Source organism: Olea europaea, chromosome 8 (genome assembly GCF_002742605.1).
Source record: "Olea europaea var. sylvestris chromosome 8, O_europaea_v1, whole genome shotgun sequence".
Lineage (NCBI taxonomy): Eukaryota > Viridiplantae > Streptophyta > Magnoliopsida > Lamiales > Oleaceae > Olea > Olea europaea.
In genome coordinates, this window is record NC_036244.1 from 9,102,694 (window position 1) to 9,174,782 (window position 72,089).

The 72,089-nt window shown below is 33.2% G+C and overlaps 1 protein-coding gene and 1 long non-coding RNA gene across 2 annotated transcripts; both read right to left on the bottom strand.

The window, feature by feature from the left end:
- Positions 1-25,044: 25,044 nt before the first annotated feature.
- Positions 25,045-25,736, bottom strand: LOC111399233. Its single transcript, XM_023026496.1, has 2 exons — positions 25,499-25,736; positions 25,045-25,401 (listed from the first exon to the last, which is right to left on the bottom strand). The coding sequence occupies exons 1-2, from the start codon at positions 25,730-25,732 to the stop codon at positions 25,243-25,245; spliced, it is 393 nt and encodes a 130-aa protein (XP_022882264.1). The 5' UTR covers positions 25,733-25,736; the 3' UTR covers positions 25,045-25,242.
- A 109-nt stretch (positions 25,737-25,845) lies between these two features.
- On the bottom strand, positions 25,846-26,115 carry LOC111399234. Its single transcript, XR_002703606.1, has 2 exons — positions 26,038-26,115; positions 25,846-25,953 (listed from the first exon to the last, which is right to left on the bottom strand). It is a non-coding gene; the product is annotated as an uncharacterized LOC111399234 (long non-coding RNA).
- Positions 26,116-72,089: the final 45,974 nt, after the last annotated feature.

Here is a 72,089-nt window from a genome sequence, read left to right on the forward strand (position 1 = left end):
TATAACAGTATGCTTATTCTTGTTGAATTCATTGATCTTGTAAGCGACAACCTTCCCCAGTTTCTCCTGATCCCAGACCTCCATTCTTCCTTGTCCTTTTTATGAAGCAAAGCAATGAACACCCAAAATAGAAGTCAAAATTAAAGGAAAATATCCTAACTAACAAAATAAAAAGCATCGGATAACTAAAGTAGGACTTCAGAGTACTAACATTCATTGCACTTATTGTTATAGACATCAATCTTCTAGCCTTTCCTCTAGACGCTTAAATCATATGAAAAATTGCACTCAAAACACTTAGCACATTATTTCGCTTCATAAAATTCACAAACTATTGACTTTGGATCAACACATTAACACATCAAACAGATATATTTCAATTAATTTAGTAACCCATGCATCCAAGTTGCACATTGAACAAGCACAAGAACATTACAAATATATATTTCTACAAAATATTTTTCCATCTTAACCACAAAAAATTTAACAAAAATGAACCCAAAAAATAAAAAATAAAAATGCAAAAGGAACAATAAACAAGCATTCACTTCTCTGCTGATTAGTGTATCCACACATGACACGCCATGTCGACTTCGTACACACACATGTGAGCTTATACTAAACAACCAAATATATTTCTAAAGTATTTTATAAATGGCATAAACGGTAAAATCTAGATTGAAAATTAAATTTTAAGAAAAATCATAAAATAATATATATTAAAAATACATGTAATAAATAACTTTATTATTGTTAGTAATCCACAAGGATTTGATGGTGAATTACTTTGAAAACAACAAGAAATTTTAATTTCTATGACATATTGAACTACAAATATATCTTTTTCCTGTTGAGTCGCATTAAAGCTATGAATATGTAGAGTATTTTAAAAATTTATTTAGATTTGAATTTTGACTGTCCATTTGATTTTGCTGCAAAGGAAAGAATAAGAATACGGAAAATGGAATTTTGATGTGAGATATCTAGTGTCCAAAGATTTGGTGCATCTTGGTGCAATGCAAAAGGAGAAGCTTAGAAGAATTAAATTCACTATTGATTCTCAAGGTAGTACCGAAAATTAGAATCGATGTGTGAACCCAAAATCAACCCATTTAATAGAGAAATTGGAGCCTAACCGATCGGTTTTATCTCGTTACGGTTAAGTGGAAAATATGCCTACCCCTACAGTTGACTTATCGATTTAGCTGAGTTTGTTTTAATTATTATAACATTAAATTTTTTCTGATCCCCTTTATTTTATTGTCATTATTTTAATATTAACAAAAAACACATTTGCTGGAATATCTAAATGTAGAGGTTAAACATTTGGAGACAAATTTTAGAATTGACTATCTATTTACTAGACATCAATAACACATCAAATGAAAATCTATCTATTTAAATACCACATAGATTACAATCCATGGAAATGGATTGGAGAAGCTCTAATGACCACCAATATTGAACCCTACATTTCTTGGTTCAATAACTTAAATTGTTTTAAAGTTAAGTGGAACCGGTTCCTCGGTCCCCCTATCCTCCCATATATATGGTAATGGTCTCACATGTCCACGGACTGAGTATTAAGCTTAACAAAGATAGCAAGTTAATGTAAAGTTGTGGTAGATCTAATAAATTGTTAAACTAATCAAGTATAATTATTTCCTTCATCGTCGTCGTCGTCGTGATTATTATTGCATTTTCCCATTCCGCAATTTCCTTAACACAAAATCAATTTTGTTATTGTCTTATTAATTATTTAAATGATTTTGATATTTTTTTTTGTAATACTTATGGATATTTAATATAATTTTATTAAATTTCGTAAATTTATTATGAATTCGAACGAATTATTATGTACTCAGATAAATCAACGCCATTATTGACTAAAACTGCGAATGTGAAACAGTAAAAAAGTTTACACTGTAATTTACACTTTATAGTTTTTTTTGGAAGTATAAATAATTGGATGGACCAAAGCCAATATCAATCAATTTTAGTTCGATAAGCTTCACCTTGACATGCCCTAATGTATCCCTTGACATACAACTTTTGAAGTAGAACAGTTAGAGGTAGATATTGCAACACCATATGCAGAGTTTTCTACACCTTCATCAACATACTTAACATGGAATACAACACTTAGGACACTAAGTCATGTTCTCAGTTTCTCTACTACGTGCAAACATTGACACAAGACCGGATCTTCACAAAAATGATTGAAAGATGCAAGGTTGAGATTTATTCAATTTTGGGCTATAAGGAAGCAATATTTTTCTTAAGCTAGATTTCGGTACTCTGGGATTAAAATTTTTTGGGGGGAAATCAATTTTATTGGGGATTTTACGTTTCGGCCGAATATTTTTGGATCTAGTCATGCCAAATATTATCAAAGGATCAATTATGGAAATATCCGTCAATAATTATAAGATTTTTTTTTTTTAATCTACCTACGGAAATACCATAAAATAAATATTATTTATTTTTTCATATTTTTGTTTCTTAGATTACCGACAGATTACGGACAGAAACATACTGATGCCTGGTAGTCATCACTAGTTCCATCGGAATGCATTGTCTTTTTAGATTTAAATAACTAGTAAAACATTTCATTAGAAATGCGTCATAATCCAACGCTGATAGCGACGAATTTCATCCATCATTAAAATTCCATTACTTAAGCTCTAGTAGTGAAAATATATGGTGCGAATATAGTCACTCTTATATTATTTACAAAAAATCTTGGGATTATTTTTGGTAAGGTTGCGCGATTTAAAGGATGCAACTTTCAAAATAATAATGTTATTCATCATAGCTGTGATAATGAAAGAAGGGGTCCACCATCACTTAAACCATTGATCTCTCATTAAAATTACTTCATTGGGAATATAATGTGAATTGTTAAAATGGAATAATGCAATTTTCGTTGTAATAGTGCAGAGTAGGGAGGAAAAAAAATCATCAACATTCCAAACAAACAAACTGGATTTTCAAATCGGTCTTTGGTTGGTTCGATGTGAACTGATCAATTTTTTGGTTTCAAACTGACCCAAACTATTTTAAATTGTTTGGTTTATATTACGATATCGCAAGATGTCAGTATGAATTTTGTGTTAGGATTTCCACGCATCCCGAAGAAGCATGACTCTATTTTGTGGCAGTCGATCATGTCTCGAAAATGACTCATTTTATCCCTTGTAGCAAAACCTCATATGCGTCCAAGATTTCCACGTTGTACTTTAACAAAATTGTCAAATTGTATGGCCTTCCTAAGATCATTGTGTCATATAGGAATGTTCATTTCACTGGCCATTTTTAGAGAACATTGTGGCAAAAGGATGGTACAAACTTGAAATTTTGTATAGCCTGCCACCCCCAGACTAACGATCAAATGACAATGGTTAACTGTAGTCTTGATTATTTTTTAAGATACTTGGTCTAGGCATATCTTAGAACTTAGGATTAGTTTTCTCCTACAGCTCAAATTGCATATAACAGTTTTATGAATAGATCTTTAGGTATGAGCCCATTTGAAGTTTTTCATGGGTTTAAGCCTAAGAAGAAATTTAGATCCCATTCCCATGTCCCACAAGCTGGAGTGCCTACGTTAGCTGAGACATTTGCACAATATCTTCATGACTTGCATATTGAGATCAACAAAAAACTTGAAGTCAATGATGCATCTTATAAACTTCTAGCTTATTTACATATGACATGTTGAGTTTAATATTGGGGATTACGTTATGGTCCGAATTAGACAAGAGTGGTGTCTTCTTAGACCCGCCTCCAAATTACAAACCCATAGTGCTAGTCCATTTAAAATTTTAAGGCAAATTGGCCCAAATACATATGATGTTGACCTCTCGTCACACCTTGAATACCACTCTACTTTCAATGTTGTGGCATAGTTGCTTATAAAGGTCGTTTTAGACCCTCAAATGATCCCTTTTACCTCCATCTTTGGACCTTGACCCAGATTCTCTTGCCAATACTGACCCATTACCCCGTCTCACAGTACATAAGATAAATTTGATGCTCTTTTAGATGAACAAACTGTGTTGACTAATGATGGAGAGGTTCAATGTTTTCTTGTTCATTGCGTTGATCAATTTGATTCTAATTACTCCTAGAGAAGCTCTAGCAACTTGATGCAGACTTATTGGAGCTCTATCGAAGTCAGGAGGGTCTTCCTTTGCCTATATCTCCTTTCTCTCTCTCAGGGAGAGTTGATGGAGACACTAGATTCAGACCTCCACCGACATTTTTTACAAACGTTGGAAGAAGCTTGCTCAACCACCCAACTTATGGTTGGGAGATTGACTATAGTCTTTAGAGTTTTTACGAACAGATATTTAGTTGGTAAAGATAGTATTTACTAATAAAAATTCGATTGGTAATAGCAATATTTTTGCCAATGGATATTCAGTTCGTAATACTAATATTTTTACCATCGAAAATTCGGTTGGTAAAGATAAGATTATCAAGAATGGAAATTCCCTTGGTAAAGATCAATTTTTATCTATGGAAATGTCGTTGGTAAAAGGTTTACAAACGGAAGATCCGTTGGTAAACTATCAGTGACCTTGAAAATAGCAAGTGGTTGATAATTTTTCATTGTTGAAGACCAATATGAACTAATATGTGGCTTTAGGAACAAAAAATCCGTGCTTGAAGCCACTTTTTTGTAGTGATCTTAGGCCCCAATTGATGATATTTTATAATGCGATCGATTGATTGTCAATTTGATTAAAATGTTTTAGCATTAGAGCAAGAATTTAGTAGTTGAAAATAATACACGATGTATCATATTGTGTTATCTATATTATGGATGCTTCATCTCGTATTAATGCCTTAAAAGAACAAACTAATTATTATATAAATGACACACCTGATGTGTTGTGGCATTCGACTCTAAAGATAAAAATTCTCAAAAGAAAAAATAAAACAAATAAGGAAGATGATCCCACTTAGGAGGCAAAAACATAAAGACATAACTAATTATACAACTTTAGAAAAGATTCAAGTACTTGTTGAAAGTGGAGATATCTCAATATATCATGAGAAAGAAATAGAATCAAAAAGAAAAAAATTGTCGACAATGCTTTTGTATATAATGTACCACTTCTTAATATCAATAGCAAGGATATCAAAATAAATTCATCGAAACATATCAATTAAAGAAATGATTGGCCAAATAAAGATATATTCCTACCAAAATCGAACTTACAAAAGAAACCTAAAGTTCTAGACTTGCAGTCCAAACACCTAAAGATGTATACATAAATGAAGGGAAGATGAGAAAAATAAAATCGTAATTTATAATGCATGGCTCTTAGCTTAATAAATTATTCAACGACTTGTATACAAAGATAAATTATCTTGTGGTGGATACAATCACAAGTTTATATTTTGTTATAGCCTATTTATCTGACATTACTACTAATATTATTACCAAAGGATTTCATATGTTTGACGCATATAATTTAAGTGATATCATAGTGAGTGAGAGCAAAAGTATGTTTTGAGCTTTTCCAAATGCCAAGATTTTGTTACAATTCATTTTTCTACGAAGTTTTTAATGAGGCAACTTTTGTAGTATTTTCAAAGAAATAATTTACTTGTTTTCCTTCATTACGATTTTTTTCATAGGGTTTTCCTATTAAAATTTTGATGAGGCATATATTCTTTGTATAATAAATCTCCATAACCTAAGGATATTTACTCTTAATATATTCTCAACGTTTTACTCATGTATGTTGTAAATTGTATATGAGACTCCCAAATAAAGCAACAATAAAATTTGTTTCTCAATGGACCATGATGCTGACTAAAGTTAGTATAGACTAATGAATATGATGTATGAGGATGATATTGCTCAGGGATGTAACAAGGTAACATGGAACATACTTCACCATAATTGTGATATTGAAGACATTGACGTACACGATATTGATGTCTTGATACAAAGATTTTCATTAATTGAAATCAGGAAAAGTAATTGTGTACTCTTTTTTCCTCTTCTCAAGTTTTGTCCCATTTGATTTTCTTGACAATGTTGTTTACCTTCCTTCATCTAAATTATTTATATGTACGAAATTAACAAACTGTGATGAATGTGAATTCCATATCTGTATTTTAATTCGAAATAAAAAAAGGTTAGATAAAGAAGCTGTTTCTTGACAATATAGGTTGTCTATTACATCTGTTACATCTTGAATAATGTCTGCAGGCCCATATATGTAGTCACTGGTTCATGAAACTTGTGCATTATATATCTCCATAAAACCATGATTTTGCTTGTTTTTTTATCATTGCGAATAATACCTACTGAGCAAATATATCCCCTAGCATATATGCATACTACAAAAAATCAACTATGTCAAACTTTGTTGCTTGCAAACACCATTCGCAACTGCCATCTAAGCAAATAATTGTATATATAGTTTTGTTTGATTGCTTCGCTTTGAACTTAAAGTTGTGTTTTAATACAATCATTTGTAAAGCTTCATGAAGATCTCTCTTAATGTCAACAAGTTGTTCAACACTAAGTCTTCATCATCGAGAACCATATGTGAAGGACGAGAAGATTGTGATCTAGGTTCACCATGCAAGTCCTCACTGACTTGTGTCTATGTGTGGATAAAACTATGAGATCCTGATTTGTAAATGAAATTCTTCTCAATGTCTTGCGACTATCTCAAGGGGTCAGTGTCTATTTGTGTCTTTTGCAACTATATCCTTAATAACTGTGTTATCATCTGGAGCTGTCTTCATCATGCCCTGCAAGACATCCATTGTAGAGATTGAAAATAAATTTTCATTTAATTCATTTTGGTACAATTTGTAAATTTTGAAATGTTGACGGACTAATATGAAAATAAGTTTTGATCGTTTGATCATCAATTTGCATTTTTTATGAAGGCATACGTAAGAATACATGATTAGATGCATGATTATTATCTTCATACAGCATATATAGCTTACTGAGTATTTCTTTGAGATTATCATTCCTATCTAACATTTTCAAAATAATCAAAGATCATGTAGTGGCTCAGCATGAATGACATATTTTATTTTAGAGAAATTGATTCTTTATGTTTTGGATTATCACTTTCTATGTTTAATAACCCTTGCGGTGTCCAAAGATTTGTAGTTTAAGTTTATATTTCGAGACAGTAAATTTTAATGTTTGGAATTATATTTTCATGAATTTTCAGCATTTTGCACTTTTTCAAAAATTTACCAATGTCTATATATTTAGAATTTCAGCATTTTTTAATTGGAAAAGACCCTTTTTCGAGATCGGCAAACCCCTTTGCTTTATCTCTGTTCTAGCAACTTTGATCTACCACACACAGTTGTACAATTGTCCAGCCTTCAATGAATTCCACACAAAGAACATATTGTAGTCACTAGGATTTTCTCCTCTTGTGCTAGCAAGAATAATGAGAATTTCTACAAATTGAAAACTTAGTCATGTATTTATATAATCTCAAACGGGCTTGCCCTAACCCGGTTTAATATTTAATTAACTCATTTAATTAAATCCAGTCCGTAAATTAATTAATCCAATTAATTAATTTTAGGTATAAATAAGCAACTAATTAATTAATTTATCCAACGCTTGTTAAAATAATTAATTGACAAAATACAATCTTCCAGTTCTCCTTTTGTGTCCGACCCATCAGGTTCCCGATCACGATACTTAACGACGTGAAATATTATTTTGATCTAATAAAAATTGATAAATTAAAACATCATTTTAATTTATTACCAATTCACATTTTCCGTCTCAGATATGTCACGTGGTAATTTGTTCATTTACCATGAAACTATAATCATTTCGTCAATATAATTCGATTAATTATGAGATATGAAAGTGTGTCAATATCGATCATTAATCATATCTTTCATTCACTATTAAGTCTATATAAGTTAAAAACTCATTTTCGACTTCTGAGTATACCTTGGTCAACGATTTCGTTATCGACTTAATTGAATGAAATGCAGATCATAATCTCTTACTATTTAAGAGTTACAAATCCTCTATTGGTCATTCACAACCTTCATATGATTCCTGACATACTCGAACGATGCCGTATTAGTGGCCATTGGCAGAGAAACATCCAACACGGTTAAAGCATGATTGTTTTCATACAATGTACTATGACGACCTCAAGTTAAATGACCAATTTCACTATCGAACGTTAGAAATTAACCACTGACACTCATGTGGAATCTCTTACTGGGTCTCTAATATTTTTTCTATAACGAAACATACATGCGTTCATTTAAGTGTTACCACACTTTAGCTTGTGAGATCAACTACTTACTTCACAAGTAAAAAATACCACACATGATGGTCTATCCTAAATAACAATATTCATATCTCGTTATTAGTTACGATCATGGATTATTTAAAATCCAATCATATGTAATTTGCATCTCACAATCACAACTCATTGTGATTAACAAAATACTATAACTTGAATCTTCGGACTTATTATTTAACATTATTCATCAAAATATTAATTTCCATAAATAATAGATCTTGTCAAAAATAAATACATTAAACATATTAAAAGTGTTTACAACCAAAATCGATTGGATCTAGAACATAACACTTAGAGTGACTTGGGTTCAACATAATTGTGAGTTTTTGTTTTTAAGATTTGATGGAATTTATAGAAGGTAATATGTTATTATTATAAATAATTGTTAGTTTGGACTCACTTTATATTTGAAACTAGTTTAAGGGCTCCATCTTGGTACTCTTGTCAATAAAAGGTAACATTATTTATTTGCATTTATTTAAATTAATTGTAAGAAAATTTGAAAAAAGTTTTCAATCCGTTATAATGAGTTCTATTTTTGCTCCTTTAGTTACTATAGAATTGTCACCAAATTTCCATTAAATCTATGAAATTCCCAGAACACTCTTGATTATCAAATTATGTGTTTTAGATTATTTATTAGTTTGATCTTACGTGCAGAATTTACAATTAAAAGCAACAAATCACTAATTAATTGTTTCTAGATGATTAAACATACAAGTCCAGTTATCCTATGTTTGAAAGCCACAATTTGTAGTAACAAAGAAGTAAATAATACAAGAAATGTTGACGGAGAAGCCCCACTAGGTAAAAACTATGGGACCAAGTAGTTACCTCCACTATAGACAATGAATGTTAAAGTTAGATGCTATCTATCCAACTATACTACACTTCTCGATCTACTTCCTGCAATCTCCAAAATACTATTTTCTCCTTCAGCTTCCCGATCTTGTACAATTGTATTTTCCAAGTGAAATTTCAAGAGTCATCAATTCCTGTGCTTTTCGTGTGCTTGTAATCCACCTCTCCCAATGCCCAATTGAAATTGTACCTTCCTTATGGTGTTAAGGAAGTCAGGTGTTTTAGATTCAAGGATTTTATGTTTTCCTAAATGTGGTGTATAATCTCAAGAACAAAAGGATTGAAATCAAGGCTTGAATGTGATCTTGGATCTCCAAAGAATGATATGGAGAGACAACACAATAGACAACCACACTTTTGGACATTCATAGGGTATATATATATATATATATATATATATATATATACATACAGGTGTTCGAAGCGAAATAGAATTCTGGTCGTCGACTTGTCACTCGAGTGATAGGTCAACGAAAAACGGACAATAGCTAAGCAGTTGTCAGTATTTTTATCATAACTTTCTCTCCTGATATCCGATTGAAATAATTCAAAATGCTTGAAAGCTAACTCAAATGACTATAATTCTTCTAGATAGACTTGTCCGAGTTTCAATATTTTTTTATATGAAAAATGCGTTGAAATTTACAATTGAGAATTTGAAACATAGCTTGTGCAGCTCTTTGATATCCTTTACACTTCTAATTGCATTCGAACATATATGATCTTCTTGGACACCTTGGAGTCCTTCAAGGACTATAATACTATCTCCAACTCTTTTGCTATAATTAGGACTCAATAATTTAACTTTGATTATAATATCTCAACAGACTCTTTGACTTTTACAACTCTTTTATATCAATCCCTTTGTCTAAAGAATTGTCAATTCAATATAAATCTAATAAGCTCTCCCCTTGGAATTTTGTGATAAAACTATAAAATAAATTCAAGGAAGTAAAATAATAATAATAATAATAATAATAATAATAATTTACCCAAACTCAAACTGAATGATTGTCTTTTGTATTTTTTGTTAAACTTGTTTCCCTGAATGAAAAACTCAAATATCCAGTGTAAAAGCACGTGATATAGGAAATATAACAATTGAAACACATAATCATAAATATGCTAACTAGTTTGAGACACACTACTGCCAATCAAAACACCAACCGAAACATTAATATCCCAAAACATCAAAACTCAAATAGCTATGAATTATGATATGGAATGTAATACAAATAATCACTCACCCCCTTATTGTAAATTTTCGTCATTTGAATGCAATATCAAAATGCCAATGTCTCTCCCTAACGTCCCCTAGGCATAAAATTCAAATTCAATTTTAAGCCTCTTTCCCGGTGTATATTCTCTCCCTTTTTGTATACACTCTCCCCCCCATTTTATTATAAATGACGAAGGGTACAATTTCAAACTCAATTTTAGCAACAATACTTAACAAGTTAAAAATGCAGTTGATAACATGTACAAATATAATCAATGATTAGTAAACTTTCCCACATACTCATTTTAAGTTAAAATAGACTAAATTCCATAAGTGACCCATGTGTGTAAAGTGTCACTAATCCTCTGTAAGCAAAACTCCAAATCTTAATTTCATGAGACAGGGCATGCAAAGCATCACTGCCAATAAATTTATTCTCTTACTTATAAAAGTCAAACCATTAAGCACATTAGTACCTTTAAATGAAGCTCATTTTGCTTGTATATTTTGATCTTTTCTTTTCTTCCGCTAATTTTGAGCATACAATTTTCACATTTTTCAATATTTTTAAAGCTCATTAACTTTTACATCTTAAGTGTAGTCCTTCTTCATTAAGCAACTAAGATGACCCTTGTAGCAAGTCTTAGGCTGGTTAACCCAAATCAGTTGACCATAGGCACCAGGTTTTGAGATACTTCGCAGGTTTAATTGCTCGAATCAAATAAGCTCCGAAGAAGAACATAAGATATTTAGCTTTTATTATGAGGGGATATACTTGAGCTTAGGTTTAAAAAATTTGGTCAATTCATGTTCAAAGTCACCTTACAAGCAAATGACTATCATCTCAAATCTCACACATGCAGTTAAGTTTCACTTACAATATCATAGTGTGTGCAGTCAGATGGTACATGAAGATACCTATACTAAGTAGTCTATAGCTACAGCTTATCAATTAAGCATATATACGATCACAACACAATTAAGCATATATACGATCACAACACAAGTTTAAGGATGGTATATATTATGCTGTAGAAAATATTCCATTTCCCAATTTTTTTTGTCTATTTTTCATTTTTCTATTTTTTTGTTTTTCATATTTAAAAACATGAATGCTCCATGCATACAAAATAAAAAAAAAATACACGCTAATGCGAACTCCGTAGCAACTTAGACTACGAAACCCATAACTAGATTGATGTGGAACCCTAGAACGTCAATTGATAATCAGTTTGGAATGAACCCAACAAGATGAAATAAAGAACCAAAAGATAATGGTGATGCAATGGACCCCTTGCTTACAAATTGAAGAACCCACGATCCGGTGTTAAAGGCCCAAGGAATTATCCTTAATAAGTTCAAAATTATTGTTCGAAGAAGAACAAATTGGAAGAAAGCAAAAGCCTCTCTTGAATTCAATAATAATTGCCAAAAGTCCCTGCACAATGTAATGGAAAGAGTATTTATACTAAAGCTAAAAAACCTAGCTAAGATCATACAAAATCATCAAAATATGGAAAGAAGTCTAACTGATATCAAATTCTAACAAAAAAGGAAATTCACAGAAAAATTAAAAGTACGTCAAATTTTATAACCATGCAGCCGCATGGTTGTTTTCCATACGGTCGCATGGTAGACCCAAAAATCCCCAGCGAATTCCCTGACCATGGCTATGCGACCGCAAGCCATTAAAGGGGTGCGGCCGCATGGTTTTGCAGTTTAGCCTCTTTTTCGGTCGCTTGTAACGCGTTGATCCATTTCACTTCGAATTTCGACCCGAACACGAAACTTGTCCCATTTTGAGTTCTGAACATCGTCCCATCAATGGTTTCTTGAAAGAGCAATCCCATTGCATGTTTCACTTGCTTTGCCCTCGATCGCGTCAACGGGTCTCGTCCCACACTCACCTTCATCTAGCTCGGCTCTTGGATCACATCATCCCCTTTCTCTTCAAAAGGATTCATCCTCGAATCTATACCTACATCGAAAAAGGAAAAGATCAGCAACATTAAATGTAGTTGATACATTATGCTCACCTGGCAAGTCCACTTTGTAGGCATTATGGTTGATCTTCTTGGTGATTTGGAAATGACCATCTCCCCACGGTTGTAATTTGGACTTTCGCTGCTTCGAAAAATGTTCCTTCCTAAAATGCATCCACACCCAATCTCCAGGTTCAAATGTCACACGCTTTCGCCCTTTGTTTGCCTTTGATGCAATGAGCTTGCTCTTCTCTTCAATTTGTATACAGACCTTCTCATCTTCACCATCTCATCTTTCCTCTTACCATCCATGCTACCTCATTTATTCACAGGCAAAGGAAATAAATCCAACGGAGTTAGTGGATTAAATCCATACACAATTTCAAACGGTGAATAAGAAGTAGTCGAATGTACAGCACGATTATAAGGAAACTCAATAAATGGCAAGCAATCTTCCCAATTTCTTAAGTTCTTATTAATCACTATTCGAAACAATTAAGTCATGGTCCTATTTACTACTTCAGTTTGACCGTCTATTTGTGAGTGACAAGTTATAGAAAATAACAAATAAATTCCTAACTTATTCCACAAAACACGCCAGAAATGACTCAAAAATTTAACATCTCGGTTCTACATAATACTCTTAGGGACTCCATGCAAACATACTATCTCCCTAAAGAATAAATCAGCAATGTTAGTGGCATCATCGATTTTGTGACATGGTATGATGTAATACTTTCACTAAATAAAAGAAAAGTCAACCAAATATTAGGTCAAAAAAATGAAAAGTCAAAACTATTAAGCCAAGCCAAAAAAAATGAAATAGAAAACGGTTAGGCGGTGATTGGATTGATATAATCAATCCAATCCACACACAAATGAAACAAACCCATTTCATTTTCACATATACAGAGTGAGAGAGAGAGAAAGAGGCAGGAAGAGAAAAGATAAAGGAAAAAGAAGAAAAAAAGGAAAAGAGGAAGGAACAAAAATAAGAAAGTTCGCCTATGTTAGAAAAAAAATGGTCTACATTATTAGGATTGAATTCCCCAATTTTGAAAGGTAAGTAAAAAGTTACTTATTATCAAGTTATGTTTGATTTTATAATTGTTAGATTATATTCAATTTTATTGAAAGAGTTAAGTATAATAAACTATGAAATTGAGTAAAATGAAAGAAAAACTAGTTTTAGTGATTAAAGAGACTTTAAAAATAACCTAAACATGAAATAATTAAGTTTGGGTATCCCTATTTAATTATTGAAATTACTTAAAATAGTTAATTGTTGATTTAGAAATTATATTATATAACAGGCGATGATACAGACATCAGGGTAGTTTACCGACGGAGTTGATTTTGGTGTATATAGTTTTTTGAGTGGAAAAATATAAATATTTTTAAAAGTATTTATAAATAAAGTATATTGTTAAAGTATGTGCAATTATATGCAATTATGTGTTCGAATTATATGGTTATTATGGAAATATCTTTTATTATGATACATGTGGGATTTCAAATATTGTATACGGTACATTGTGAATTGAAATATGAGATATGATTTTGAGATCGACCAGAAAAGTACCCATGATTATATATTTCTTCTAGTTCACTGTGGGGACTTGGCCATGTTCTATACTACACTGAGGGGTTTTGGACCGGGGATGAAGGGGCCTCAACCGTGTACATATAATTCACTTAGGGCCTTAGTCGTGTTCTAGAATTGATTATGAGAGATTTTTGAGACAAGTTTTCGTTCGCGGAGGGGGCCAAAGGCCCGTGGCGAAAGTTCTTAGCTCGAGGGGCGGATTACATATTTCAGTCAGAGGGTACATTTTTGGTGAATTTTTCAGTATGTTTGATGTGATGAGATTATGTTATCAGCTGGTATTTATATCATGATTTTGAGATGATATTTTACGATCTTATGTGAATATTTCACTTTTGGTTATAATTACATGATGTTATCTTGAGAATTATTAAATGATATGAACTCAATTTTCGATAGAAATGTAAAATTGAAAAAGTATAATTATTTTCTAACTTCTCCACTCATTGAACTATCAACTCATATATTTTCCCACGATTTTTCCTACAGGTGGCAATTGATTCTTTTTAGCTGGAAGAGCCTAATGATTTCAGAATGAGAGGCACACGACATGTTGATTATTATAACTCATATTGATGAAGCACGAAGTAAATATTTCAGGCCTATCGCATTATATTTTACATAAGCATTTGATTTTGTTGCATTTTTTGAAATAACTCATAATCAGCCTCGGTGATAGATTTGACATCTAGTCGATATCTATCATCAGCGCATGTCATGTTTCGGTCCACTAGGGTGATTCGGGATAGGTCGTATCATATGAAGTGTGCCATTTTACTATACTTATCAACCACTACAAGGATGGAATCCTGACCTTTCTTTGTCCTAGGTTACCCTAACACGAAATCCATGTATATATCCACCCAAGGTTCACTAGGCACAGATAAAAGTGTATACAAGCTATGGGGTAAAACTTTTGATTTAGCCTGTTTACTGGTTATGCACTTCTCACAAATCCGTTCTAGGTCACTATGTATTTTAGGCCAATAGAAGTGTTTTCCTAACATGTCTAAGGTCTTTGGAATCCCAAAATGACCCATTAGACCCCCACTGTGTACTTCCCTTACCAATAATTCACGCATTGAACAATTTGGAATACACAACCTATCTTCCTTAAACAAATATCCTTCATGTCTATAAAATTTATCAACAGTCATTTTAGCACATGAATTATAAATGTTTGAGAAATCAATGTTATTTTTATACATGCTCTTAATATGCTCAAAACTAAGTAATTTCGCACTTAAAGAGTTGAGAAGGACGTACATTCATGAAAACGCATCTGCAACTACGTTTTCATTACCTTCCTTATACCTTATGGCGTATGGAAACGTCTCTATGAACTCCATCCATCTCACATGTCACTTGTTCAACTTAGCTTGATCCCGTAAGTGCTTTAGGGACTCATGATCGGTATGTATCATGAATTCCTAAGGCCACAAGTAATGCTGCCAATTCTTCAATGCTCGAACAAGGGAATACAATTCCTTGTCATACGTTAGGTAGTTCAGTGCAACTCCACTCAACTTCTCACTAAAGTAAACAATAGGTCTCCTTTCCTACATTAACACTGCTCCAATACCTATCCCTGATGCATCACACTCAATCTCGAACATTTTATCAAAATTAAGTAATGCCAAAACGGGCGCTTTACATAATTTATCCTTACTGGTGTTAAATACATGTTTTTTGTGTTTCCCCCAATGAAAACCTACGCTTTTCTTAACGATTTCAGTTAATAGTGTCATGATTGTGCTAAAGTCTCTCACAAACTGCCTATAAAAACTAGCCAAACCATGGAAGCTCCTAACCTCAGTTATACTTTTAGGTGTTGGCCATTCTTTAATAGCATTAATCTTTTCCTCATCCACTTCTACTCCATTAGCACTAACAACAAATCCTAGAAAAACAACTTTATCCGTGCAAAACGTGCACTTTTTAAAATTAGCATACAATTGTTCATTTCTTAACAAAACAAGAACGCACTTTAAATGTTCTAATTGCTCACCTACTCTTTGCTATAGATTAAAATGTCATTGAAGTAAACCACAATAAATCTTCCTATGAAAGCACGTAAAACATGATTCATTAAATGCATAAATGTGCTCGGTGCATTTGTGAGATCAAAAGGTATAACCAACCACTCATATAACCCATATTTAGTTTTAAATGTCATTTTTCATTCATCACCCTCCCACATGCAAATTTGATGGTACCCGCTCTTAAGATCAATTTTACTAAAACACAAGCACCATGCAATTCATCAAGCATATCATCTAGCCTAGGTATATGGTGACGATACTTTACCATAATGCTGTTGATAGCTTTGCAGTCCTTACACATTCGCCAAGTCCCATCCTTCTTTGGCACCAATAGAATAGGCACAGCACACGGGTTCATGCTCTTCCTCACGTAACCTTTGCACAGCAACTCCTCCACTTGCCTCTGAAGCTCTTTCGTCTCCTTGGGATTGCTTCGATAAGCTAGTCGATTTGGAATGACAGCTCCGGGTATGAAGTCGATTTGGTGCTCGATCCCTCAAACTGGTGGCAATCCACTTGGGACCTCCTCTAGAAACACATCTTTGAAATCTTGTAACAAAGACTTTAACCACGCTATGGGGGGAGGTGTTAGACTCCTCAAGGTAGAGGAGAGACTCCTTGTACACTAACAACAATACTTGTTTCTTATCACTCAAACCCTTTTTAATTCATCCCCCCTCCCCGGCAAAGAAGTTCACTTTTGACATTTCTCTCCATTCAGCTGACTCTTTTTCTCTCTATTCAACTGACTCTTTTTCTCTCCTCTCATGTGGCCTTTCTCTCTTTCCCCCCTTTCTCGACTACCTCACTATTTTCTCTCTTACTCACAGGCTTACTATCTTCTCTCCTTTTATAGATTCTCCCGCTCGCCTTTTTTCCTCATTTCTCAATTTTATTTGGTCTTCATACACTTGAGCTGGTGTTAATGGCGCAAGAGTAATGGACCTTCCCTCCTTGACAAAGGTATATCGGTTCCTATACCCATCATGTGTAACCTTCCTATCAAGTTGCCAGGGTCTCCCCAATAGAATATGACCCACTTGCATAGGCACCACATCACATACAACATTGTCACTATATCTCCCAATTGAGAAATTAATTAACACCCGTTTATTTACCCTAACTTCTCCACTCTCATTCAACTACTGCAATTTATAAGGCCCAGGGTGTCTCAATGATGCTAAACCCAATTTCTCAACTAAAGTTGTGCTAGCCACATTTGTGCAACTCCCACCATCAATAATCAAGCTACATACATGATCGTGGACATGGCACCGAGTGTGGAATACGTTCTTCCGCTGCTACTTTGAATCATCTGTCTTGATTTGAGTGTTAAGTGCTCGCCACGAGACCAGCAACTTCCCAATAGCAAATTCCATCTCATCTTTACCACCAATATCCTCTAACGCCAACATGTCATCATACTCTCCTTCGCTCTCACTTACCACCTCTCCATTGTCCCACAACACCATGGTTCATTTGTTAGGAAACTGAGATGCAATGTGTCTCGACCCCAAACACCTAAAACCCTTGATGTCCCAGCTTCGTGATGGTTGTGGCTCCGATTTTGGGACTGTCCTATCACTTTCTTCTTTTCCCTTCTGCCACTCACTTCTTCCTTTGGTTACTGCTTTACTCCCCTTATTATTATCATCCACTTCGACTTCCAATTTGGGTTAGAAGATGAAGTATTCACCAGCTACCTCATAGTCCCCTTCCTCTTCAGTTGTTTCTCCACCTTCATGGAAACATACAACATTTCCTCCAGCTCCACGTAATGCTGCAATTCCACTACATTTGCAAATTTTCAATTTAGACTGTTTAAGAACCATGCCATGGTAGTTTCCCGATCCTCCACCACATTTGCCTTGATCATGAGTATTTCCATTTTCTTATGATAGTCCTCTACGCTTCTCGACCCTTGATACAGGCTCTGCAACTTCTGATGGATCTTCCTATAATAGTGGTTAGGAATGAACCGCTTCCTCATCAACGCCTTCAAATCCTCCCAAGTACCAATTGGTCTTCCCCCACACTGTCGTTGTGTAGTAACCACTTGATCCCACCAGGTTATTGTGTAATCAATGAACTTTAACACCGCTAACTTCATCTTCTTCTCCTCTGAAGAATTATAGCACTCAAAAACTAATTCTACCTTCCTTTCCCACTCCAAGTACGCCTCTGGCTCACTCTTCCCCTTAAATTGTGGAATGGACATTTTGATATTGCCCATGTTCCCATCCGCCTCATCTCCGTGATTATTCCTAACCCGTCGTTCAGGCCTATCACTTCTATTCCTCATCTGTCCCATCTACACTTTTCCATACACCTCATCATCCCATTCACTTCCCAGATCAAATTCTTCCCGTTCCATCCTATCCTCCCGCCTACTTGGCCTCCTAGCATTAGATACCTCCGCCCGCGGCTCCCTACTAAGATTAGCTACCGATGAATCCATTCTCATCATCCAAGCTTCCTACTTAGCGCTCCAAGCATCCTGTTGATCCAACCTATCTCTAACAACCCCAAAAGCAAGTTCAAACCGCTGTATCAAATCCTCTGATGTGTTGTTGTGATAACCATGTCGGCTTGAGTTGGAACCTTCTTGTTCAGACATTCTCTCAATTTCTGTCTCACCAAATTTCACTTGGAATCACACAATTGGCTTTTACCCTCTAATAAGCTCATTATTCTGCCTTTTACCACTCAATGCTTCCACCAAGTGCTTCCAAGAACAATAATGAACTCACCAGATTAAAACTTGTGGATTCAACCCGAAACGTAAGTCAAGAGAATAATTTGCAAGGGACTGAAAATAAATGGAATGAAATTTGAATGGAATCAATAAAATTTCAACGGAACAATTGACAAAATTGAAGAATTGAAAGAGAACTTTGGAATTTAGGAATTTGAATATGAACTTGTTGGTAGCAAATCAAGCAAATAATATAAAAATAATTTTTTTTACGTGAATAGTAACTTTTCTTTTAATCTGGATGTACAGTAACCTTTTTTTTAACTAACACAAGAGATTATATTACCAACGAAAAATATGGATTGAATGAATGAATTGAAGAATGACTCAAGAACAAGGATGGAAATTGGAAATCAAAGAAAACTACGACCTAACAAGAAAATTAAAGATAGAACTTGATTAAATTGGAACCAAAGCTCTGATACCAATTGATGCGAACCCCGTAACAACTTAGACTATGAAACCCACAACTAGATTGATGCTGAACCCAAGAATGCCAATTGATAACCAGTTTGGAATGAACCCAACAAGATGAAACAAAGAACCTAAAGATAACTGTCATGCAATGGACCCCTTGCTTACAAATTGAAGAACCCACGATCTGCTGTTAAACTCCACAAGGAATTATCCTTGATAAGTTCTAAATTAAATTTCAAAGACAAACAAATTGGAAGAAAGCAAAAGCCTCTCTTGAATTCAATAATAATGGCCAAAAGTCCCTACACAATGTAATGGAAAGAGTACTTATACTAAAGCTAAAAAACCTAGCTAAAATCATGTAAAATCATCAAAATATGGAAAGAAATCTAATTGATATCAAATTCTAACAAAATAAGGAAATTCGCGAAAAAATTAAAAACGCGTCAAATTTTATAACCATCCAGCCGCATGGTTGTTTCCAATGTGGTCGCATGGTAGATCTAGAAATCCCCATCACATTCCCTAACTATGGCTGTACGACCGTAGCCATTAAAGGGGTACGGCTGCAAGGTTTTACGATTCAGCCTCTTCTTCGGCCGCTTATAACGCGTTGATCCATTTCACTTCGGCTTTCGACCCGAACACGAAACTTGTCCCATTTTGAGTCCCAAACATCGTCCCATCAATAGTTTCTTGAATGAGCAATCCCATCACATGTTTCACTTGCTTTCCCCTCAATCATGTCATCGGTCCCCCTTCGATTATCAACAGGTCTCATCTCGCACTCGCCTTCGCCTTCGTTTGGCTCGGCTCTTGGATCACATCACACACACAAAAGAAATGTGGATGTGCCAATGCAAACACAAAAAAGATACACATGCGTGAAACAACTCCTAAAAAGAAAAAGAAAATAAATGAGATGCCTACATAGATTAATGACACATGGTGATAAGTAAGGCATTAATGACACATGGTGATAAGTAAGGCATGCACCAAAATTATCTAATCAGTTTGGTAGCAAAATGCTCTTACGTTTAAGAACATCGAGATTTATTTTATAATTTTTTTAGATCACTCTTTTCACCCAAATATGCCTAGTGACAGGGATGTTCCTAGTCATTTGTGTCATTAATTTGGTCAATTGACTCATTCAATCACTAAGGAAGTCAATCAGTCCAACAAACTCCAGATTTTTATTTCAATTGCGGTTTAAGATTCTATTTCTATTCAAGGACTGATGACACCTAGACCTTATGTGTCCTAACTAACCACAATGAAAGTATATGGGGATAAACCTAGGACTAATGTTGAGTGATCGCTAACATCTATTCCTAGGTCGAGAAGTCCTATACTGTCAAGTAAACCTCTATACTATAGATATGTTATTCTTATGTTCTGGGTTAGACACATTTTTAGCTGGTCAGTGGCATGGAGAAAAGTGGTCTTTGAAGTACTAATGGTAACCTCTTTAAAACTTAAACCTCCCCTATTACTAGTTGTCTTGCTCATTCTTAAGATGTTATCTAGCTTTTCGGAACCTCTAGAACAGGAAAGGTATTGAGACTTGGATACTCTAGTTCGCTCAGAAGGTTCTTAACTTGGATTTCTAACATCTCATTCTCAGCACTCAGCTCACTAGCTCTCTTAGACGCTTTGCAAGCCCACTTGTAAGATTTTTAAGTTGCGTATCTAAAGATCCATTCATCGATTTCAATTTACTCAAGGTTGAGGTAGATTCCTAAAGGTCGTCTGCATATGTTTCTCTCTTAAGCTCAAGTTCCTTGACCTTAGCTTACAAGCTTTTACTCTCAAGCATAATAAAAAATACACTACTCATCTATTTTATCATATGCCTCATGTATATTTTGCTCACTTTTAGAATCCAATTTCTCATCACTATCTACACCTTCAACTTTCTCACTTTCCTGGTTAGATCCTCTCCTAATCCTAGCAGTGAAGGCATTGTATTTCTTATTCTCCTCATGAATGGATCTCTTACTCTAATTATTTGAACTAGACTTGTTTATCAATAAGAGTAGTATTCATAGCCTTATCCTGATTCTCCTACTACTGGGGCATTCACTCCTAACATGATCAAAACCTTGACAATTATGTCATCTCACTCCTCTTGATCTTCTTCTAGATTCACTCAGGGTACCTCTGTGTCTATCTTAAGACTTCTTTTTATTCCTAAACATTTTTTGGAATTTCTTAGTGAAATATGTTAACTCCTCCTCATTAGGTGAATCTAACTCAGAGGACCCATCACTGTAATCCTAGCAGTTTTTTAAGCCATGGGCTTATCTTTTATCGGTTTATCTAAAGTTAGCGCATAATTTAGAGTGATCCAACCAATGCTTTCACCTTAATAGAATCTATATTATTACTTTCCTTTATTGTTGTAACTTTAGGTCTAAATCGCTCAGGTAAGGATTTAAGGATTTTTCTAATTAATTCAAGCTCAAGGATTTTCTCACCTAGGTTGAAGCTAGAATTGACTATGTTATTTAAGCTCGCATAGAATTCATCAAAAATCTCATCCTATTTCACATTGATCTCTTCAAACCTAGTGGTCAAAATCTGTAACTTAGAGTTTTTCAATGCCTGTGTTCTCTCACGTGTGATCTGTAAAATATCTCAAACTTCTTTAGCTACCTTACACGTTGATGCTCTTCTAAATCTTTCGAGGATACAACCATAAATAAAGCATGTAAGCCTTTGCTGTTCCTATTACATTCAACTAAATTAGTTTTAGATCAATTAGCAATGGAGTAGGGATTGCTACGTTGTTTACAGTTGTACTAAGTGCACTCCAACCATTCACCTCACTCATCCAAATCCGTTCAACTATTGATTTTAGTAACACTCTCATCCTAACTTTCCAATTGGCATAGTTAGCACCACTGACGTATGGCGAGACGGACAATGAACCACTTATCTAGACAAATAAGGTTAGGACACATATTTAGGCATTGATACCACTTGTAGAATTGCTCTACAACACTCCAATACTGCTTATGAAATTCCCAGAACGCTTTTAATTATAAAATTTATGCGTTCTAGATTATTTATTACTTTGACTTTACGTACGAAATTTATGATTAAAAGCAACAAGTCACTTATTAGTTGTTTCTAGATGATTAAGCATACAAGTCCAGTTATCCTATGTTTGAACGCCACAGTTTGTAGTATGACAGCAGTAAATAATACTAGATATGTTGACGAAGAAACCCCAATTGGGCGAAAACCTCGAGACCAATCTAGTTACCTTCACTATAGACAACGATTGTTACGATTAAATGTTGTCTAGCTAACTATACTAGAATTCTTGATCTACTTTCTGTAATTTACAAGATACTGCTATCTCCTCCAGCTATTTGATCTTGTAGAATTGTCCCTTACAAGTGGAATTCCAAGAATCATCAATTCCTGTGCTTTGCCTGTGCTTGCAATCTACCTCTCCCAATTCCCCACTAAAAGAGTACCTTCCATATGGTTTTAAGGAAGTCATATGTGTTTGGATTCAAGGATTTGATGTTTTCCCAAATATGTGGTATATAATCTTAAGAACCAAATGATTGAAATCAATGTTTAAATGTGCTCTTGGAGCTTCAAAAATGATATGGAGAGGCAACAAAATGAACAACCACGCTTTTGGACGTTCATAGAGTAGGATATATATAGGGAAAAGAGATTGGGATGAAAAGGAATTGAAAAACAAACTGTTTGAAGCAAAATAGAATTCTGATCGTTGACGTGTCACTAAAGCTCGAGCGATAGACCAATGTCAGTATTCTTACCATAACTCATTTATACGAACTAGAACATTGCTACACAAGCATGTTCTTGAGAATTAGCAACATCAAGGCCTCAACACAACCGGTAATGTCAATAAAGAAAATTGACGCTTCAATTAGTAAGGCACATTGACCTTCATAGTTCTCAACTATTGAAAAAGACTAGTTTGAGCTTACTACTCATCTAAAAAAATGTGAGCAACTAAAAATGTCAACATTGAGTCAACCACCTCAACTCATCCACATTTGCAAATAAGATTATCTATAGCAGAACTTATCAAATCAAATGCTTAAACACTAGAGAATATCTTTGTAACCACCCAAAAAAAAAAATACAAACAAACGAACGAAGAGAGAACAAACACCATACGCCATATATAAAATAATAATAATAATAATAATAATAATAAATAGTGATAATAATAATAATAAATATAATATAATGTAATGTAATTGGAAAATTGGTAACGTGCAAGTAATAAATAATTGAATTTTTTGAGTCAAACGTTTTTTTTTTAGAGACATATGTTTAACGCACATTTAGTGATTTTTTATGCCCATTTGGATCATTCGATATGTCCATGATGTAGTTCTCGAAATGAGTTTCGAGATGATGTAGGCAAATTGTTGATTCAACTACTACATAATTATCGATGAATTTTTAAAGTTAGAATGTTATCAAAATTTTCGAAATACTAACTGAAACAGCGTATTTTGATGCTCGTAACTTTTTGCTACTGTTTACTATTTTACATGCCGTTAATGACACGAGAAACTAGGCCATGAGTACTTCGTAATGGTATTAGTAATGTAATGTTTTGGCTTCATATGTCATCCCGTAATGACCTCAAAATTGGAGACGTAAAGATGGGAAATTCTTGAAATTTCAAATTTTGAAATGCATGAATCATGCCCACCTTTTATACCTTTGCCCATTTTAGCACCCATTTCCAAGCCTTTTTAAACCACCAAGAGTTTCCTCCCTGAACAACACCACTTGCTTAAATGGATGATCATGCCATAAATTTCTTCAATAAAATGATTATGTCCAAGATTGCTTCATCATTAGAATTCAAATAATTTTCTTTCAAATCCATGTATATAAAACACCTATAAATTTAGGAGGAAAAAAATCTCTTTCAACGTAAATAACACTACAACAAAGTTTAGTTTTTACGGCGTGCATTATATGCTATAAATAATACTTTACGGCATCCAACAATATGCGGTATAAAGCAATGCCGTAAAAAGTGGTCTTTTTTTACGACGTGCATAGTGCGCTGTAAATGGACGTCGTGAAAAGCATCACACTTTTTACGGCATGTAGTTGTACGCTGTATAAAGCATGCCTAAATGCGGCGTAAATGATCATTCACCTTTTACGGCTCGTAGTTGTACGCCGTATAAAGTGTTAAATTCATAGCATCACGACATGCCTAAACACGCCGTAAATGCCTATTCACCTTTTACGGCGTGCAGTTTTACGCCATATAAAGTGTTATACTCATGGCGTCATGGCATGCCTAAACACGCCGTAAATGACCATTCACTTTTTACGGCGTGCAGTTTTACGCCATTTAAAGTGTTATACTCATGGCGTCACGGCATGCCTATACATGCCGTAAATGACGATTCAATTTTTTTAAAAATCATTTATTTATTTTAATACCAGCAAACCTGTAATATTAACAAAATAAAATTACTCCATATATAATCAAGTTTTCCATTGTTTCGATAAAAAGAAATATTGACTACGGTTCAATAAAATATGCCAATTTAAAATTCATCTAAACAATTCTCAAAAATATTCGACTACTATTGTATGTGCCAATCGCCATTCAACTAATAAGCCCTTGGATTTTGAGGTTCCGTCATATAACAAAAAATTATTAAACCTATCAAAGTTCACTTCTTTGACCGACAATTTAGCTACCGCACGAAATATAGATCCCCTGCACACCACGAAAATAATAAGGATATAATTAATAAGCATCCAAATCAAAAATATATTAAACAGCAAAATCTTCAATAGAGACCGAACATAAAGGTAAATAGAATTAAAATAGAAAAGAAGTTAAGCATACCTTCGTTGTGATTACAGCGAATCCACTTCGATATACCTACTTGGCCATGCAATTGTACTTCCTAATGCATCTTCCAGAAGAAAAAGCTCACGCGTGGGATGATATAAGCTAACATTATTGATCACTTCATTAACCCAAACTCTCTAACATTCATTACCAAGGGGTACATGATGCACTAGATCATTTGGATTTGTTGATGCAATTTCACCTTTTGCAACAATATCAGCTTTCCCAAACCAAGATAACAATTTGCACTTCTTATTTTGAAGGTTATCTAAACCATTCAAGCTTCTGCCTCTAGACTGTAAAATTAATATCAAGTTGTACAATTTATTATTTTGAATATAGACAAAATATGTAATTTAAAATAACATTCATTGATTCTAGATTTCCACTTACATTATCTTCTTGTTCAGTACTTTTACTCTTCACTTGAAACAGAGCTCTTAATTCTTTAATTTCATCCCTCAACTCTTGAACTTGAGTTTGCAAGTTATGATTGTGCACCAAAGCATTCAACTTTGAAGGAGTCGCACAGAAACCAAGACCTCTTACCCGTCCTGGACGTTCTGGACCAAGTACTTTTGCAACACCATCACCTTTAAGTGAGTGTTTGCTTGGAGAGGAAACCATCTCTGAATATACTTTTATTTTATTCTGATATGAGGAAATACATTAATGAGCTAAAATTACGTAATATAAGCTTTAAGTGATAAAAAAAAAATTACTAAAAGCAATAATGTTACCAATGTTTCCCCAACTGATTCATTAATAGGTTCACCATTTTTTCACGTATGTCCTCGAATATAAACATCATCTCTTGTTATCGAATCAGGATCTTCACTTTCAGCACGCTGTATTTTACATTTCATGTGTGGTAGTTTGTATAACATTTATAATTTCAAAACAAATTTAACTTTAATTTAACAATTTTTTACCATTTCAGCTTCTAAGCGAGCAAAACCCTTTCTACTTGTTGTATGCAACATGGTTTGACTTGCTCTCATCTTTTTGAATCTTTTTCTTTTCCTACAACATCATTTATGCATGCTGTAATAGACATAAATGTTGTGGCAAATATATAACAGATGCAGTAAGCAGTATGTTGCAAAGCACAATCAATATACAAAATCAATGAAAGCTTACCTTATATGGTTGAGAATTGCGTTCTTTGACAAATGCTTGCCATTCTTCCATTGATTCAACATTATCAGGCTTGAGGAGAGCAGCAGCTCGTGTCAAGCCAATTGTTTTTCCTTTGTTATTGATTGCTTTAAGCAAATTACATCGATGATCTCGCCAATTTTTTCCCATTTTTTGCATGATGTATTTTCTATGACAAAGATCGACATCAAATTTTTGCTGCATCAAAGTACACAATATTAATAGTAATTTCATTTAAATTATATAAAAGATGTGACATTTATATTACCTGCACATGCTCCAATATGTCATCAAGAAATTCTTTACTGATATCTTTCCAATTTTTCCATGTAATTGGTATAAGTTCTCTAGTTGTGGTCCCAATAAATGATGACAACTTATTTGAGCCCTTACAAATTGGCTGTCCTCTTTCATTAAACTCTATTGGTAACTTCGCACATTTTCCATTGTTTAGATAATTCAATTTTGCTCGACCCCTTCCCTTCTTTTTGTTTTCAGTAGTACTAGCACTATTAGGCAACCCTTCTACCACGTCATTTTCACGTACATCTAGAATAGAATTAGAACCTCCTTCTGATAGTCTTATCCTTCTTTCCCTTCTCTTGTGGCAGCAACAATTGAAGCTTTTTTTAGCTCTTTTTGATTTCTTATAGCCTTGATTAGATGACTGTATTAAACTAAAAAAAAGAAAAAACGAGTAATATTTTAATTAAACTTAACATTAAAAAATTAAAAAATAATATACATACAATCCAAGAATTTACTTCACCAGGATATGTCATCTTATTTCCAATCGTGTGAACATCAGCATCCACAAAACTCAGCTTTTATCATTTGCATCTACAAAAATAAAGCAAGAAATAATGGAATTAGAGACATTAAAGACATTAACCTCAATATAATATCATATCAATATAAAATTAAAATAAAGCAAGAAAGACTTAAAGATATACAATTACCATATTCAATATCAATGCCCTCACAATCATGTCTCACATAATCGCCATCTTCAACAGTCATATCAACACTTAATGCATCTAATGTGGATGGAGTATAAGCCTCCTCATCAAAATTTTCTAACTCATGAAATCCTCTAGGAGGTGCCTTTAATACAATATACCAACTAGATGTATCACTTTCTCTAGAATAAAAAACTTGTTTTGCTTGTGATGCTAAAATAAATGGATCTCTTTCAAAGTGATATTGTCCTCTATGAAGATTTACCATTGTAAATCCTTCTTCAATCTTGATTCCACTATCAATATTTGACCAATCACAATGAAACATGCGAACTTTAAACTGTGATAATCTAGCAAAATTATGTCTCTTATAACTATGTAATAAGATATTTTACCAACTACGTGGCTTGTATCCTTCACACTAGACCGACAAATAGTTTGGGCTTCAATAGAAACACCACTGTTCTATGTATTTCTACTAACATCGGTTGTATGAAATCGATGTCCATTGATAACATAACCAGAATGTGACATTACATCACATCTAGGCCGACGTGTAATCCATTTTTGATCAATTCTCTCCCAAGCTAATGAATCAACTGGATGACGTATTTTTCCATCTTGACTTTAGTGATTTGAGTGCCATATCAGTTGTTCTGCCTTATTGAGTGACCTAAACATTCTTCTAAATCGTGGTATAATTGGAAAATATCACAAAACCTTTGCAGGTATCCCTTTTTGAATCTTCTTAGTCTGTTCATTAACTTTCCACCGCGAAGATCCACATTTTGGACATGTATCCATATTCACTAAATCCTTTCTAAACAAGCAACAATCATTTACACATGCATGTATCTTCTCATAGCCTAAATCAAAGGTGTTCAATAACCTTTTCGTTGAATTGCAAGAATCAGGAAGGGTGTTCCCATGTGGTAGTATATCTCGGATAATATCAAGAAGTTCATTAAAACCATTGTCAGATATACCATGAGTAGCTTTAAGCTTATACAAGACAACAATTACAGATATCCTTGTCTACTTCGTGCAACCAGGATATAAAGGAATTTCGACGTCATCATATAAATTTGAAAATTCTTTCTCTCTATCTTCATTTTCGGATTCTACATTATTGTGATCCTAAAAAAATGCATCTCTATACATCCTATACGTCTATAAATTTTCTACATCTTGAGGAGGCGATGATGCTGCATTCGGTTTTTCCCCATGAACCACCCAGGTAGTATATGTAGGATCCATGTCATTAATGAATAAATGTCCATACATTATATCAAAATGTTGGTGAAATAGGTTTTTGCAACATTTGTAAGGGCATATGACCTTTTTTGGATTCCCAGCATTGGTTTGAACCATATTTGCAAAGTTTCTCGCACCATGTTGATATGCTTCTAAAACTCTATACAAAGTATGCTAAATAAATAAACTAAAAAGCATTTATGGGCATATTTCATAATATTTTAAATTTAACAGGACAAGATCACCTTGATAAGTGTACCCAATCTTTATCCATGATAAGATATACCAACACATATTAATTTATAATCTGTTAAAACACATTAAAAATGAAGTGAAAAATGATTATATTAGGACATCATAGAAATCAGATTTCAATTAGGTAAGTCATTTTGACAATGAATTTTCACACAAACTGTAATTACAAAAAAATAATGGAAACCTGAATTAAAATAGGTGAAATTGGAACAGTTAGAGCCTCCTTCAACGCTCCTGTAATCTGTTGAGAAATTAATTGAAAACTTGGTTAAGAATAAGGACAAGAGAAATATTCAAGGAAGGACAGGGGAATTTCAAAGATTTCCCTAGTGCAATACCGAATCTAGAATACGAACTCATAGAGAAACTCATGAGGGCATACTTACAATCAACTCAACTATTATTCAATTAATTTTTGGCATATTGCATTCAATGTTACAGCTTCTCTTTTATTTTATTTTTTTGGGCCCTCATTCGAGCCTATTGAGACTGCCTTGCATGGAGGACTGAATCTTCTATGGTTAAAGTGTAAAGTCTGCTGGGCTTGGAAATGAGCATTTATCAAGAATAATGAACAGAAAATACTTAACCCTATTTTTAAAAATTCATTTTTTAAAAACATATTTTATATCATGAGACCCACAATTTCTTAATCACATATTTTATCAATTTTTAATAAAATCTAAAAATTCTCAACAGTCTCAAATGGTTTTTGACTATGCAAATCATATTGCATTTCTCGAGTTTAACAAAATGCTACAATGTACACCGGCCACTATGAATATGAAAATAATAATTTTGGTAATCCAGCATGTAATCTCATATTTCTAGCATGCTCATTTTTAGCATATTATTCATCCAGTCAGGCATATCATTTTGTTGCGATCCTCTTGAAATTGTTTTCATTTTGATTATGTTGTTAGCACAATACTTCTTGAAATCATGATCTAAATACTCTCCACTATTATAACTTACTTGACTTCAAACACTTCACCTTCAAAGTTGTTTCATCTTCCACCATGGATTTCCATCTCTTGAATGAATTAAAGACATCAGATTTATTCATTACAAAATAATCTTATACCTTCTTACTTAAGTTATCAATAAATGTCACATAATAATTGGAACCTCCAAAGAAAGTAATAGTTGAAGATCCCCTACATATCCGCATGAATCAACTTTAATTTTGTAGATTTTGGACCCCTTTTGATTTTAGAGGAACTAAACATTTTTTTTCCTTGCAATAAACATAACATTCACATAAAGTGTTTCAATAGGTTTCAACTCAAATAGCTTCCATTTAGAGTGAAGCATGTTTATTTTGTTCTCAATTATGTGCCCTAGCCTACAGTGTTACAAATCAAAACTAATGGCTGAATTGCAACCATTTCTTTTTAATTTGAAGTGATGTAAAGAGTTCCAAATTTATTTACTCAAGCAATAACCATGGTTTCGTTAGTAACTCTCCGAAAACAGGCAACAAAGTGACGTTATGACCTTAATTATCAGTTGTCAAACTGAAATCAGATCACACATCCTCAAACTGACATCATCAATACCAACAATATCCATATGTTCTCCATCAGCAATATATGCATTTCCATAATTCCCAGTAACATAGTTCTCCAAAATTTAAGGATATATAGTGGTGTAAAAAGAAGCTCCTAAATCCATTACCCAAAAATCAATAAGAATATCAACCAACAAGAGTAAAGCATTTTGGACCTCTTTAGTCACCGCATTAGCACTATTGTTATTCTTTTCTTCCATCTTCTTTGGTGCTCTATAATTATTCTTCATGTGGCCAGTCTTGTCACAGTAGCAACATTCCATGGTATTGAACTTTTTCTGGAAACCCCTATCCCTATTCTCAACATTTAGTGTGGAATTTGATATTGAGACTTATTACTTAAGTTCTCATAACCCTCACCTCAAGAACCCTATAAACTTATCAAGAACCATATATATTCAATTTGCAACTAACCAGTAACCACACACTGTCGTGTCTCTATAGTGCAGATTCTGGCGGTGTGAAAATCAAACTCAGCAATCAGAAGGTGAAAAATTAGTAAAAGATTGGAATTATAAAGAGGGAAAGAAAGATTACAACCACCTCAATCTGCATAATTATAAGACCCAGCAAAAAAAATTCAGCACACATACCTAAAGCAAAAGTCACAGAACCAAATGCAAAACGAGGGGAAAAATCTGGGCAATTAAACAGCGTGTAATCTTGCTTAGGGTGTAATTGCCAACCTGACCATTGACTGGAGATTTGTTAGTGCTGGTGTCGATGCTCGATATTGAGAGAGAGAGGGCGCGAGATTGACAGGGACGAGGGATTGAGAGGGAATGAGTTATATGCAACAATAAGTTCCCTAATTTCATAAGGATTGGGCTTGTGTTTGGCGGGTTTTAATTTTACTTTGTGTTGGGCCGGCTATTATGGCGTGCGTCTATAACGACGTTCACGATGCACGCCTTAAAAGGTGTGATTTATAACGGCGTTCATGACGTACGCCGTAAAAATGTGTAATTCTAAATTATTTACGGCATGTCCTACATGTATGCCATAAATACTTTAAGCATTTAATTAATTACGGCACACATTTTCCGAACGCTGTAAAAAGATACTTTTCACGATGTGCATAAAATGCACGCCATAAATCAATGTCGTAAAAACCCACTTTTGTTGTAGTGTAAGCAAGTTAATCGAGTATTCCAAAATTTAAAATTTTTGAAGTAAAAACTTCTTTTCTACTCTTTTCGTGATCCCATACAAGGCCTTATTAAGCGATAATATGCTTCTTGTATTGGATATAAGTTTAAGCAACTAGAAAGGAGAATGAAAATTGTTGTTTTGAAAATTTGTTCGATTGTCGGCACTTGATAAGAGGTTGTATTGATTATGTATTTGTATGTTTATTATAGGTCAAAAATAAGTTATATCCTCCAGCTTTAAGTAGCGTATACACTATACCTTGTAGCTGTAAAATTATATGACTCTGTGAATTTAATTGCACTTATTATTTAGTTACTTGATTATAAAGAAACCTCATTTTCTTGCATGGATTTTTTCTTAGCTTATATCCCACTATTGATATGTTTGAATATGCGAGTCATGTACCGGGAGCAACCTCAACATCATGAGGTAGGCAATAGAACGGTTATTTTATGTATAATTTCGTGAAATCCTAATAGGGGACAATTAGGATTGATATATGTTGCATGCTCGGGACAGAAGTAAGAATTATAATCGGGGTCCATAATGATCACATTTTTGCAATAATTGCACGTGCACATGTTTTTAACTAAATGGCCATTCATATTTTTCATGTTTTAAATATGTAGATGTTGCACTGTGAAACATTTGAGGTGGTCCTATAGGAATGGTACTGTCGTATGACGGGCGTTGCTACATGCATGTAGGGGCGGAGCCACTATATGTCCAGTGTTTTGGGCCCAAAAATATATATATATTTTTTTTGTTGGTTTGTTTGTTCAATCTAGTAACCCAATTCTCTATCCAACCCAAAGAGAGAAGCCCAATTGTGCAATGCCATGACCCGTTTTAGACCTATTCATATCAAAATTCAATTGAATCAATTGTTGACCCAAACCCATTCATTCATTTCAAAATTTCTACCCTTTGTAACTTTGCCTGTGACGACTTCGCACTTCGCCACGCACTTCCCTCTCCACCAGTGACAAAGCCCGCCGTTCCCTTCCCTCTTCGTCAACCGTCGTCACAGTACGACCGTTGTTCCCTTTCCCTCTCCGACAATTCATTATTGTATAACTCCTACTCTAGGCTCTCATCTTGACATCTCACATCTCCGACTCTGACTCCGACTCTACATCCTCAGCTCCGCCAAGGCGTCAAGTGCCAATGCCAACCAGCCGAGCCAGCAAAAGAAGAAGCCAAATTCCAAAAAGCGAAAGGCGAAGCCCCAAATTTTTTTTCCCTTATTTTTTTTTGTTATTTCAATTTGTGTAAATTGTAATAATATTTGTTTTTTTTTTTAACTTATGAAATTAGCACTTTGTTCTTTAATTTCTCGAAGCGGCACAAACTTCCAATGGATCACCAGTTCATTGTTGCCTCTTGGCTCTCGCTCTCTGGAATCTGTGGTTGCAAGTTCAAGTTGCCTAGTATTTGGAAATAGTATATACTGCATTGTGAAATTGTGAATTGATTATTTGAAATTGTGAATTGGAGTATTGAACTGTGAATTGCACTAGACAAATGGTATATATAGGTATTGGCGTATTGCACTGTGAATTGATTATGTGAAATTGTGAATTGCACTAAGCTTTGTGAGTTGCTTCCAGTATTTGTGATTCATTTGACATCTCGAATTACTCCCACTCCTAGTAGTAATTGGGTGATTAGTAGATGAATAATTGCACAATTGTTTATGTGGAGAAATATATATTTTTGAGGCTCGATAATGTAAACTCGCAAAGAACAAATGTAATATATACATTATGTCATTTTTAGTATTGATGTACTATTGTTTTATTTTTTTATTATCATTAAATCCATGACCAAAACCTCGACATTCGTCGTCGAAAAAATTTTGCTCGCACTGAACTAAAATCCTGGCTCCGCCCTGAACTAAAATCCTAACCAAGGTTGACACGTGAGGTTACTATCGTGAATATTCCGGTTTGCAAAGATTCATTGGCACTTATTTCTATGTGGACCATTATCACGTGGAAACTTCTGAATAATTGTGCTCAAACCACTTCCTGGGGGAGCAAGCCTTCATTTAAATATGTAATGCAATAAAGGTTGACCCCCAACCTTGAGAGCCCCCACCGTCTCGTTCCGCCCTTAGAACTTTGTGAGGGAGGTAAATTTTGGAATGTGCCCCCAACAGGTCAGGGAACAAGAGCTGCGTGTACACTACGCCTAGAAGGAATCCAATTCCATATCTCAAGAATCGAACCCTCACACTGTGACTGCTAGCAAAACGTAAGATAACCTCACTCCTGTCCTTCGCACCACTGAAATATGTCCGGGGGGCAAATATGTAATGTATAGGTAGAGGAAACGTTTCCGGAAATTTTGATATTTTGTGACCCTCTTTTAAAATTACGTAAACAACGTATATGTAATACCGTTTAAGTACCTTATGTTTCATAAATGTGTTTTAAAGTGTGTATATGATCAAATTTTCGCAAAATCTTATATTTAAATTGCTCAAGCATCAAAACCTAAAAGCCCTGTACCCAACAATTTTTTATTCTTAAAATATTTCATTTGACCTTTTTTTATTTTATTCAATCCTTTTGTTTAATTAATATTTTAAAAATGAGTCATGACAATCTTTTTTTTTCTTTTTTTTAGTTAACACAGTTCTAATCTTTACTCTAAAGTAGTATGATCCATACTACATGATTGATGCTCTCTAAAGCATCATGTTCAGCTAGTATACTGAAACGTTGTCTGATTTAGCTTATTACATTTATAAAGGTCAATAACTATAGTTTTTGATGTCACGATCTATTAGATTCTAGCGACAGTTATTTTTTTTTTAATCAATGTCCATTTATGCACATATATCATTTTCAATTAATGTAAACTAACTTATATGATAGTTCAACAATAGGCATAGAGTCGAAATTTTACTATGTTCTTCGCAATCCGATTATTTCAATATCATAAACTTAATTTTATAATGCGAAAAATCCATAAGTTCCAAGAGACAATTATATTAATTCTCCAAGCTTTAGAATTCCCACTCAACTGGTGAATCAAAAAAGTTCTAGAAAAGATTTTATCTAAATCCCCCGATTATTGATATCTCACCCAAATGATAATCAATATGTTTGTGTAAGAATCTCACTAATTCTAATCATGTTAGCATTTATAATGATTCAAGAACTAACAAATATCAGGTAATTCAATAAGATAATTCCATGATGTACAATAAAAATATAAATGTGCATATTTATCCAATTATGATATATATATATATATATATATATATATATATAAATAATATATCATTCTTTTTATCACTTACCTTATAGTCGGAGAAGACAATCATCAAATTAATGGCAGTGCACTATATCATAATATCAAAAATTAATTATTTCTGAAAATAATTAAAAATGTAATAAAATAAATAAATCTCTCATCATTTAAGGTTTGTTATACAAATTTTCAATTCACTTTTGCAACACAATCATATAAAATAATAATAATAATAATAATAATAATAATAATAATAATAATAATAATAATAATAATAATAATAAGAATAATAATAATAATAATAATAATGAAAATGATATCATAATACTTCTATTTTTCTTATCACCAAAAAATATATTCCAAAAATATTCACGTATTTTATTAATTCAGGTTCCATATCCATTTATATTTTTGATAAGCATGTAGCTTTTGATACACTGTGTACCAGTAAACTTTTAGTATTCTCTCTTAGAATGCTAAAAGTATACATCAATCGAACCACGTAGGACTAAATACAAAAAATATAATTATGTCGCAATGGATTGGGGAACCACATTAAGACCAACACCACTCAAGAATGTGATATTATTTATAGTTAGAAAAAAATTTGATAATAAAATTATATTTTTCTGACTTGATACAATTTTCAAGAAATAGTTTACAAATAGAGGGGTAAAAATTAATTTGAAAGTATTTTTCAATCTTAGAAAACGGGAGCATTTTAAAATAATAATAATTACTTCCCGGTAAGTAGTAGATTCCAGATTTTTAATTAAGTAAAAAATGTATTTTATACTTTCAATACAGAAAAATGCGTTAAAAATATCAAAGTTCAATATTTTTATGCTGAAAAAATTCAGAATAATTCAAGGATCAAAATGTAATTTTCAAAATTGCAAACCACTTTTTAGTTCTCACGAGCTAGGGAAGTTTCAAATTTTTTCTTCTAAGTTTTATGTGGGAGCATGTCAGGTTGTCCACTCGCAGTCGGTGGTGTGTGATGCAAGCGTCATTTTTTTGTCCATGTCAATTTTACTTTTTCCCACATGTATCATTAAGGATCCGTTTGATTGGAGTGAATTCCATGAAAAATGTCACATTTGAAAATTCGTTTTCTACCTTAGCTATTTGATAAAAAAGTGAAAATGAAATTCGAATTCTAAGGTACAAACACTTAAAGCATATTTTGACCAATTTCATGGAAAATGAATTTTCATAGTTTTGGTGATTTTTTCTTTTCCAACTTATATAAAATTGGTTTTCTTTTTCCACATTTTCAATCAAAAGGACCCTAAGATCATATGTGGGGTTAGAACTTAAAATTCTATACGTAACACGTGTTTGGAACACAAACGCAATACAGGGAGGCTAGGTGGAAGATTCTGCTCTTCATCTTCATTTTTTCTTCAATTTTAGAATTTTGATCTAAATTTAAAATTTAAGTCCAAAATTTGAATTCATATGGTTGAAAATTTTATTAAAATACTTTTTTCACCATACAAAAATTACTGCACTAAAATCAAAGTATAAAATGCAGTAATTTTTAAAAATTTCTGCAAATTTAACTAGGTTTTCATTTTTCTCCAAAAATTTCGAAAGCATGAAGATATGATCCAAATCATATAGGCAACATGCTATAAAAATTTTGTGAATTTATGTTGCATATTTTTTGACATGACATTAATGATGCTTCAAGCTTCAAAAAATAAAAATAACAACAACAACAATAATAATAATAATGTCATACTTCTATGAAACTAAAGGGAAGAGAGGAAATAAGAGAAGAAATAAAGAGTTAAAACTAAATTGTGTATTATTATAAACAAATGTCCTATATTTATAGGGTCCAAAATAAGAGTTACAATTGGAATAAAATAGATCTTCTAAACTAGATAAAACTTATACAAGTATCATGATAATACTAAATAATCATCAATAATTATCTCATTATTTAACACTCCCCTTTTGATAATTATTTGTACAATAATTGGCTCTTGAAAACCTTCCTTGATAAAAATTCAATGGAAAAAAATCAAACAAAGGAAAAAGAGTACAGTTATTTTGGAGTACTAAAAATAAATGCTGTCTCATTAAAACATTGCTAAGAAAACCAGTGGGACAAAACCTAAGCGAAGGAAAAGGAATACAGCTACTCCCCTTGATGTTGATCACTGAAAAACTTTGAGTCGATGCCTTCCAATCTTTTAAACTAATTTCTTGAATGTAGATATTATCAGTGCTTTTGTGAATAAATTGGCCACATTATCACTTGAACGAATTTGTTGGATATCGATGTCGCCATTCTTTTGAAGATCGTGTGTATGAAAGAATTTTGGAGAAATATGCTTCATTCTGTCACCTTTGATATAGCCTCCTCTGAGTTGTGCAATACAAGCCGCATTATCTTCATATAAAATTGTTAAACTATCATTTGTTAAAATTAATCTGCATGATACTTGGATATGATAGGTCATGTTTCTCAACCACACACATTCTCGCCCTGCTTTATCGATTGTAATAATTTCAAAATGATTTGAGGATGTAGCTGTAAATGACTTCACAAATCTCCATGATATAGTGATGTAGATTGAATCTACAAACACACGATAATAATAACCAAACGGATTGAATTCAGAAACAAACTTTTATTATTTCGTGAACAACCAAGAAAATCCTAGGAGGCGTCTTGCAGCGTCTTAAATATGAAAGAAAAGATAACCTATTGGGCTAGCAGTCCCAAAATGGGCTGGGCTACAAAATGGAAATAACAAATGCTGAAAATAAATAAAACAAAAACTTAAAATGCTGTTTTGACACACTAAACGACTTCAAATGCCCAAAAGCCCTCGTACATCACGGCAAAGCAGTGAGTTCAATCTGAAACGCTCGCTACCTTTCCGAAATGGGGTTATTGGTCCAAAACGGACACCAAACACAAAATTACATCAATTTCTTTGAAAGCCGACCATCCAACCGTTCCATGTATGCCAATGCCTGTTCCTCCACATAAACCTCATCATTCTCCCCGGGATCAATGGGATTCGCCCTCGAATCAGAACCGATAGCACTATCTCCCACGTTGTCTCCATGGTATGGGAAGGAAGTCGAAGGCGATAAGCGTTGGGGTTGATCTTCTCCACAATTTCCACTGGACCAATGGTACGAGGTGATAACTTCGAATGCTCATGAGATGGCACTCGATCCTTAGTCAGTACCGCCCAAACATAATCCCCAACGTCAAACTCAACAGGACGTCGATGCCAATCAGCCGCCTCTTTATACTTATGGTTGGACTCTAGCAGATTAGCTCGTGTTTCCTCGTGAACTTGTTGCAAAATACGAACAAAGTCAACAGCTGTCCCATGCAGCCGAGTCTTAGAGGACAGAGTCAATAAATCAACAGGGCTGCGGAGCAGAATACTATACACAACCTGGAACGGACTGAAACCGGTGCTTCTATTTCTAGCATGATTATATGCAAACTTTGCCTGGCTAAGCCGCTGATCCCATGAGCGTAGATTATCCCCAACCAAGCACCGCAACAAGTCACCCAAAGAACGATTAACTACCTCTGTTTGCCCATCAGTTTGAGGGTGATAAGCACTATTAAAATTGAGCGACGTGTTAACTGACTTCCATAAATTCCGCCAAAAGTGACCGATGAACTTCGTGTCTCTGTCAGACACAGTGGAAGTGGGCAACCCATACAACCGATAAATCTCTCTGAAAAATAACTGAGAAACCTTGACAGCATCAGCGGTGCACTTGCAGGGAATGAAGGGCACCATTTTAGAAAAACGATCTACCACCACAAAGATGGAATCATTACCACGTTGTGTGCGCGGTAAACCCAGGACAAAATCCATGCTAATATCAGTCCATGGAGCTAAAGGCACTTGTAAGGGTCGATAAAGACCAGCATTTGTGGCTTTCCCCTTTGCCATGTGGCACACCCTACATCGTGAGACAAACTTCTCCACTTCACGACGCATAGTAGGCCAGAAAAATGAAGCGCTAATCAAAGCCAAAGTACGATCTCGCCCAACATGACCTTCACTATGAAACTCCTCAATCAATTTCAGACGAAGACTGCAATCTGGTATACACAACTGAACACCTCTAAACACATACCCATCTTCTAACAGAAAAGAGGAATTGGGTCCCTGCAGTAAACTGTGATAGATGGGGCCAAAATAAGGGTCATCATCATAAAGAGAGACAAAGGTCTCAAACCCGGTGACCGCTACCTGTAGCCGCGCTAATAACCCATGCCGCTGACTGAGCGCATCTACCACACGATTAGAAGAACCAGCCTGATGTTTAATGACAAAGTTGAACTGCTGCAAAAAGGAAACCCATGATGCATGACAGGCAGATACAGACTCCTGACTTAACAAATGCTTGAGGGCTTCATGATCACTATATAAGATAAATTCTCACTAAAACAGATAATGTCACCAATGGCGAATGGCCTGAACAACAGCATAAAGCTCTGCGTCGTAAGTGCTATACCTCCCACGAGCCCCTGCCAACTTCTGACTGAAATAAGCTACTGGTTTTCCTTCCTGACTGAGGACAGCTCCGATACCCAATTTAGAGGCATCACAATGTAATGCAAAAGGTTTTGTGAAATCAGGCAACGCAAGTATCGGGGCTGAAGTCAGACGCTCCTTAATGATCAAAAATGCTTTCTCAGCCTCGGGTGTCCACTGAAACTTACTCTCCTTCATGCAAACAGTAATGGGAGACATGATGGTGCTAAAGTGCTGAATAAATCGTCAATAAAACGACGCTAAACCGTGGAAACTCCGCACATCAGAAACTAACTGTGGACGCGGCCACTGCCGAATCGCATCAACCTTAGCTACATCCACCGTTACCCCACCGGCTGACACAACATACCCCAAAAGCAAAACACTATCGATATAGAACACGCACTTCTTAGTGACTGCAAAGAACTTCTCCTTGCATAAAACAGTAAGGACTTCCCTTAGATACACACCATGAGACTCCTCCGACCCACTGTACACCAATATGTCATCAAAGTATACAACAATGCACTTACCAATAAACGGTCAAAGTGCTTGGTTCATCACCCACATGAACGTGCTCGGCGCATTAGATAGTCCAAACGGCATAACTAGCCACTCAAATAATCCCTCCCGTGTCTTAAATGATGTCTTCCACTCATCACCAGGACGGACTTTTATCTGATGATAACCACTTTTCAAGTCCAGTTTGGTAAACACAGTTGCGCCGGTAAACTGATCAAGCAAGTCATCTAGCCTCGGTATCGAAAAGCGATAAACGAACTGTTATTTTGTTGATGGCCCTGCTATCTATATACATCCGATAACTCCCATCTTTTTTTGGCACTAGGAGTGCGGGGACTGTACACGGGCTGAGGCTCTCTCTGATGTATCCCTTCTGCACCAACTCCTCTACTTGTCTCCTCAACTCCTCATGTTCCACTGGGCTTATTCGATAATGTGGGCGATTAGGCAATGACGCGCCCGGTACCAAATCAATGTGATGTTGCATATCCCGTAAAGGTAGAAGACCCTGTGGAAGGTCATCCGGAAACACATCATGAAACTCAGACACCAAGGCGGCAGCTTTGGGGTGAAGACCTGTCCCCTCGGCTGCCATAGGAACTGTCAACACTCCTGTCGCCTCAGTTCCCACTAACAACAGTACAACACCTTCTGCTAGTATCTCACACACAAACAAAGATCGGGAAAGTAGATTACTGTTATCCTCTGCCGAAGACAGAGACTACGTATCTTTAGAGGGTATTAGTACAATCTTTTTACCCGAAAAGGTGAATGTATATGCATTTCGACGCCCTTCATGGCACACATCCCTATCAAACTGCCATGGACGACCCAACAACAAATGACACGTATCCATCGGCACCACATCACACCAAACACTATCGCGATACACACTGCCAATAGAAAAAGATACCAACACACGGCTAGTAACACGAAATTTCATTACCTCGTCTCAACCATGCAAGGCTATAGGGAGCAGGATGAGGTTCGGTGCTTAACTGCAACTTCTGCACGGCCGCTTCAAATATCACATTTTCGCAACTGCTCGAATCAATGATGAACCTACACACCTTTTCTCCAATGGTACACGTAGACAGAAAAATATTGTTTCGCTGCAGGTCCTCAGACGACCCCTTAGGCGTAAGGCACGCCCGTCGGACCACCAAAAGAGGCCCCATGTCACCTGTATGCACAATTTCAGCCTCTTCTTCTTCATTCTCCACATGAACAGGATCGTTAACATCGGCTTGTATTGTCCCTCCAATGAACAAAGCCGGGCGTGGCTGCCCATGAGATGGAATGTCCTTCCTCAAATGACCAAAACCACCACAACCAAAACACTGACTTCCACGCCCTCGTCCACTAGGAGAGCCCAGCCACTCGGATTAGTAGTTGGAGGAACCACTGGCCGAGTGTTCCGATCAACGCCCCGACCCCCAGATGTAAAGGATTGGGACGGACCCGATGTGGGATTTGGGGTGAATTGTCGACCCCCACCTCCAGATGGACCACCAGAAATGCCCACTACAGAACGACGTTGTTGTTGATTTTCAGCCTGAAGTGCTCGTTGGTGAGCCTCAGAAACAGATACCAGCGAGAACATATTTAGGACGTCTTGCAAATTCAATCGTAGTCCACCAATATAGTGCGCTACTAACTGGTCTTCTGATTCTCCCACATCATTTCACGCTATCAGTTGGTAAAACTCTGTGGAATAAGCATCTACAGATCGATTGCCTTGTCTCAAATTCTGTAAGCGCTGATACAAAGTCCTGGAATAATTAAAGGGAAGAAACGCTGCCTTCAACTGTTTCTTCATTTTTTTCCCACGACTGGTTTTTTGCCTTACCCTGACGGATCCGGTTTCGCTTCAGTTGCTGCCACCACGCAGCAGCACGACCACGCAGACGGGTCACCACCAAAGGTACCCTTTTATTGTCGGGCACTTCTTTGTAATCCAAGATCTCCTCTACTGTCGCCAACCAATCGAGGAATTCATCTGCCTCAATTCCACCGTGAAATTCAGGTATATCAACCTTGAATCGGGATTCCCGTCGCTGAAACACGTCCTGCTGTTGCACACAAGGTTGTTGAACACGATCGCCACGTGCTTCTGACAAGGTCTCCTCATCCGACCTCTCCCCTGATTTAGATCCACCTCCACCATCACTCACTGGGATACGACGTGGAGGAGCAGGAGGTGTTCCGTTCTGCACAACCTCTGCCGCCCACATCATGAATTGATCAAATCGGATTGTCAATGCCTCAACTTGATTATGCAGATCTGCAACTTCATCAATCTGGCCACCACAACCACCACGTCCTCTCCCACGAACCATGCTCTGATACCAAAATGATGTAGATTGAATCTACAAACACACGACGATAATAACCAAACGGATTAAATTCAGAAACAAACTTTTATTATTTCGTGAACAACCAAGAAAATCCTAGGAGGCGTCTTGCAGCATCTTAAATATGAAAGAAAAGATAACCTACTGGGCCAGCAGTTCCAAAATGGGTTGGGCTACAAAATGGAAATAACAAATGCTGAAAATAAATAACACAAAAACTTAAAATGCTGTTTTGACACACTAAACGACTTCAAATGCCCAAAAACCCTCGTACGTCTACCTTTCTGAAATGGGGTTATGGGCCCAAAATGGACACCAAAGGCAAAAGTTATATCAATTTCTTTGAAAGCCGACCATCCAACCGTTCCATGTATGCCAATGCCTGTTCCTCCACATAAACCTCATCATATAGCTGTTTCTCCACGTGTAAATATATAACATGTTTGTGATTTAGCTTTATGTGAGTTAGATAGATAATCTTCATCTGCATATCCCACTAAAGCAGATCCCGACTTTTGATAATAAAATAATCACAAATCAATGGTACCTTTTAAGTAACGAAAAATATATTTAACACCATTCCAGTGTCTTTGAGTTGATGCACAGCTATATCTTACAAGGAGATTTACAGAAAAAGTTATGTCAGATCGAGTACAATTTGCAAGATTAGTTAATGCTCCAATTGCACCAAGATATGGTACTTCAGGACCAAGAACATTTTCTCCATCTCTAAGTGGACGAAATGGATCTTTTTTCACATCAAATAATCGAACAACCATATGCGATACCAATGGATGTGCATTATCCATGTAAAAATGTTTTAAAACGTTATCTGTATACGTAGATTGGTGAACAAATAATCCATCTATGAAATGTTCAATATACAATCCAAGACAAAATTTGATTTTTCCCAAATCATTCATCTCAAATTCATTTTTCAAATAATCAGCAGCTTTGTTGAGCTTTTCAGGAGTTCCAATTAAATTTAAATCATCAACATAAACTGTCACAATTGCAAATCCACAATTCGTTCTCTTTATGAAAACACATGGGCAAGCATCGTCATTTTTATAACCATCATTCAACAAATATTCGCTAAGGCGATTATACCACATGCGTCCAAATTGTTTAAATCCATATAATGATCTTTCCAATTTAACTGAGAACATGGTTCTCGACCATTTATCGTTTTTTCCTGGTACCTTAAGCCCTTTAGGGACTTTCATATATATATATCACTATCAAGTAAACCATACAAATATGCAGTTACTAAATCCATAAGGCGCATATCAAGCTTTTGTGACACAGTCAAGCTAATTAAAAATGTAAATGTGATGGTGTCCATTATGGGAAAATATATTTCTTCATAATCAATTCCTGATCTTTGTGAGAAACCTTGAGCTACTTGTCGGGCTTTGTACCTTGTAATTTCATTATTTTCATTCCTCTTTCGTATAAAAACCTATTTATATCCAACAAGGATTACATTTTCAGGTGTTCGAACTACAGGTCCAAACACTTTTCGTTTCTCCAAAGAATTCAATTCGACCTGATGGCTTCTTTCCAGTTTGGCCAATCATTATTATATTGACAGTCTTTACTTGACTGTGGTTCAATATCCTCATTTTGCATAATATCAAGAGCTACATTAAAGGTGAAAATATTGTCTATAACAACATTATTTCGTTCAGATAATTTATGAGATAATATAATTTATTGAAATCTCATTATTTTCGAGCACTTGTGGTTCTTTAGGAACCGTATTTTCAATATTTGATTGATCAATCTTTTCAAATGTGATTTATTTCGAAGTTTTTGGTTGGTTTTTCTCATGTACTTTTCTTTTTCGAGGTACAGAGTTTTTTGAACCAACTGATCGACCACGCTTCTGGCATATTTGAGATTCATTTGCTACAGCAGATTGATCTACAGGGACATCAATTTTTGCTGGAATATTTTCTGTTGGAACGTATGACTTTATCACTTTTCTTATGTCAACAAATATATCAGGTAATTGATTTGTAACTCTTTGCAAATGAAAGATTTTTTCAACCTCTTGCCCACATTAATTGTTACAGGGATCAAACTGAGATAGAGTTGCTTCATTCCAAGTAATTTTATCTTGTTTTTCAAGGTATAGTTTTTTCTCTCCCAAAGTTGGGAAATCATTTCATCAAAATGACAATATGCAAAACATGCAGTAAATAAGTCACCCGCTAAATGCTCAAGATACCTAATAATTGATGGTGAATCAAAACGCACATAAATCCTAAGTTTTCAGTGGGGACCTATTTTAGTATGTTGTAAGGTGAAATAGGGACTTGGACAGCAGAACCAAAGGCCCGTAGGTGAGAAATATCAAGTTCATAACCAAACGTCAGTTGCAAAGGTGAATAGACAGTTGGTCTAATACAAACCAATAATGCAGCATGTAATATGGCATGACCCCAAATAGAAGCTAGGAGTTTTGTTTCATAAGTAATGGTCTAGCAATAAGTTGTAGACGTTTAATAAACAACTATGCCAAACCATTTTGTGTATGGACATGCACAATTAAATGTTCAATTACAATCTCAATTGACATATAACAATCATTGAATGCTTTGATCTAAATTCACCAGCATTGTCAAGGCACATAGTTTTAATTGAGTAATTGAAAAATTGTGCTCGTAACTTTATAATTTGAGCAAGTAGTTTAGCAAATGCTACATTCCTAGTGGAAAGTAGGCAAATATATGACCATCTAGTAAAAAAATCAATTAATACCATAAAATAACAAAATGGTCCACATAGTGGGTGTATTAGCCCACATAAATCTCAATGAATTCTTTCCAAGAAAGTTGGAGATTCAATATTGACATTTGTAGTTGAAGGTCTAATGACTAATTTTCCTTGCGAATAAGATACACATGGATAATCATTAGGTAAAAGAATGTTCGGGTTCTTTAAAGGATGTCCGTGTGAATTTTTTATTATTCGACATATCATTATAGCTCTTGGATGTCCAAGTCGATCATGGCAAAGAATAAAGCTTTTTGGGTTAACGAACTTCTGGTCCGTAACATTATTTGATTCAACCATTTTTATAAATGTATAATACATATCAGATGAGAATGTATAAAATTTTTATTTTATCTGCTTCTGATTAGATACAAAATAGGTTATGCAAAGATATTCAATATTATTTTCTTGCATCGTCTCAATATGATATCCATTGCAGTGGATATCTTTAAAACTAAACAAATTTCTTCTAGATTTACTAAAATAAAGTGCATCGTCAATATATAATTTTGTATTATTTGGTAAAATAATACAAGCTTTTCCTGAGCCTTCAACGATATTCGATGCACCTGATATTGTATTGACATTATTTTCTTTCAATGTTAAGTCCAAGAAATATTTTTTGTCTTGAAGAATAGAATGTGTAGTTGCACTATTAATCAAGCAGGTGTCTTGACAATCCATCATAAATCTATCATTATAACAAAACATATATATTTTAAAAAAACTTGAATTTAATTTTAAAATGATAACATAATGAATACTGTGAAATTAACGATGCATAATAAAGTTCAAAATATTTTGCGAAAAGTAAAAACATATTTCAAACTAAATTTCTAAAATAGAGGGAAGAGAGGACATAAGAGAAGAAATAAAGAGTTAAAACTCAATTGTGTATTATTATGAACCAATGTCCTATATTTATAAGGTCCAAAAAAAGAGTTACCATTGGAATAAAATAAATCTTCTAAACTAGATAAAACTTATCTATGTATCATGATAATACTAAATAATCATCAATAATTATCTCATTATTTTACAACATATACATGTATTTTTCACTATAATAACCATTTTTCACCAAGTTAATATGCAAGTAAAACAACATTTAAGACTCTAAAACCAATTAAAGAAATTGTAGCATGCTTTGACCATAAATTTGGTTTAAGACTTTTTACTTAAAATTTTGAATTGCAAGATCTTTGTGTTTGTGAATCACCTTGCTATTTCATGTCCCAAATTCTAACTATTTTACCATTGAAATTGTCTCAATCTAAATCACAATAAAAGGAGATTATTATCCACAATCTAAGTGTCTAATTTTGCGATTTGTCATGCAGAAAATGTGGTTCTTTGCACTTTTCAAATTTTGCTAGTATTTTTCATACGAATTTCACAATATTTCTTATAATCTATTTTCTCTTTTTTTCCTTTACAATTGTTAGAGATTATGTGGTAAGTTAGGAAAGTTATGGGGAGTTGAAGGTTTGAATTTTAAGTTCAAATCACTCCCTCATACCCGTTAATGTCTTGTGGGTAAGGTCACCGCACATACATGGGCGACCATGACCCGTATTTTCCAACACAAATAATGAAGCCAATTCAATGACCATGGCTGAATGAAATATTCCAGTTTAGTTCAACAATACAGACTGCTCATTCATACAATGGGTAGAACATCCATAAACCTTAAGTGGACATTCTAGTCCAATTTCATTTGTCATGTACAACACATAATATGTTTTTGGCATACATAGAATTTCACACAAATGAGTTCAATTTCAATTGTAAGTGTTATGCCCTATATCCAGTAAACTTTGAGCATAAGCACTTTTAATTTATATATATATCAATTTTATGACAGATCTATTATTTAATCAACATTCAATTAAATTAAATAATAAAGTCCGTAAATTCAAATATCGGTAATTTGCTGATCACAAAGAGTTGTGATTGTGAGATACAAATTACATATGATTGAATATTAAATCATCCATGATCATAAGTAATAACAATATACCAATATTTTTATTAAAGATAGACCATCATATTTGGCATTTATTACTTGTGAAGTAAGTAGCTGATCTCACAAGTTTAAGTGTGTTGGCACTTAAATGAGCACGTGGATGTTTTGTTATAGATCAAAACGTTGAAGACTCTCTAGGAGATTCCACATGGATAACTATTTGAGTGTCAATGATTAATCTTTAATGTTCGGTAGTGGAAATGGTCATTTGACTTGAGGTCATCATAGTGCCTTATATGATGACAGTCATATTTTGGTGATGTTGGAAGTTGCTTTGCCAAAAGCTACTAATACGACATTTTCGAGTATGTCAAGAATCATATAAAGGTTGTGAATGACCAAAAGAGGATTCATCACTCTTAGATAGTAAAAGATTATGATCTGCATTTCATTCAATTAGGTTGATAACAAAATTCTTGACCAAGGTGTACTTATAAATCGAAAATGAGTTTTTGACTTCTATTGACTTAATAGTGGATTGAAAGATATAATCAATAATCGAGATTGAGACACTTTCATAACTCGTAATTGATCGGATCATATTCACGAAAGGACGATAGTTTCACGGTAAACGAACGAATTTCGTTTTATCATGCCACATGATAGTTTTCATCACATAAATTGTTATGACACATTGGTAGATGTCAATCTGGGACGGCGAACGCGAATTTGTGATAAATAAAAGTGTATTATAATTTATCAATTTTGATTAGATCAAAATAATTATTCACATCATTAGGCATTGTAATCAGGAACTTGATGGATTGCACACAAAAGGAAAATTAAAAGATTGTGATTTGTCAATTAATTAACTTAACATGCGTTGGATAATTTTTTGTCCACTAACTAGGTTGCTTATTTATAGGGCCAAATTATTAATTTGTGGACCAAATTTAATTAAATTAATTAATTAAATATTGGACTAGGTCAGGAGATATGCCAAGCCATTTAGGCTTATATACATAAGTAGTTAGGGTTTAGAATTTGTAGAGAATTTTATTTTCTTGCTAACAAAAAAGAAGAAAACTCTGGTTCCCTACAATCTTGTTCTCTGTGTAGAATTCCATTGGATGCTGGATAATTGGACAGAAATGAGTGACAGATCAAAGTTGCTGAAAGAAAAGAAAAGCAAAGGAGTTTGTAGTTTCTGCAAAAGTATAATTTCTATCACAATTTCTACCTAAACACAAATCATATCATTGGTGAAAATTGAAATTTGTTTTATTTTCCGCTGTGCATGATAAGTAAATTCCCAACTTCAACAACGTGGCTCAATTCTTTCCTATCCTTTAATGTTGTAACCACAATAATGGATACCTCAAAAGTAACTGTTGTTGAAGTTACTATTAAACACATAATCACAATCAAACTCCACATAAATACCATGTGCCGAAAAGGCAAGCCACTATTTAAAACAAGGATCGTACTAAGCGATGAAACGAAAACAGTGTTTGCAAGAATGAAACTCTTATACGATTTTGGATGAAGATGCCCCATTACATATTCTCTTGGCTGGTGAAAATAATATTTTGCCTTGTCTTGCAAGGCACCACACGAAAGGGTCACTCCCACTTGGAAAGCCATTGTATCAGTCAAAATTGTGACCACCATTATGACATTGCGCTTCTTAGTTAACCATTTGATAGGCTGAGTTTGAGGATTGATGGAGGTGCAAGCTTTAGACTGAAGAAAGTTCTTAATGGACAAATAATTATTAGTATCCCTCAAATCTGTAAGAGTTAGTTCCAAAATGTCCAATGCTATGTAGCCATTTGCATTCACATCTATACTGGTAATTTCCATTCAATATTGGTCTGTCTGCATATAGATAAATTCTTATATATATTTGCATATAAGCCATTTTTCTAAAATGCTCACATATGATCTATGCATTTGTGGTATGCTTGTGATAATGTGGTTAAATGTCTTCTTATAAAGAGTTTACACATGAGGTAGAAGATGGTACCTAGGATAGTGGCAAGTTGGGTTGTGGAGGTTATGGATGGTGCATGTATCAAAGCTGAGTTCAAGGAACGGGATGATGGTTACCGAGGCCCAACAGGCTGCATTGGAATATATATCCGCAATGAACGAGGAGGAATTGGCACTAACAATGTACATTTCACATTCTATATATAGAAGTTTTTCATTACAATACGGAAAGTTCATTGTGAGTATGTTTATCTTTCTATGGGTAGAGGGTTGGCTAATTGTGGAAAAATGTGATGCATGCTTTCTTTACATAGAGCCATCTCTTGTGCTCTAGCTTCCATCCTGATGGGGGAGGCGAAAATGCTTGTCCATGCTCATCGGAGTAGCCTTATGACAACATTTTCTTCATTAAAATATTACATTTTGGCAGCCTAAATTTGAGTTATCCTAGCTATCCTTTTCATTCTTCTATTCCTTTGTCTCCAAGGATGCTTCTACTCATATTTCTTGGATTTTTATGTTCCTCACAAGTTTTCTTCTCAAAGTTTTTGAAAGGTTTCCCATCGATGGTGTCAAAATTTTGACTTAAAAAATAGAATTATTTTTTAAAGACAATGATAGTTTTCCCTCCAAACTTTGGCATTATTTTCTCTCGTTTAGGGATTTTGGATGCGCTTTGCAAGTCAATTGTTTGTTTGCAAAGCGAAAGATGGAAATTATGGTGTTATTTGGCTAGAAATTGTTACTTGATCAGAGATTGTGTTACAATCTCGAAGATTTTAGACCATCGAGACAGTTTCTTTTTCAAAAAGTGAATCTTTAGATATAGGATTTTCAAGTTATTTTTCCTTTATGCAATTTATTTATTGGCTTTTTAATCATTTTTATGAGTTCATATTCCCTCATCATTATGTCGAAGTTATATTTAGGTCCAATTTCCAAGGATTGTTGAGGTTTGTGCTATGTAATATCCGTCTAATAATCCACTATGTGCACGCATGGGTTTAATATCCGATTTCCATGAGAATTTTGTCAGAATTTGTACTAAGGTTTTCACCGTTATTCGAGGTCCTTAATATGAGGTTTTCGGATTCTCCAAACATGTTTTTAGCCAAGTATTAGGGTTTTCCGCATTTCGTTACTTAAAGACAGACTCGATGACCAATGCATCTATTGCTAAACTGTGCCTAGACTGTCAAGGCACATATATCCAAAGACACGTGATCATGCAACGTCATAACAGAGGCTTAAAAGCTTAGTTCCTCTTGTTTTTCTTTGTTTCAAGTTATATATTGACTTTCTTGTTGTACAATATCTTAGTAGTTCATATATTTAAAAATTATTATGATAATCAAATTCATGACAAATATTATCTTTTTTTAGAAAAGTATTATTCAATATCTTAAGTTTTCTTATTTGAAATAAGTCTTTTTGGACAGATAATTAAAAGTTTAATAAATTACACCAAATTTAATTCTCATTAAGAGCCCAACAAGCCCAAATCTTGCAGGCGTAGGGGAAGATTTACGCTTGCATAATACTAAATGCATGATGCATAATACTTTCTTCACTTCAACTTTTTAACTCATACACTTGCTATAACACTTGTTTTGAAGTTTATAACAATTATGTATTTATTCGTATGGTGAGATTTTAAATGAATCAAACTTTATTTTCGGAGTAAGTCAAAATCTCTTAAAGTGTGTTTGATTGTCAATATTTTTCATGAAAAATGTCATATTTTCTACTCAAATTTCTACTTTTGTACTGTTTGATTATATTTTTTCATGAAAAATATTTTCCTATTTTTGGTTACGTGACTATATTTTCCTTGAAACAAGGAAAATATCTTTCTTAGAGAGAGTAGATTTTTTAGATAATTCGCTCTATCTTTTTCTCTTATCCACTCCCCCTCTCTTTGTACCAACTTCTAGATTGAAAATAAAATCAATCAAATACATTTAATTGACAATTTTCATGCAAATAATTTCTAAGCAATTCTTTCCATATAAATTCTATAATTGCAATCAAACACACCCTTATTAAATATCATCAGTGATTCTTGCTTGAAAAAACAATTAAGAGGCGTTCCAACATCAATAAAATCATACTATGTATATTCAACATTAGTTCATATATATGCATGCATAATAAAGAGATCTTTAAACCATTTTAAATGATTGAAAAAATTAGGCTTGAGTTCCCTAACAATGATTTTAAGTCCGAAATTTTCAAAAGAGAAATTTTAAATTTGAATCACATTTATTAGTGTAGATGTTAAAACTCATGCGATTTTTATGTGACTTAAAATTGGAGGGCACAATTGTCAAATTACATAATGCCCAACTTTAAGTTGTGTCGTGTGATTTTAATATTTATATTAACAGTTTCGATCACGTAGTAGGGTTAAAACAATTTAATACTGAAAACATCATAGTTGAAGGTTAGATATGAAAAGATTATATTTGACAGATTGAAGAGCTCGATCCTAATTTTTATTATACAACTAGTCTCATGCCCGTGCAATGCACCAGTTGTGTTTCTTCTTAAGGTAATGTTTGTGTATGGCAAAATGGAAAATGTATGGTCTTACTTTTGAAATGGAACAGGGGATATCCATAATAAAATAATATTAACCTTACAACATAAATTCCAAAGAAGAATAAATACTTTAGGCATGAGAAGTTGAAAAATTAATTCAATACTTAGCAAACCACTGAAAAATGAGAAAAGGGAAGCAGCATTGAAACACACGGATACAATAAATACCCATCCAAGGACTGTGACACTGCATATTAATAATTAACTAATTATTTTAATTTTTTAGAACATGAAATGGTTTTTTAAGTAGACAAGAGAATGGTGAAATTTAGCCTTATCAAACAAATAGGGATTCCAATACAATTTCAGGATTGGGAAGCAAACCAGCAATAAGAATTAAAATTTGAAAGTATCAAGTCTCCAAGCAGAGCATAATCTTTTCCTTTAGATCCCCAACAAGTACTTGTGTTTTCCTTTTAAATTCATTAAAATTTATCAAAATCCCTAATCAAAAATAGGAAAAGATTATTATAAAAGATGCACAATATCATGGAAAAAAACTGCATAACACTTTCTTATGAAAAGTTCGAAATTAAGCACTACAATTCTACACAAAAACGCAAACAAACAAAGAGAAAAATATCGTTTGATATTTAAAAAAACTCAGCAATAGAATCAGATTTTTATATCTTTAAAACAATAAATACGGAGGAAAAATAAGTCATCTTATAGATGACCCGGCCATTCACAAATATGAGGGGCGAGCGAATGCTGGACTGAACTCTAGCTCGCAAACACCATTAAGATAGAATTCTTCAAATATCAGTGTTCGTTTCCCAAAAAGAGTAGGTTTAGGAAATCAGCTTCAAACATATGACTTCAAAAATTTCGAAATGAAAATTTCAAGAAAATACGGTGCTACAATTTCTATTTTGACAAAATGAATAAATAAATCAAACATAATTAAGTAACTTATTTACTAAAAAAATAAGTGCAGTCATACGTGCTACCAGTAGAGAACGAAAAAAATATACATCCTAAAGCAAGATATCATTTAGACATTGCAAAAAATTAATCAAGAAACGTAAAATTGAACTAGTAAAACTAATTTATGCAAAAACGAAAAAGAACATATTGGCCATAGATTGAATGATTTTAAGTTTAAAAGAAGACAAAAAAGAGAGGAAAAAAAACACTCATACTAAACACACAAACTTCACTAAATTGACCATACCCAAACTTCAAGTTGTGTTTACTAGAGTTTTCAATCGTTGAATTAGTTCAAGGTAGCTAACACGCTAGATTTTCCAAAAAAATTAGCAACTCATGACCAAACTTCAAATTTCTAAAACCACAGTGTCCAATTGGAGGTGGAAAATCTACTAAATATAAAATAAAAATCCACAAAACTACATGAATCGAAAGTTCAAATTTTCTTCAAAAGCTCAACTTTCTTTCTTATATCAATTGAATCATAAAACTTAATTCCAAAACCAAATTATTTCATCCAATCCAATTTGTTCTCAAAATCCAACCAACAGAAGGCTAAAAGAACGTATTGACCATAGATTCAAGAAATTTAAATTTGAAAGAAAAAAAATTAAAAAATAAATAAATAAAAATCAAAAAATCTAAACTCACAAACTTAGATCCCTAAAAATACAAAACATAACTTCCAAAATTTTCAACCTGAAAATTTGACAAGGTACACAACTACAAGTTGTGTTCCAAGAGAAGTGAAAAAGGTACAAAAACTTTAGAACATGAGCAAGACAACAATTTTTATAGAAAAGCTAAGTACAAACTATAGAAGAAATTCAGATTTTATAGAAAAAAGTTGAAAAAAAATATACCTTTTAACCAACCTGTAAACTTCACAACATGATACCTGAAGAAACTAACAAGAACTGACCACAGACAAACTAAGGAATGGAAAACACAAATTACGAAAAGCAGGTTGCATAAACTAACTAAAATGCAATAGAATGAAATAGAGAAATCAAATGAAAAACACAAACAAACTTACCTTCAATACAACGTTATTCCGCAAATCTATGGACGAAAGAGAGGAGCACGAAAAGACGATTTTCTAGGGTTCTTTTTGTTCGAGAATGGAGATTTTAAAGGAATTTGTTTTGTGCACGAAAAGGTAGAAATAGTAAATACATAGGGTTTCTTTTTTGTGCACTTATTATCGTCAACCTATATTTTCTATAGCAATTATGAGTCCGGATATCATGGTTGTGCAATCATATCATTTCAAAGGAATTTGTTTCTTCCAAATCTACCCCTCCAAATCAACATAATATCTTTCTCCATTTTCTCACGCTATCAACTATCAACCATATCCTATAATTTTTTTAGTAGTAATATTTTTTAAATAATATTTTGTCAAATTGTAGCCTTTTTTTTTAATTACTGAAGCAGAAATGACGTCGTTTTATATTTTACCTACAGCTTCCATGCTTGACACAGAGTACTCTTTCTCCATTTCTTCACGCTAACAACTATCGACAATATCATATAATTTTATTAGTAATAATATTTTTTTTTAAAATAAGTTTTTACATAAAAGTTATTCTGTATTTCTAAATATAAAATATAAAAAGTTACTTATAATTTAAAAGATCAATTCAAGTTATTTAAAAATAAAACGAACTTATAATTGTAAAAAACTATTTATAAGTAAAAAAATATTAACTTAAATTTTTTATATTAAATATTAATAAGTAAAAAAATATTAACTTAAATGTTGAAGTTAATATTTTTTTTTATCTACAAGTAGCTTTTATAATTATAAATTTTTTATTACTTTTAAATAACTTGAAGTGATTTTGTTTACTTATAAGTAATTTTTTACATTATAGATAGTGTAATCTTTTTATTGATGTTTAATATAAAAACTAAATATATCTAAATATTTATATTTAAAAAAATTAAAGTTAATATTTTTTTACTTATAAGTAGTTTTTACAATTATAAGAGAATGAGGGATTAATGTTTTTTTTTACCTATAAGTAGCTTTTACAATTATAAATTCGTTTTACTTGTAAATAACTTATTTAATTTTAAAAAAATTAAATATATCTAAATATTTACTTTAAAATGTTGAAGTTAATATATTTTTTTTATCTATAAGTAGCTTTTACAATTATAAGTTTTTTGTTATTTTTAAATAACTTGAAGTGATTTTTTTAGTTAGAAGTAACTTTTTATATTTTAGAAAGTGTAATCATTTTATTAATATTTAATTTAAAAAACTAAATATATCTGAATATGTATACTTAAAAAATTTTAAGTTAATATTTTTTTACTTGTAAGTAACTTTTGTAATTATAAGAGAAGGAGGGATTAATATATATTTTTTTTTACCTATAAATAGCTTTTATAATTGTAAATTCGTTTACTTTTAAATAACTTGAAGTGATTTAAGTATAAATATTTAGATATATTTAGTTTTTTAAATAAATATTAATAAAAAGATTACCCTATCTAGAATGTAAAAAGTTACTTATAAGTAAAAAATCATTTCAAGTTATTTGAAAGTAATAAAAAAATTTATAATTGTAAAAGTTACTTGTAGATAAAAAAAATATTAACTTGAATATTTTTAAATAAATACTTAGATATATTTAATTTTTGAATTAGATATTAATAAAAAAATTACTAAAAAAAAAACAACATATTTGCATGGAGTGGTTCCACGGAGTGTTAACACTCCATGTGCCAGTCCATGCATAAGGAGTGTTAAAACTCCGTGGACGGTGTTTTTTTTTTTCTTTTTATTTTATTTGTGGTAATTTTTTTGATTAATATTTAATTTAAAAAAATTAAGTATATCTAAATATTTACTTTAAAATGTTGAAGTTAATATTTTTTTTTATCTCTAAGTAGCTTTTATAATTATAAGTTTTTTACTACTTTTAAATAATTTGAAATGATTTTTTTACTTATAAGTAATTTGTTACATTCTAGATTGTGTAATCTTTTATTAATATTTAATTTAAACAACTAAATATATCTAAATATTTATACTTAAAAATTTCAAAATTAATATTTTCTTACTTATTAATAGCTTTTGCAATTATATGAGAATGAGCAATTAATATTTTTTTTACATATAAATAGCTTTTACAATTATAAGTTCATTTTACTTTTAAATAACTTGAAGTGATCTTTTTAGTTATAAGTAAATTTTTACATTTTAGAAATAAAGAATAACTTTTATGTAAAATATTATTTAAAAAAATATTACTACTAATAAAATTATAGGATATAGTTGATAGTTGATAGCATGAGAAAATGGAAAAAGATATTGTGTGTCAGATTCAAAAGATCAAACCAATTTCAAACCAGTTTAATATGAAAATTAATGTAACAAAAATGAACAATAAACTTCACATTTTCTCTTTTAAAGTAAGAAGGGATTTTATTCCAACTCTTAATCATATTCTAGTTTCCTTCATTTTCTTTATAACATTTCATTATGTATTTCTAAACCATTAGTTAGAGCTAGAGATGAGACTTTGATGAATGTTTAGTATTGTCTTTGATCTCTCACTTTGTTCTTCAATATTCATCTTCTTAATTGATTAAAGCATGTGTTCTATAAATGATTTTGGTTTGTTAAAGAATTTGATTTATTGTTGACAACTTTTGGCACAATAAATATTTAGATAATCTCTACATACCAACAACTTATTTTGACATATTCTCTCAAACAATTATCAAGATCTATCTTTTAGTATATTTGCGATCAATGTTTTATCTTCCACATTTCATATGAGTTAAATAAAATATCAAGAGTAATTCTACACATTTACCCGAAATGAATCCCCAACATTCTAGTGTTCATCTCCATCATATTTCCATCAATCGTTCACTACTTATAGACTAGTTTATTTCCTTCCAATTCCCTGTGGTTCGACCTCGGATTTCCGAATTTACTACTTGAGACAACGTGCACTTGGATTTGCAACCTTAAAGTAGTATCAATAGAGAAATACTTGTGCTTTGATTATGATCATATTTTTGTTATGTTCCATTAGGCTGCCATCTCCAACAGGCGTGGATCTAGCACCTCGCGAGCCACCATGGCTGCGCATGTTGGATCTGTCGGAAAAAAAAATTTGCTGACAATAGATAGAATATTTAGATTATATATCTGATAATTCACCTAAATAAAAAACATATTTTTAGCTTAGTTAGTTAGTGCTTCCACTGTTGAATTGAAGGTCCTGAGTTCGAAACTCTTCAATAGCAATATGTTTTATTTTTTTTTGTATTTCAACAAATTTTTACCAAAACAAATACAAGGAAGAGAATTCGAACTTGCTACATTCCTTAAACATATTGAATACTTTACCATCATGACACTTATTGATATTTAACACAAATGTAACAAAATAATATATATTCAATTTTACCGATTTTAATGCAAGTAGAAATATTTTAACTTGTGCTTTATCCCTATTCTTGATTATCTTTTTCTTTGTTTTTCCTTTAATCAATTAATTCAAAAGTTTAAACAATTAATGGTGGATGAACTTGTAGGAAATTTGGCCTTAGTATTATAATGAGTCTTTCAACAAAACTTATTTAATTAATAAAGGTTCCAAGTTTCCACTTTTTGTTCACGAAAAATAGATAACGAAAAACCGGAATCATACAAGCACATAAAATTGATATAAGCACATAAATAATTTCAACTTTGTTAATATAATAATGCTTGTTTAGTTAACTTTAATTGTAAATTGAATATTGGCATTTTGTTAATATATATTGCATATTTAATTGAAAAATTAATAAGGACATTTTATAGATTATGGAACAATTTTTTCATCTGAAATGAAAGTTCATACCTAGTTCTAGTTTTATCTGTATATCTTGCTCTTTTAGTTCCAGTCTGTACGAATTTTTGAATATTATTTAATTAAATATTAATAAACAATCCTGCTATCATAGACATTGTCCGTCACAGTAAGCTTTCAACGCTCGCGGTACGCCCTAGCTGAACTCGAACCCTGAATTCGCCCCTGATCTCCAAGTGCTGAAATTCCTTGTCCATCCAGCCGTGTTCTTGATATATGGAGTCTCATCTTCCTCGATTGACTCTCGTTATCTCACACCTACCTCCAGTTAAAAACATCACAGCCTCTCTCCTTTCAAAACGTAACTTCTCGCTTTTCTTCTCTATCACCAAATGATAATCAACTATTTTGGTAATATGTAGATAGATGTACACACAGACTTCATATATATATATATATATATATATATATATATATATATATGAAAAAGACAAACTTATGTTTTTTTTTCACTATTTCGTTCTTGGATTAAGTTTTTCCAGTCAACACTCAAAGTAGACAATTATTTTTACACAATCCAAAATTTATGTCTAATGGCAGTGAATGGTGGGTGGGTATGGGAACATTAGCCACACAAAAGGGATTGCTTTCCTCGCCATCTCTGTGTGTTGCATTCTCTTTTTTTTTTTCTTTTTTTTTTCCGCACTTTTTATTCGGGGAAAGGTGGTGGAGGTGGTGCTGGCTTCTTCTTTTTGAATGGAGTGTGGTAGAATAAATATAAACAATCTTTGCAAGACGTTGCATCCTAGCGTTAGATAAAAGTAAAGTAAAGGAACTTAAAAGTAATTTGTATTAACAATTAATCATATTATTAGTTTAATTTGGCATCTGGTTCAAAATCGGTTCGACCCCTTGACCCTCGACCACCTTCTTTTTTCGGCTCGATGCCTGGGTCGGTTTTTAAAACATTGTTAAATATTGTGCTATAATGCTATTTAATGTTAACATCCATCACTATCTTCAAAATTTGTGAAATCTTGATCTCCAATGGTATTCACTAAGACCTTTAATGCCTAAATCTGATAGTACTTCACGCACAAATACAATGGTCTGCACTTGACCCACGATCCCTTGAGCTGCATCACATTTTGCTTGAACCAACTCTTTCACGATTTCAACTCAACATTTGATGGCAGCCAGATGGAAAGATGTCAGCCCATTTCTATCGCTTGCTAGGCACATTACAAGATTAGCTGATACAACACTCTTAACTACCTTGGTAAGACATTTAGCGGATGCCAAATGAAGAGGTGATGACTGACACAAATTCAATTCTCGTTCAAATTCAGGTCTTCATCTTAAGATTTCCTTTACAAAATCAATATGTCCTAATATTGCTGGTACATTTATAGGAGTATTAGAGAATCTATTAACTATAACTCTATTAAGAATTACGGGATCTTTTTGAAGCCGCGTATTCAAAATATTCACTTTTAGCTGCTGCTTCAAAAAGAAAATTTTCCAATGTCTCCATCTCATACCACAATTCGAGAACCTTTGAAAAAAAAATATTTATAAATGAATTACCCGATTAAGGATGTTGTCAGTCAAAATCGAAAGAATAAAAATTTGCATTTTTTTCTAAAGGTTGAAAGGTTCATCAGATATTTTAGAAGACGTTGAACAAGTGTTCCCCAATGTAATGGTATGGTAATGTGGGACAGTTAGAAGGAAAAATCGTAAATAATTGAAAGAGGAGAAATCAAGAGGATCTATGAAAATGTACACAAGTTTCAGCTAAATGTGGGCTTTTGTCAATGAGTATAATCCGAAAGCATTTTTCGATTCTGCATTTTTATTCGAGATGATGTTGTCAAACTTTCAAGGTCAAATTCCATCATTTTGGCAGTCCATTTTAACGTTTTCATGTGTTTTGACATTTTAAGGGTATTTCCATCAATTTGAAGTTTTTTAGTTTTAATTGATTTTGTTTTGTAGTTTCCTAGTTTAGCTGGATATGTTTATAGAATTAGTGTTTCATTGTAATTAGGATTTATTTTTGAGTTTTCAAATATAGGTTAGGAGCTTGTAAATTAAATGTTCATTCTTATTGATTAACAGTATATAGCTCTTTCCATTATTTGATGGATTCCAAATGTAATATCACGCCCGTTGGAGCAAAATTTGAGCAAATACCCATTTGTGTATTACGAACAAACCCAATTATTATTGTTTACGGTATCATTGTCATCATATTTTCAGATATATTGTTTCATTTTTATCTATCACAAGCGTACGATATCGTAACAAGTAATAAAATGGATTTATGAATCCGGATATCATTCCCACAACGACTGCCATCTATCAATTGATTGAATTATTCCCAACTTTAATTTGATCAATAAATAAAGTATGTGCTTATCTTATTTTTGTGATTTTTGGTTTTAAATAAATTAAACACTAAAGTGCCTTTTTTTTCTTATATGATGGTTCAAGTGCTAGAATTCATGGTTTTACCATAGTTATTCCCAAATTTTTGTCACCAAGTTTTATACAATTGATTATGTTTACCCGATTGAATTCTTCTAATGTATTTAATTTGCCTCTCTCAAGTTCTTATTGAGTTTATTTAACTAATTCAGTTCTTTATTTCTATGTGAATCAATCTTAGTTAAATGTAATTATGTTCTAAGAATTCATGCAATGATAGCAATAACTAGCATATGTATCTCTATGTGTCTATACTAATTACCAGCATTTACTACATGGTCTAAACAAAATAATTCGTATCTCTAAGTAATTATTGTCCATGAAATCAATAAATTAGGGGCCAATTAATCCAAGTAATAAGAATAGAAGTAAAAATAATTCACAAAATCAATTGAAGATTTAAAACTTTTTACCTAAAATTAAGGTTTAAAACTAGGTTACAATCATTCATCTTAACTAAATACTTAATTACACATCATGGGAGAATAAAAATATAAGAAGGAATTAAAGTACATTATCAGATATTAAGGAAGAACGAGAAAACGATGAAGAGCTAGCACCGAGAATCTGCATCTTCTTGTGAAGTTCTTGAAACCCTAGCTCCTTGATTGATTTCTTGATTTTTCCCTCCTTTTGGCTTGAATAATAAATGTATAATGAATTCCTAGGGCTTGGCTTGAATGTATTGAAAGTGTTATGCCCTAGGTCCAATCAACCTTTGACATAAATACATTTAATACATAATTAATGCGATTTAATGGCAAATCTATTATTTAATTAAATGTCTATTAAATTAAATAATAGAGTTCGTAGATTCAAATTTTCGCAATTTGTCAATCACAAGGAATTGTGATTGTGAGATACAAATTACATATGATTGAATCTTAAATCGTCCGTGGTCGTAAGTAATAACGAGATACGGATATCATGATTACGTATAGACCATCACGTGTGGTATTTCTTACTTGTGAAGTAAGTAGCTGATTTCACAAGTTAAAGTACGGTGACACTTGAATGAACACGTTGATGTTTTGTTATAGAACAAAACATTAGAGACCCGTCTAGAGATTCCACATTGATAACTATCTGAGTGTCAGTGGTTAATCTCTAACGTTCGGTAGTGGGATTGGTCCTTTGACTTGAGGTCGTCATAGTACCTTATATGAAGATAGTCATGCTTCGACGGTATTGGATGTTGCTCTGCCAAGAATCGTATGAAAGTTGTGAATGACCAATAGAGGATTTGTCACTCTTAGATAGTAAGAAATTATGATCTATATTTCATTCGATTAAGTTGATAACGAAATCCTTGGCTAAAGTGTACTCATAAGTCGAAAAGGAGTTTTCGACTTATATTCACTTAATAGTGGAGTGAAAAATATGATCGTTAATCGGGATTGACACAATTTCATATCTTGTAATTGATTGGATCATGTTGACGAAGGGATTATAGTTTCACGGTAAACGAACGAGTTTGGTTTTTGTCATACCACGTGACATTTTCCGTTACATATATTGCCTTGACACATTGTTAGATGTTAATCTGGGACGATGAGTGTGAATTGATGATAAATTAAAAGGGTGTTTTAATTTATCCATTTTGATTAGATCAAAATAATATTTCACGTCGTTAGGTATCGTGATCAGGAATCTGATGGGTCGTACACAAAAGGAGAACTGGAAGATTGTGAATTGTCAATTAATTAATTTAACAATTATTTGATAAATTAATTAATGGGGTTGCTTATTTATAGGCCTGAATTGATTAATTGGATTAATTAATTCACAAACCGAATTTAATTAAATGGGTTAATTAAATGTTGGACCGGGTCAGGCCAAGCTCGTTCGGGCTTATATAAATATGATTAGGGTTTTCAAAATTGTAGAGATTTTTCATTATTCTTGCTAGTACAAGAAAAATCCTAATACTATAATCTTGTTCTATGTGTGGATCACCGTTTGAGGCTGGACAATTGGAAAGCTGTAGGAGACAGATCCAAGTTGCTGGAACAAAGATAAGGCAAGGAGTTTGCATATCGTGAAAATGTATCACTTTTATCACAATTTCTATTTAAACACAAAGGTGATTTCTGGTGTGAATCGAAAATTATTTTAATTTTTCGTTGCGCATAATAAGTAGATTCCAAATAGTGGTATTAGAGCCTACTTCGTGTTTGTTAGAAATTGTTTAATAATTTTGGGCAATCAAAAGTTGATTGTTATACATTTTTCTAGTTTCTAGCAATTAAAGAATTTGATTTTCATATTTTTGAAATCTGATTTTGAAAAGAAAATAAATTCTTGGGTCATATAAAGTAAAATAAAAAAATAGTGGGCGGCAGTCGCGGTGGCAAAGCACATCACCGCCCGTGAAACTGCAGGGGTAGCAGGCGCCACTGTCAGCGACGCCTGCCACCATACGGGAGCGTCATATGCTGCCGCTGAAATTGTAGCGACAGCATTACCGCTGCACAACAGCTCGAAGCGCTCGAGCTGCTGCAGGCCACGTCCTGCCGCCGCTCGACAAGGGCGGCGCATGGTCAATGCAATGGAGATGGCACCGGCATTGCCCAGAAATTGGGGTGAAATTTTTAGGGTTTTTCTTTGCAATAGGGTTTACAGTCGATTTCAATTGGAGATGGGGGCTTGCATTGTAATTTCTGAAGTTTAAAGGGACCGCCTATAATTAAAGAAAAGGGTCAATTTGCAAACTTTAAATAAGGGACCGTTTTGTGTTATTTAATAAAATTAGGACCCTTGCTTGCAATTACACTTCAGTGGTCACTATGTAAGTAATGTAATGAGGGCCTTCTCATAATTTGAGAAATTGGAGGGGCCTATTTGGTATTTTTAAAATGGGTCAAATAGAAATTTTTCAAAAGTGTTTTGAATTTGAATTTAGAAGTGTTTTAAATTTGATTTTCAAAAATGGTTTGACCAGTATTTTCAATTTTGACCCAATTAGAACTTTATTTAAAACTAACTACTTTTTATATTTTCGTTAAAATATGATTTTAACTTAAATATTAAATTTGACCCTGAATTAAATTTTATTTTATTAATTCAATTTAAATTAGAGTTGGACTCTAATTTAATACTTAATTGAAATTTGATTTTAATTAATTATTCACTGGATTATATTTTTGAAACTAGAATTGGATTCTAATATGATATTTAATTAAAATTTCATTTTAATTAAATTGTGTCGCCCTAAAATTTTATTTAAGATTAGAGTTAGACTCTAATTTGTGTTTAATTAACATATGATTTTAATTAAACATGTTCGCCCTAAGATCTTGGAATTAGAGTTGGACTCTAATTTTGTTATTTAATTAAAATTTGGTTTTAATTAAATTCAACCACCTTAAGTTTTGAAATTAGAGTTGGACTCTAATTTAATGTTTAATTAAATTTTAATTTTAATTAAATAATCCTGCCACATAATTGTGGAATTAGAGTTGGACTCTAATTCGATATTTAATTAAAATTTGATTTTAATTAAATATACCCGCTAATTAAATTAATTGATTAATATGATTAATTAATTATTTAATTGTTCTGATCCATTTGTTTAAAAGAGTTTGGACGACCTTAATTGCTAGAAACTTGAAATGTGTTTGCATATAATATTAGATATTACATAAGAATATATTTATGTGATAAATGCATTATTCGTGGATGATTATAAACTCGACCATATAGATGTCGTGTTTTGGGCTGGCGAGCCCATTATTTTTGTTATTATTATGGGCCTGTGAGCTCTTAATCATTTTGGACCTGTGAGTCCGTTATTATTATTATTATTATGGGCCTGCAAGTCCAATTTCATTTAAGCCTGCGTGCCAACTAGTATAGGATATAGGTTGCTGTTAGACTAATTGAAGAAACAAGAAAAGGAGGAGACCATGGAGATGGTACATTGATACTGTTCAATCCTATACCCCCTAAGAATTGACCAACTAGTCTTCCTTATGGCTCGGGAAGACTAGATAGTAAAAATTCATAATCGTCCACACTATTATATATATATATATATATATATTTGCATGGTAGATGTATAATAACATATATATGATTGTTACGATGAGACCTTTGAATGCAAAATCCTTCCATAAAATATTAAGTCACGTTTATAATCGTCTTCCATCATTATAATGAAAAATCATAGTTTCAAATCGTCTCAACTTGTTGAGTACACTCAAGGCTGGTCTATTAGGGATATGTTTGACACTATGAAATATTTGATATTTCTGAATGATGGGTTTGACTTAACTAAAATTTATCTTTTGTTGAGTACACTCAAGGAGATAAATTTTAGAGGCATGTTAAGCTAACACATAAGATGTGTGAAGATAAAGAGTTGTCAGTTTAATGATCTGAGAGTTGTATGGAGATACAATTGATAATAGTATCTACCCAAATATTATATTAAGGCTTGTTGAGTACACTCAAGGTCTTAATCTAATAGATGGGATCCCAGCCCACTGGGAGTTAAGTATGGGCTCCATAAATTTATGTAAGAGGGTCATAAATTTTAGTTAAACAGTGGGAGCATAATTAATTTAATAAAAGTCCATGTTAAATTAAATGATGCATTTTATATATTATTCTTTTTCTTTTCATCATTTATATTTATATTGAATCTTGAATAACCATATGTTTTAAATGGCATACTGGATGCCAACAACCAAACTGAATTTTCTTGATTGGCACTACAATCTGAGAATTGTTCTCAGGCTTGAGAAAATTGATTATGTCCTTGAGTAGTCCTTTCTAAAGACATTTGCTGATGACTCGATCAAGAAAGAGGTGGCTGCTATAATAAATGCAGTGATGACAATAGTACTACAACGTATGTGATATTTACAACTATGTCACCTGAGTTATAGAAGCAACATGAGAGTATAGATGCTAACATGCTAATACTTGATTTTTCATTTCAAAGAGTTGTATGATAATAATCATGTGTGGAAGCATATGAGACTTTCAAATTACTATACCTATGCAAAGTGACAAGAATTTTCAGTCAATCCTCATGTACTGAAAATGATTGACATAAGAAGTGTCTCAATTGAGTTCAATCATTAATTATGAACTAAGTATTGACTTAGCTCTGCAATCTCTGTCATAGAGTTATTCATACTAATTATGAATTATGATATGAATAAGCTCAAATGCATACTCATTAAGTTGTTTAACATGCTTAGGACTGTTAAGCCCTTTATCAAAGTTGATAGTGGGCAAACCATTGATTCCTCTAAAAGTGTTAAGAGGAAATCTAAAAGGGTTTTGAGAAAGCATTAGTTATGGTTAAAACAGTCTTAGCAAAGGACAATACCAAATCTAATGGCCCTTGTCTTCGTTATAGAATGAAAGGTCATTAGAAGAAATATTGCAAGGCTTATGTCTATTTCATTAGCTTCTCAGGTATATACCAGATGTGGATCTTATATTTATACAAATGTGAAGAAACTAAATGGAGGTAGACCACTGTCAGAGGGAGAAATTAACCTACACGTTGAAGATAAGCAAAGGTTGCTGCATTACTTGTAGAAGCATACTTCTTGTCGTTGCCTTTTGGCTTAGTATTGGAATTAGAAAAATGTTGCTTTGTATCCACTATAACTGGAACATTAACTGAGTTTCATGTTCGGACATGACCATTTTACTGTTGAGGACAATTGTTGTTCTTGTTTATCTTGATAAAGATCTTAATGGTCATAGTAAATTACAAAACAACGTTTATATTCTTAACACTAAGCATTCTATAATGAATATAGAAATTATAAGGCATAAATACGATAATCTAATTACTACCTAAATCTGGCATGGCAGACTTTGTCGTATAGATGAAATGCAATTACAAAGTTACATAGAGATGTATACTTGGGATCAATTGATTTTGACAAGTACAAATTTTTCATGTCTAGCACAATGACCAAATTTTCTTTTACTTGAAAAGAGGAAAGGTCTGCATAATTACTGGTCTAATGTATACTGATGCATATGGACTCATGTAAATTGATGTCAGGTAATATTTCTCTAATTTCATCAATGATAATATATACTTGATGAAGTGAAACATGGAACTCATGAAAAGTTCTAGGGATTCAAATTGGAAGTAGAGAAATGAATAGATAGAGATATTCTCGCATCAGATTTGATCGAGATGGGAATATCTTAAAGATGAAATTCTAGATTATCTAAGAGAGAATGCGATTCTCTTGCAGTGGACTCCTCCATATACACTACAGCAGTGTGTATCTAAAAAGATGAATCGTTAACTACTAGCTATAATGCGATTAATAATAAGCCATGCAAACCTCCTAAAATTGTTTTGGAATCATGCACTAATTGCAGTGTACTCCAAACTAAATCATGTCCCATCTAAATTGGTTAATAGAACTCCATACGAGTTATGGAAAGGTAATAGTCCCAATTTATCTTATATGAAGGCTTGGCGCAATGACGCTTATTTGAAGCGCGTTGAATCGGTTAAGTTTGACACTAAATTCAATAAATACATATTTGTGGGTTATTCAAAATAGATATTTGAATATAAATTCTATTATCGTGAAGAAAGTCTTCGTCTCACAATATATCATCTTCTTAGAGAAAATGTTTACTCTAGGAGATGACAGTGAGAGAAAAATAGAACTTGATAGAGTTTAAGAGTCAACAGATATAGTTAACCAAGTAGATGAATTCGAGTTTTACGCCATATCTGATATGGGACATACTCTTAATCAGGGAGTAGAGACTCCTGAGGACATGTAAGCTCTATGTGAGTCTAGTAGGATCATTCGACCTTCAAGAATGTGCGAATCCATGATTACTAATCAGGTATTACCAATTCAGGATGATGAACCTACTAATTGCACAAAAATAAAGTCAAGTGTTGACTTAAAAGAGACAGCAATAGGACATGAAACTCGAGATGAACTCGAGGTATGTGAACAAGGTTTGAACCTTGGTCAAGCCTCCTGATGGAATAAAACCCATAAAGTTTTGTAATAGTTTACAAGAAAAAAGTTGATATGGATGTGAATATCCATATATACAAAGCAATGCTAGTAGTAAAGGTTAAGTGTTGACCATGGTGAAACATTTCTCCTGTAGCCTTGCTGAAGTCCATTCAGGTTTTGCTTATAACAGTTGCATACCGTGGCTATAGGTTAAGAGAAGTCTCTTGGAGCTGAAATCTTCGATTTGATGGAAAAGTCAAAGTGTTTGATCTAATCAAATTTGAAGACGAATTGTGTGTTTACAAGAATATAGTGGGACCATTGTCGTATTCCTAATATTATAGAAAACGATATCCCTATGTTTCAATCGTTGAAATAATGGTTGTTAAAGGATTTATTCGTGAACGATATGGGAGAAGCAATTTGATCTATAGAGGTAGATCTAGAAGATTGCTTAACTCATCCCAATTTACATAGATGAAATCTTGAGAAGATTTCATATGGAGAAACTAGTTTACTCTTAAGCGGTATGTTGGAAAGGTTTCAAACGTGAAGCAAGCGTTGATTCAATAGCAGAAACCTAATACATGATTACTTCAAAAGGAGCAAAGAGTTGCAATGTGGATCATGATGTTCATAAATGAACTTGGAGTAGTTACTGATATTGTTGATCACATGCCATTGTATTATGATAACAATATAGCCGTCGTGAAAGCGAATGAACTAAGATCTCATCAATAATCCAAACATGTATTAAAGCGGTATAATCTCACCAGAGAGATAATACATAGAAATGACATAAAGAGAAGAACGAATTCCCACATTTGACAATATTGTAAATCCACTGACAAAGAGTTATCGTAGCATAAACATGATTGTCATGTAGATCTATTATTTAATTAGATGTCTATTAAATTAAATAATAGAGTCCGTATACTCAAATCTTCGTAATTTGTTAATCACTAGGAATTGTGATTGTGAAATACAAATTACATATGATTGAATCTTAAATCGTCTGTGGTCGTAAGTAATAACAATATACGGATATCGTGATTATGGATAGACCATCACGTGTAGTATTTCTTACTTGTGAAGTAAGTAGCTGATCTCACAAACTAAAGTATGGTGACACTTGAATGAACACGTGGATGTTTTGTTATGGAACAAAACATTGGAGACCCACCTAGAGATTTCACATGGATAACTATCTGAGTGTTAGTGGTTAATCTCTAACGTTCGGTAGTGGGATTGGTCCTTTGACTTGAGGTCGTCATAGTACCTTATATGAGGACATTTATGTTTTGACGGTGTTGGATGTTGCTCTGCCAAGGGCCACTAATACGGCATCGTTCGGATATGTTAAGAATCATATGAAGGTTGTGAATGACCAATAGAGAATTCATCACTCTTAGATAGTAAGAGATTATGATCCATATTTCATTCGATTAAGTTGATAACGAAATCCTTGGTCAATGTGTACTCATAAATTGAAAAGGAATTTTCGACTTATATTGACTTAATAGTAGAGTGAAAGATATGATCGATAATCGGGATTGACACACTTCTATATCACGTAATTGATCAAATCATATTGATGAAGGGATTATAGTTTCACGGTAAATGAACGAGTTTGGTTTTTGTCATACCACGTGACATTTCCTGTCACATGTATTGCTCTGACACATTGCTAGATGTCAATCTGGGACGATGAGTGTGAATTGATGATAAATTAAAAGGGTGTTTTAATTTATCCATTTTGATTAGATCAAAATAATATTTCACGTCGTTAGGTATCGTGATCGGGAACCTGATGGGTCACGCACAAAAGGAGAACTGGAAGATTGTAATTTGTCAATTAATTAATTTAACAAGTGTTGGATAAATTAATTACTTGGGTTACTTATTTATAGGCCTGAATTGATTAATTAGATTAATTAATTCAAGCACCGGATTTAATTAAATGGGTTAATTAAATGTTGGACCGGGTCAAGCTAAGCCCATTCGGGTTTATATAAATTTGATTAGGGTTTTCAAAATTGCATAGATTTTTCATTATTCTTGCTAGTACAAGAAAAACTCTAATACTACAATCTTGTTCTCTGTGTGGATTGCCGTTGGAGGCTGGATAGTTAGACAGCTATGAGAGACAGATTCAAGTTGCTGGAACAAAGATAAAGTAAAGGAATTTGCAAATCGTGAAAAGATATCACTTTTATCACAATTTCTATCTAAACACAAAGGCAATTTCTGGTGGGAATCGAAAATTATTTTAATTTTTCGCTGCGCATGATAAGTAGATTCCCAACATGTATGTATATGATGAAACTCCACAAGTCCCCTTTAGTTGTTGGGTTAAGGTATGTATTTATAGAAAATATTATGTAAAATCCTTGTTCAACTTGTTTTCTATCAAAGAGTCTAAATCGGTTTCTGCTAAGAAGTTAAAGAAGAGGAAACAGAGTCCTTTTTCCAATTGTATTATTTCTCTCATGTAACTTTATTCCTTCATCTTCTTTTATTTTGCAATAAAGTACTCTTCATACCAAAATCATAATAGTTGACCCGACTCAAGTTTCAAAGTTTGCGACCTAGTCTCAAACTTTTCAAATGTCAAATTTAACTCTCGAAACTTATGAATTTTTTACTGAATGCTCCATTAATATTTCTAATTGATCTCTTGCAATTTGGTTAATCTTCAATTGCTTCAAATCAACTCCGATTAAACTTCAAATAGCCTCTTTTCATATAAATTGGATTCAAATTGTGATTTTTCCTACAATTAACATAATTTACACAAATTAAGTAGATAATCACTCAATTTATATATAATAGAATAATAACAGAAACCCAAATAAATGCATAAAATGCACTTATCATATAGAAATAAACATTAAAATTAGATTGTGTCCATATTTTATGGAAGTGTGAAAATTATTTTTTAGGACAAATTTCTACAAGACGTTTCACTTATCTCATTATATAGATCTCCTGAGTTAATGATGACAATGGTAGCCCCCCGGGGCATAGCTCAATGATGCAAAGGATAGGAGTGAGGTTATCTCGCGCTTTGTTAGCAGCCACAGTGTGGGGTTCGATTCCTGAGACATGAAATTTGACTCATTATAGGCACAGTGTACAGACATCTCTTATTTCCTGGCCTGTTGGGATACATCCTGCCATTTACTTCCCTCATAAAGCTCTATGGACGGGGCGGTGGGACCTTAAAGGTTGAGGTTCAACCTTTTTTTTTTTTTTTTTACAATGGACTAGTGCTCCTTTTCATGTCCCATCCCATCAGAATGTTTGGAAAGTGATATGAAGGGAAGGTGTGGGAGTGGGGCAAGGCTCGAATTGAAATATTCTCATTTGTGATCTCCTTTAATAATTTACATTTTAAAAATATTATATATTTCTTAAAATATAATTAAATTTTTAAAACAATAAAATAAGTAAAATAAAAAAGATTTGAGGTTAGTTTGTATATTTCTAGATGATTAGAGCATCTCTAAAAAAAACTCTTTAAATGTAAAGTGTTCTTTATTTTAAAGAGCTAATAAAAAAAAGTTCCAGGAGACTCAATTTTTATTATTTTAAAATAGAGAATTGTTTTGACTCTCCAAATTTGAGGTGCCAAATTTATTTTCTATTCTTAATGGATAACGATTGCAATTAATAAGTCACGTATATCAATACTCTACTTCTTAAACTATTTAGAACAGAATTAAATTTGAAAATAAAGGAGTTCGATCCAACTAACACCTAGAGTGGGGTCAATGGGTGTTTATGCTGAATTTAAATTTACCAATTAATAAATGCAACAAGTCATAATTATTAATCAATCTAGATTTTTAAAATGTTGTTACAACTATATTCTTGTCCAAAGACTGCTGTCTGCAAACAACTATAAAACCTCACAAACTCCCTATTCGGCATTCTGTGACAATATACATACATTACAAATCAAAGACAAGCACTCTAATGTACCCAAAACCAATTGACTCAACTGACTCTTTCTTTTTCTTTGTCAAACCTGTTTCCTGAATTTACAACTCACATACCAAGTGTAAAAAAACGTTAAACAGTAAAATAAATAAAAATAGTTAAGTCAATTATCAATAATTCAAAATCATGGTAGCAAAATTAGGAGACAATATCAATGTAAACCTATACACCAAAATCACACATCGATATCGCTAAACCTCAAAATTTAATCTAGCTAGACAAAGAATAATACCAGAAGTAGATATACACATCAAAATTATTATATACATTTCAAAAGAACAAACTAATCCACTCCTTCTTTTTGTTACAAATAACAAGGAAAACCCCAACATCTAATCAACTCCAGCTTCATCTTCATCAGTGGCCTCATTAGAATCATCATCATCATCATCTAATGCTCACAAATCTATCAAATATAGTGCTAAACATAAGCGATCGCACTATGAAGGGTAGCAAAATTTGAGGTGTGACACTCTGCAATGGCTCGCAACTGTGTGATCTCAAACATCATGCGAACCTGCTACTCAATCAATACAGTCATCTATCCCATGAGAACTACCGAGGGGTCAATAGGAACTAAAGCAGACATAGGGATTGAATCTACCAGAGGCGGTGGAGCTAATGTAGAGAATGATGGAATACAGTGGTGGAAGAAGGGATGTCAAGACAAGATGTGGAGAAAACAGGTAGATTAATGGACAACAGATCATCTAGGATCAACTAGCACAGTCTGATCAACTGGTTTAGCCAGCTAAAAAGGAGCTGAAGATGAAGGAACATGAGATCTGTTCTGCAATATGATAGTGTAACCAATAGGATAGAAAACCCTCCCGATGATCCTATCTTGAAAAGTAGTCCCATGAGAAGTCATGACGCGATGAATGAGACAGTTGTATAGAAGATCAATCTTAACACCCCATGAATCTAAAAATACGTAGAATCTGATGGCAAATGAAATAGGAAAGGTCTATATAATCGCCATGCAGCAGTGCTTATAGAAATCTTGCATTGTCCATGTAAAAGACGAGGTGTGGGAAACAAGACATAGATTCGTGCTTACAATGTGCAACAGAATTTGTCGATAAGTGGGTAGGGATCTAGTACGGATCGCAGTCAAACCCCTCATAAGGGGCTGTTAAACAAAGTAGACCGGACAAGAAAATCAGCTGGGAGGGTGTCAATAGACAAATAAAGGAATAATGGATGGACAACCTAAAGAATGTGAATAACACTATATATGACATTCGATGTGATCTTAATAGTCTTACCCTGATAAAAGACCCTAAACGTTGTCTCGCTAATATCATGGATGTTCACATAGAACTCTTAGACAAGAAGACTAGGCGGAGAAAAACATTTTAACAGAAGGGGCTCCCAACCCCATGAAGTGAATATATATGATAGCCAGGTTGGGAGAAAG

Bases quoted from the DNA above. Each gene is read 5' to 3' on its own strand.
- LOC111399233 (XM_023026496.1), bottom strand. From the start codon at position 25,732: ATGGTTTCCTCTCCAAGCAAACACTCACTTAAAGGTGATGGTGTTGCA. The intron at 25,402-25,498 runs GTAAGTGGAAAT...TTAATTTTACAG, and splicing joins GTACTGAACAAGAAGATAAT to TCTAGAGGCAGAAGCTTGAA.